The sequence below is a fragment of the Homalodisca vitripennis genome, chromosome 5, assembly GCF_021130785.1.
Source record: "Homalodisca vitripennis isolate AUS2020 chromosome 5, UT_GWSS_2.1, whole genome shotgun sequence".
NCBI lineage: Eukaryota > Metazoa > Arthropoda > Insecta > Hemiptera > Cicadellidae > Homalodisca > Homalodisca vitripennis.
In genome coordinates this window covers 100,783,481-100,850,591 of record NC_060211.1, presented here as the reverse complement: position 1 = coordinate 100,850,591, position 67,111 = coordinate 100,783,481, and the positions used below count along the sequence as shown (strand labels likewise).

Genomic DNA, 67,111 nt, shown 5'->3' with positions numbered 1-67,111 from the left:
AAACCCTTTTCCCCAAAAAAAAAACGTTAAATTTATGAAGGAAAAAAAATCCCCATAGGGTTTAAGAAAAAAGGGTCTTTTTGGGGGCAAAAACCCTTTTTTTTTTCCCATAAAAAAAAACAATTTAGAAATTTACAAAAAAATTGTAAAAAATTTAATCAGAAATTTATTTTAAATTTCTTTAAAAAATTTTTTTTACTTTTTTAATATTTAAAATTTTTTTCCCCAAAAAAACTTTTTTTTCAAAAAAATTTTATAATTTTTATAATGTTTTTTGTATAAAATTAGAAATTTTTAAAATTTGTTCTTAATTTTAAATAATTTTTTTATTTTTTTTTTTTTTTTTTTTTAAAAATTTTTTAAATAATTGTTTTTTTAAATTTTTTTAAAAACTAATCATTACAAAAATTTTTTAAATTTTGGCAAAAAAAATTAAAAAAATTTTTAAAACGAAACTTTTTTTTTTTAAAATTTAAAACCAAAATTTTAAAATTTCCCCATAAAATTACCAATTTTTTTTTTTTAAAATCAATGCCTTTTAGGAAAAAATTAAAAAATTTAAAAATTTTTAACCCAAAATGAAAATTTTTTTAAAATCAAAAAAAAAGGATTTTTTTTATTTAAAAAATTTCTTTTTTTCAAATTTTATTTTAAACTTGGGGTTTAATATTTTTTTTTTTTTTTTAAAAAAAAAACAAAAAATTTGGAACTTTTTAATTTAAAAAATTTTTTCCCAAAAACACAATTTTAAAAAAAATGGTATGTATAAAAAACTTAAAATCCCTAACTAAAATTATATTTTTCTAATAAAAAATTTTTTATACCATCGAATTCAATATTTTTACACTAAGTTTTTTAAAACCAAATTTTTAAAAATTTTTTTAAAACTAGCAAAAATTCAAAGGTATAACTTTTCCATTTTTTTTCACTCACATGCTAAAATTGGCTGACAGTTTAATTTTCCCAAAACTTTTTGATTCCAAATAATTTTTTAATTTTAATACATTGTTTTCCATTTAAGGGTAAACTTTTTGTTTTAAAAAAATATTTTTTTATTCTTTTAAAAAATTTTTTTTTGGGTTTAAAACTAAAAAATTTTCACATTTTTTTAAACAAATTAGTAAACTGTTTTTAAAAAATTTAAATTTTTAAATCCTTAAAATTTTTTATAAAATTTTCCCTTTAAATTTTTATAAGTTTTTATTGTTTAAGGGGGGGCCTTTTTAAATTAAAAATTTGACTCAAAATAACCATTTTTATGTACATTCAATTTTTTTAAAAAAAGAATCCTTAAGGGAATTCATATTAATCTTAACAATTTTAAAGAAAGCCAATAAACCTCTAAAAGAGGGTAATTTTCCTTTTTCACAAAGTAAGTTTTTTCTTTTACACTTCAAAAAAGAAAATTTTTTTTAATTTTTCCTTTTAATTTTAATTTTGAAATGATTAGCATTTGATTTTTTTGCAAAATGTTTTTTGCCAATAACCAAATTTTTTTAAAAAGTTTAAATCTTAAAATTTTATTTTTAGTTTTTTTTTTTTTGAAGTTCACAAAACTTTTTTTAAAATTATACTTTCTCTAATTTAAAATTTTTAACTTTAAACCATAGACGAAAAAAAAATTAAAAAGGAATTTTTTTGTAAGGGGCCCAAAACAAAACAAAATTTTTAACAAAATTTAACGGGAAATAATTTTAAAGGGAAAAAAAAATATATTTTTAACATAAATGTAAAAATAAAATCTTTTTTAGCAACTTACCCCATAAATTTGCAGGCAAAAACAAAAAAATTTTAAGGTTCCCCACCCTACCATTAAAAAGTCAAAGGAATTTTTTTACGAAGCCCAGCAAGAATGGGCGATGAAAACCCAAAACTAATTCCTTTAATCAAAAATTTTAAAATTTTTCCCTTCTTTCGGAGAATTTTATTCTCATTTATAGGTAAAAAAATAAAAGTTTTTAACAATAAAAGAAACCAATAGAAAAAATTTCAAAATTTTAAATTTATGAAAAAAATATTGTTAAGCAAAAAAAATTTTTGGTTTTAATTTTTTACAAATTAATAAAAAAAATTTCGGGAAAAATAATGAAACTTTGGGGGTTTAAATATTGGTTTTATTTTAAAACATGGGTTCTAAAAATGTTAAAAATTATACAAATAATTCATTTTTTCAGAAAACCGTCACCTTTTAAAACCAAAAAATTCTTCGGGATTTCTTTTAATTAAAACCAATAAAGGCAAAAACCCCTCAAAAATGTAACACACACATAAAAAACCTAAACCAACCAAAGAGCGCCAACAAACAAAATTCTTTTTAAAAAAATTTAAAAATTAAAAAAAAAATGAAAAAAGGGATATTTTTTCCCAAAAGTTTTTTTTAAGAATAGATTTTAAACAAGCATTTCACTTTTTTGGGTTTTTTTAACAAAGCTCTGGTTCCTTACCCCCTTTCCCTTTTTACTTTCTCAATATATAATTACAATATTAAAACCTATAAAGGTTTTATTACCCTAAAAGGTTGAAGTTGGGGAGGGGCAATACAAAAACCAAAAGGGAAATAAGGTTAAAAATTTAACATTTTTTTAATTTTTTAAAATGAGTTAAATTAAAAATTTAAAATGAAAATTTTAAGTTTGTTTTTAAATTTAAAACAAAATTCCCAAAAAGAAAGCGAAGGGGCAAAAAAACAATTATTGGTTTTTTAATGTTTAACTGTTAATTTAAACGTCTTTTTAAAATTACTTTAAAAATTTTCTTTTAAAATTTTTATTTTTAAATTTAAATTTAAAAATAAAAAAAAAAAGGGGTGATTTTTAATTCTTTAAAATTTATTTTTAAAATTTAAATTATCTAAAAACCAAAGAAAAAAACAGAAATCCCCAAAAAAACCCAAAATGAGCCCAAATTTTATTTTAAAATAATATTCATCTACCCTTTTTAAACACACCAAACAAAAAAAAAAAAAAAAAATTAAAAAAAACCAATACATGACTTTAAATTTTTAATATTTTTAACTCTAAAAAAAATATTTTTTAAATGTAAAAAATAAATTTTTCGAAAAAAAAACAAAAAAATTTGTAGGGGTTTTTTTTAAAAAAAACAAAAAATGAGAAATCCAAAAAAGTTTCTAAAAAAAAAACTAGGGGGGAAAAGTTGGGTTAAATTACTAAAAAAAGTATTTTAAAAAAATTTATTAACTTGGTCTCCGTTTCTGTTCCCATTTTTTGAGATCCCGAAAAAAAAAAGGTAAAAAAAATACACTTTTTTAAAAGTAAAAAAAAATTTTAAAAAAATTTAGACAAAAGTTTTTATTCCATTAAAATTATTTCAAAACATTTAAAAAACACTATTGTCAGGTTTTTTAAAGAAAAATAAAATTACATTTAAATTTTGGGTGCAAAAATAAAAAAAAAAAATTAGGGGGAGATTACAATTTAAAAATTTAAATTTCCCCCAGAAAACCAAAAAAAAAAAATTTTGGTAAAATTTTAAAAAGTTATAAAAATAAAATTTGTTTAGCCCAATAAAATTTTGACAAAAAAAATAATGATCAAAATTAAAAATTCCAAATTTTTAAAAATTTTTAAGTTTCAAACCCAAAAAATAGTAAAACCAAACTTTTCAATTAAATTTTTTAATTTTGGGCTTTTTTTAAATTTATCTAACCCCCACCTGTTTTTTTAAACCAAACATTTTAATTTTTTGGGGGTAAAAAAGGTAACCTCCTACCTTTTATTTAAAACAAAAGTATAGTTACAAAAAAGTCCAGTTTTGGAAAAACCCCAAAATTTTTTAAAATAATTTCTTTACCAAACCCTTTTTAATAAAAAAAAATGTTATTTTTGAAAAAAGGCCTTTTGGCTGGGTACAGATAATTTTTTTTGGCTAAAAAAGGTTTAAACTTCATTTTTTTATTTTTTTCCCATGGGAAATGTTATAAAGGTCAGTTTTTTAAAACAACAATTTGTTAAATTCTGTCAAGGTTAAAACATTTTTATTTGATAAAAATTAAAAACCTTGTTTGGGACAATTTTTATTCTTTTTGCTGCCCCTAATTTAGGGTTGAAACAAAATGCATAAAAAAATTTAAATATGGTTTTTTGTTTGAAATTTTTTTTGGTGGTTTTAAAAATTTTTAAAAAATTTTTTTTTATTAAATCTAAAATTGATTTTTTTAATTTAGAAAACCAATTTTTGGTTCGGGCTAATTAAAATTTTTTTTTGGTTTTGAAATCCTTTTAAAGTAAAATGAATTAAAAAAATGATAATGAAATAAAAAAGGGGTTAAATTTTTCGAAAAAAGGGGGTTTTTTTGTTTAAAAATAAATTTTTTAAATTTTTATTAAAAAATAAAAAATTATAAATGAAAAAAATTGTTTGGGGTAATTATGTTAGGAAAAAATCAAAAGTAAAAATATATAAAAGGGGAATCTGAAACAAAAAAATAAAAAAAAATTTCAAAAATGGGTTTTAAAATTTTTTTGGGTAAATTTTTTATTTTAAAAAAAACATAAAGAAACTCATAAAATTTTTAATTGTGTTTTGAGGTTTTTAAAGCTTGGCCCCCAAAAGGTAAAACCCCAGAAGTAGGGGCCAAAAATTTCCTTTAAACCCCCCCCCTCCCCCCTTTTGGGCCCTCTTTTTTAAAATAAAGGATTTTCTAAAGGGTTGAATGCCCCAACCTAAAACCGGGGTTTTAAAAGAAAGGGTTTACAATCCGATGTCATGTTCAACCCTTTTAATTTTCCTGACCTGTTTCCCTTCTTTAGCCCATAGAAGTGTCCCGGTTTCAGCCCAAAAAACCCCTTAAAGTTAACATTTTTAAAGTCCAACCTCTTCGTTCCTCCTTTTTTAAAAATGCCCCCATTTTTTCCAAGTAACCTATCCCCCCTTATTAAAAAGTATCAGTAAAAAAAAAAAAATAAAAAAAAATAAAAAAAATTTTTTAAAGTTTTGGTCCCCTTGCAGTTGTGGGGGGTTAATTCAAAATTTGAGTTTAAGCTCATTTAAGTTCTTATTTTAAGAAAAGTTTTTTTTGGCCCCTTTTTTTTGTAGAATTTTTTATTCTTCAAAAAATACTCCATTTGGGGTCCTAAAAGGGTCAAACCCAGAAAATGTTTTTGAGCCTTTTATTTTTTCCCAAATTTTGATAACAAGTTTAAAATTTAAAAAGTTTTGAACGGGCTCATAAGAATGTAAAACTCCCAACCCCTTTTATTAAATAAAATTTAAAATTTTTTTTTAAAAATTTTTAAACCCTTTTCAATTTTTTCCAAAGTTTTTGGCCAAAAAAGTTTGAAAAAATTTAACAATTTTCAAATAACTTGTTTAAGCAAATTTTCAAAATTTAAAAAATTTTGGGGGGTAAAATTGTTTTTTGTCAAAGAACTTTTTTTAATGAAATATTTTAAAAAATATACACTATTATTTCCCAGGGAAAAACACCCCCTTTTTAAGAAACATAAAAAATTAAAATTACTGTAATTAAACCAATTCAAAATTTTTTTATTAATTCAAACTTAATTCAAATTGAAGGGGGTTAAGCTAACCCTTTTACTTGCATTTGTAGGTTAAATCATCCAACCTAAACCGGGCTTTCCCGGGGTTTGGCCCACCCAATGAACATAAAATTTTTTAAAAAGTCCGGTGAATAAAATTTAAACAAAATCTTATGGGCTTTGAAAAAGTTTAACAAATTTTATTTTTAAAAGTTGTTAATAAAAAATTTTCACCAAAAAATTTTTAAAATTTTTACAAAATGCAGTTTATTCATATTATTTAACCCCCAAAATCCATTTAATATTTATCAAAAACCCATTAAATTTTTGTGAAAAACCCGGGGTAACCTTTTTAATTTGGAAAATACCAATTCAACCCCTTTAAATGGGTCCTTTAAAAACTCCATTATGTGTGATACTTTAAGACGTGTTATTACCTGTGAGTTAAAACCCTACTAAGAGAGGACCTAGCCATCATGCAATCACTTGTGGATGGGAACCAATTTAGGTTGTACTAAGCGCCTGGATCCCACCATAAAAAGCTTATAGAGAAATATTCAGGTTTGACTAATACACATGTAAATTATGCCCAGGAAGTAATTTGAAATTTTTCTTTCTACTGTTTTATTATGTTAAGTTTTACTTGTATACACCCTGTGTATATTGATATGTTATGTCTAAAATTAATTTGAAAAAGAGGTTTGTGTGAAGTAAACAGCTTTGTTTAAAAATTCACATTTTATCATGCCATATTATTTGAACTAGACTTGATTTGATTACTTTCACATTTCTACTTGTTGTACAGTTTAGTTTTAAAATCATGAAACATTTTGGATTTGTACAGGTTATATTTTGTGAATCGATAAACACTGTGGTGATCTATAAAGGTAAAAAATATATGAGTAAATCAACAATTATTCTAAAAAAATTTCTGAATAATGATTGTGTTTAGATAATTGTTGTTTGTATAACAAAACTAGAAGTGATGTAATGTAAGTATAACTATTTAAGTTGTCAAAACTTGTTAGGTTAGTTGAAAGTAGAGTACTTACATTGTCGTTAACATAGACTGTCCTCCGAGTTTTAATGTATCATCTTGTGGGACCAGATCTGAGTATTTCGGATTTACTCGCAGCCAGTCCCTACAACAATGTAAAACACAATAGAACACAAAGCTGCAATAGATTGTTAAACTCTAGCAGTGTGTGAAACGCATCATTGATGTGGTGGTACAGGATTTTTGGATGAAAGTACTATTTTATTGGCAAGATATCTGAATAATATTCATAGCAATATATTCAGGAAGTTCTAAACTACAAATTTATATTATATGATGAAATCTTTACAAAAATATAATTTCGAAAGCTCACGTCTGTGGTCTGAAGAAATTGACTCTAAATATCATTCATTTTTTAATTTGACAGATCTAAATAATAAAACAATCTCCTTGGAAGAGCTAATACACATTGAAAGAATTGACAAGAAGGCATTTTGTGCTGTGGGTTTGACAACAGTTTAAAAACGAAGTTGGAAGTTATTTCTTTCTTCCACAATAGGTGTCTACTCAGTTTGCCGTTCTAGCCATCTTGGTAACACGAGTTATAAACTATGTGATGAGCAATAAGTTCTTTATTTAGATAACATACTACTAGGAATTACTTTGAGTAGTATTGTGAAGTGTTTTATATATAAATAGATAATGAAAGTGGCATGTTTTAGTGTTGAAAACCATTAGCTATTTTTACAACAAAGTTAATATTTCTTTGTGGACCTACCTCTCCCAAAATAGAATATTCATTAACTCTATTTCTTTAGATGAAAATGTAATTTTATAACGATTTGTTTCATTGTTTGTTATAATTTTGATTATATTTTAATGCTTTTTTTAAAATTATTCCTACAACAGCTAGAGTTTACCTACACTATTGTGCATAGAAGTTTTTAATCTAGATAAATATTTCCTTTTGATATCAATATTTTATAAATCAAGAAGGCCTACAAGTTTTTAAAAAAAAATTGGATAATATTTTATGCTTTTACAAAATTATTCATTATTTAACAAAGGTCTTAATTTTATTGGTTTGTAAACTGTATTTTTTCCGAAAAAAAAAAAGAAGACTATGTTCAGGTTTCTCATATTACATAGTGAATCTTTTATATATTTAGCCATATCACAACATAATTTACTTTTTTCACAGATATGTATTCCAACATGTTCACAGAAAATAAGGTTAATTATAAAGGACACACATGTCACCTTTACAGAATGTTTTCCAAAAATTTTTCTCAACAATCTAGACTGCATAAGTTCATTTGTAACTATGCGTTATGAATAAGTAACTTTGTTATGATGTTGGCTTTGACCTGTGCTATCAACATGATAAGTGCTATCACCTTTTATAATATTGATGACTGCCATCTGATATGTACACGGGTAATACTGATAAATTATTGGGTCACTTTCAATTTCTTTCATATTTTAATATGATGATCAGTTAGTCCTTAGAAACTAAGAACAGTCGGCCCAGTGACAGCCATTGTCGACATCGTTGAGTGATAAGAAAGTTCAGAGTCCACACATTATCACTGACATAGGGGCACAGTCAAATCGGGCCCTGTGTGTGATGACTCATCTATAATAAATACTACCTGTTACCTGCGGCTTCACACACAATTTTCGAAATCAAAGTCCTTATTATACTTAGTAAAAACACTTATTATGTAATATGATGGAGTCCTATAAGAGTTGTGAAACAAGTAGGCATACATCAGGTACATTTTATTTCAGCGTTTGTGCTTGCTTAGGAGAATCCGAGTTTACCCTGACTCTTATAATATAATGTTTTACATGTGTAGGAGAATATCTGGTTTGAATTAATTATGTTTTCATCACAAGAGTTGAGTCTGCCCTGTTGCTCCAATCAAAAATACAAATATGTCGGTCTCAGAAACCTACTTCGGTCAAAAAGCATTAACTTCTAGCTCTTGTCATATACTTCCCATTTAAAATATTTTCACTTTCCCCGATGAAGAAAAAATAAATATATGCGTAGAACTGAGAAGCATACTTTAGTTAAAACGTGCCTACTTTCAGCCGTTTAAGTTCACTTACGGTTGCCACAGTTTAGTTTGCCTTATTGCCCCAATAAAAAACTTTACACGTATGTAGCTTTCGGAAATCTACTGCGGTAAAAAAGCAGCTACTTCCAGCTCTTGTTAACTACTTTCAGTCTGAAATATTTCCATTTTCATAATTGAGTTTGCCTTGAGCTTTCGGAAATCTACTGCGGTAAAAAAGCAGCTACTTCCAGCTCTTGTTAACTACTTTCAGTCTGAAATATTTTCCATTTTCATAATTGAGTTTGCCTTGTTATCCTGATGAAGAAAACATACATAATTACGTAGGAATGATAAGCCTATTATGGCCTAGGGGGAAATCTTATTTACTTCCTATATACTTCCACTATAAAAGGCAAGTCCTTCTAAGTTCCTGCAAAAATCCAAAGGTTTTGCGTTATAGAAGTCTTGTTTGTTGGGCTGTAGTCTGGGAAAGAATGGACCCGGTTACTAGTTGAAGCAAGTTGGTATTCATTTCACTGTTTTTTTTTTCCCAAACCACTTTTAAAATGCCACATCATAATAACAAGGAAGCCCAAAAGTTTAGAGTATTATAAGTGAAAACATCCACAGCTCTGTTCATTAAAATTAGTTTTATAACAAGGTTTATATAATATTACAATGTATTAGACATTTTGAATTCGTCACTGGCGCAATCTGGTGTAAAGTTAGATATTAACTTTGTCTTTGCTAACTGCGTTTCACTATTGGTCAAGCACTGTATAACTAATATTTTATAAAATTTAAATGTAAAAGATTTTTCAACCTATTCGTTGAATTTGAATATGAATTTGAATCTGAAAGTGCCATCAGCTTTGTAGTGTCAGTTAAAATTGGATTATAAAGCATAAATACTACAATCTTTTTAGAATTCCAAAATATTCTGGGTAACTTTTCTTATCTGTCTCTTCTTATAAACCTTCCTCAGATTTCAACAAATATTTTACAAAAAGAATTAACCTAATTAGTCCAGTCGTTTTCAAGATTAGCACTTAGCAACAGATTTTATGATTAATTTTTATTTATACGATCATTGATGGATAAAAGTGTAAATTACCTTTCATTATTTAATTCATGCAAAGTCCATCGTGACTGGAGTGTTAACATGATATGAGCTTGATGAATGTATGTGAGTGAGGAATGATTTTTCTGTTTCTGCCAGCAGTGCGGGGTGGCATCATCATCATCATCATCATGGGAAAGTACTAACCACAAATTCCTCTAGCCATCAAAGTGGGCTTTGGTTTCGGTGCCACCGAGCACTGCCGGCAGAAAAAGAAAAACATCCCTTCAAGATAGTATCTAAAAATAAAGCTTAGATCATGTGAGCGTCTCAACCCCTCTTCAGGTTAGACAAGATAAGAAGCCCACAGCACAAGGATAATGAACCTCCTTATCGCTTTTAAACAAAACGCTTATATGGATAATTTATTAAACAAAAGTAAGCACAAGTTATATCTAACAAGTCATATATATTCTTTTTATAATTTCGATATTCATTACTTTGTTTGACTACTTCCAATTCTTTTGTCTACCAACACTAGCCAAACTACGATCATAAAACAAAGAACTCGTCTAGGATCGGGAATTTCCGTTTTCCTTTTAGCCATGAACATTCAACTACCACAACACAGACAATGCAATATGCAAGCCATTTTTTTAGTCAAAATGATTTATTGTTTACCAGTCTGGCATAAGAAAGATTTAACCTGCCACTATGTTGCAGGCCTAGATGTGATGAAGCATGAACATGATTCTGTCCAATTAGCGACGCAACAAATTTCTGCAGATTCGAGATTCAATTGTCAAATACCACCAATTTTTTCTTTTAAGATTCAATGTGTAAGATTTGACTTCTACTCATCACTACCGCCATCATCTATACACTATAGCATCAGCACAGGGCATATTGGCGGGAAAAGTTATGATGGCGTTTCACTGTATTTATATACTTTCTGAAATAGCACTTATTTTTTTTCAAACAAGGTTAAAAAATCCTAGGAAGTCACACAAGGCATATGTTAAGAGCCCAGAGTACAAAGTTTTAAAATTCTTACCTTCAGTGCTCGACAAGCATGATGATCAAAGTTTTCATTTGTGTAACTAACAGCCAATCCCATCAAGGCAGTCAAATTGTTTGGATCCAGCTCCAGACACTGTTTGAAAGCAGCAATTGCTTGAGGGTCCTAAGAAGAAATAAAATTAGAACTGTAATTACAAAAATTACAATACTCTATAATATAAAGTGTATACATCATGACAATTAAGAGAGACTTTTTATCATGCTTCTTACCAACTTTGTAACTTCTTATTTAGCTTGGTACCTGTTCGTTTTCTGCCTGGGTAACACCTAACAGCTGCCACGCTAGTTGGTTGCTTGGGTCGGTTTTCACTGCCGCCTCAAAACACAAGACAGCGCTAGGGATATCACCAGCTGCCAGTCGCTTCTGCCCCTCGGCCACAGCATCTGGCAGATCGGTCATCGGGTTTTCTTCCGAAAACTTATACTTCTACAAATACACATCATGTACTCATGTGAGAGACTTTAGAAACTTTTCAATATATCTTTTATAGGTAATATGGTAGGAATGAAGGAATTACACTTAAAACATTTATTGGTAAAAATACTTGTATTCAACAACTTCTTTAAATTATATTATAGGTACACGATTCAGTCAAGAATATATTATTATTGTAACATGAGAATTAGGCATGTTTAAACATTATGAGCAGCATTCCACAATGTTTGCTATAAATGTAAGGTTTATATAATTATTATAGTTTTTATAGGGGGCATTTTCAAAATGTACTGCCAGGGTTCCTATCTGAACAGGTGGTAGCACAGCATGTGACTGTGTACAGTAACTGAGAATTCAAAATTGTATCTCAACATTCAGAACTATGAATCATGTTTTAAACAGAGCCAAATAAATATTATACAACACATTACTAGGAAATTATACAAACACATATTCTTACATTCAAATTGGAGGCAAAATCTATATATTCCGTATAATCTTGAGTCCAAGGATGTAAACTAAAAGAACTGTCTTCATTTTCTTTTGTTAATGAAACATTTCTCAGATTTGAAACATCATTCCGTATGTCACCTGCTCCTGAAATATCAATACAAATATTGAAACTACAGAACTAAATTTTATTAGCAATACAACAAAATTACATGTTTGCAAAACAACTAAATAAAATTAAATATATGTTTTAGGGATTGAAATGTGAGAAATCTTTAAGATATTTTTATTTTACAGAGTATGTAAAAGACTTTCTGATGACATTACAACTACTATTAAGTTGGAAAAAGTTCGAGTAAGAATATTTTGTATTAATAAGTACAAATTAATTAAGTATGGCAATAAAATAATATTAAATGTTTTCAAGTTCTTGTGGTTTTATTGTGAAAATATTATATGGTATTGAAATATTTCATTCAAAGTTAATACTTAGTTAAAACTAATTAAAAAAAGGATGGTTATTTAAAATTCGACAATTTATTAAACAATTAAATGTACAAAACTAAGCTGGAAATTAAAAAAAGCTTTGAAGTTAGTAACTTTATAAACTACCAACCAACCATGGATTATAATATGCAAAGTTATGACATTGGTCCAATCCAATTTTGTTTACCCAGCAAACTCTTTAAAATCTTGCATCAGGATTTCTAGACTTTGACAATCCCACAATAAAGTCACATTAACATATTTTGAAATTAAAGAATTACTTTTTTGTTGACTTGCTCAAACTGACGTATTCAAAATATTCTTCTCCAACATCAATTCACTTTAGGAGTCGAATTTCCTATATAATTATTAAGCCATTAGTTAAATTAGTGTTAGTAGAAGTGTGTTTTACTTTTTAGAACAAACACAATGCACAAATAATACAACAGGTAAAGATAGATTATCAATTGTCTTGATGCCTTTCTCTTTTAAAAGTTAGAATAACAATATGAAAGATGAGATGTGCTAATAAACATTGTTATAAAGCAATATTAAACCTCAAACTATAAAATTCTACACAGCTTAAAAAAATGCAAGTTTTGTAAGTTGAAAAGTACCCATGTCAATAAATAAAAAAGTCAACATCTTGAACTATTCTGTATTTTAAACATATTTATGAAAGTAAAAGATTGAACTAATTGTGAAATATGTGCTTTCTTTCATTTCAAGTGTATATGCCATAACTAATGAGTATTAGGACATGTAAATGGAAGCACAAATGTCCCCCCAAATCAGTTTTACCATGAACAATAGACTACTATTTAAATAACCAACCTAAAAACTTCCAGACTAGCTCTTTCACAATATACTTCACTCATTTGCAGATGTGTATCAGCTTTGTATATATTTATAGGTAGCCAACAAGAGTTGCCCAAGAGCATAAACATTTAAATACTGTACACCAAACTTGATCCTTACAAAACTTGATCCGTACTGCAGTTCTGACAAATTTAAATGAAATATGTAATTAAAACCATTTACAGTACTACAATTATAGTGATGAACAAATCTAGAATTTTCAAGTCTTATATCCGATTAAAAATCTTAAAAATCAATTCCTGAATTTCGAATCTTAATTGCTTTTTTAACCTAGGTATTATTTCAACAAAATCATTACCAATCCAATTTTGTCCATTCTTAAATCTTTGGAGACTGATACTAAAAAAAAGTCATTCAAAATACACCAATCTATTTGAAAGGGATTTACCGAAGTTCAGAGAGAACCGTCATATCCCTTACCTTCTACTCTAATTTGATAGATTATGAAATGGGCTTCCAGTATATATATATTTGTATCCTTTCTAAAACGTATTTTAAACTTAAAATGTTTGAAAATTTTCAAACCACCCACGATGATGAAAAATATTAATATATAAGCATAATATATCTTATAGAGGAGATATCTATACAACTACAAAAATTGTGAAGTAACAAAAATTAGGGATTGTCCGTTTATTTTGTGTTTTGAGTAGCTGACGCCCGCCCAAAGACTCATTAGACGTGTGGCATTGCACACACACAAACATGGAAAATAAAAACTGTAGGCAAAATATTATCCAATATAAAATCAAGTCTTCGCAATCGGTAATTTGCGTACTGCCAATCAGTGGTTGTGAATCCACACAGCAGATTCATGGCAGTACATAAACATAAATTGAAAATAATGACTGCAAGAAGAATATTATTTACAAAAATACAATTATTTGTTAATTACATTATTTAACTACAGTTCTTTGATAAACAAAGTACAAACAAACACACATTTTAAAGGTTAATAATTTGCATACTGCTGATCAATGGTTATTCATGAACACACATAGCCAACTCACAACTCTGTACGAACATGAATATAGAAAATACTAACTACAAGTGCAAAATTATTAATAAAAATATGACAATTATTGTCAATCATTTTACAGTTTTAAAATCACAGAGAATGGAAAAAAACACATTTTAGCAATTGGTTAGCATTGTTGCGTATTACTGATAAGCCGATAATTAATGATGTGGAGGAACTTCGCAAATTCGATTGAGGAATCCAGTTGACTGAATTCGAGATTTAGCTTTGAGACATCACTACTACAATATAATTTCTAAAATATATATTTAGTATATAAATTAATAAAATTGTTTCTATTGAGGTCTATTATATACATTTTGTGTATAAATGAGTATATTTACCAATACTTCTGTCTATTGTATCACTGGCTTCTTTCCACTTCTCATCAAAAATTTCTTGTTTGTAGTCTTCCAGCTCCTGAAGCCAAGAACTGGCGAAGTCATCAGAAAAGTCATGCACTTCTCTGTCTTCAATGACTACTTCACCTTCTCCTATTTGGCGCATAAACTTCATAAACTGAAACATTTACATGTATTATTAAAACCAAAATTACAGTGTATAATCTGAGATATTACAATTTTTAATTTTACTAAAAGTAATGTAAAATCCAAATTTATCAACATTGCTGCAAAATGCAAAGTTATAGTGGTCCATTAAATTAAAATGTTTACGAGATAAAAAAATAGATTTTTTACTTTGTTATTATGGTAAAGTAATACAATTGTTGTAAAATATAAGTTTCTTAACTAAGGTTTGTACTTTATTACTGAAGGTTGATATGAATAAAATTTTTCTGTTCATATAGACCTTATCTGTTCTTGGGCTTTGAAAATTGTGATGGAATTGGAGCACCTCTGTTAGGTGAACCCAAAAAAAACTGTAATTGGATTGATTTTCTACATTTTTGGATTTGAATATATCAATGCAATTAGATGCCTTAAACCCTTGTTGTCAACAGTAACAATAATATGGTGATTCATTTATTGAGTAAGTACTTTCATTCGAAATTAAGTGAAACGTAAAATATAGAAATATGATTATATTTTGCATCATTCCCTTAATTTAATTTTTAAATCTCAGCTACACTAAACCTATAAAAACTAGAATATACTACACAAATTAATTAAATCTACATTTTTCAACCTTCAGCTTATTAGACCTATCAGACTCAGATTCAAATTTGCTGAAAAAGAATCATATCAGTTTCAAAATACAAGATGATGGATCTGGTAATTCATAGATCCAACTAAACACCCCCAATCTAGGATAAAAAGTAAATACCCGAGTTTGAAAGTTAACCACAAACTAACCAGTACACCTACAATAATGGGAATTACTTTATATTAAAATTTAGTTTATTTATGTTTTTACAAATATAAAGCATCATTTACATACAATAATTTCCAGTTTTTGTGTTGATAAACAATGAAAAGAATACAAGTTTTTGGTGAATTTCAGCCAAACAGTATTTAATTTTTAATAAGCAGTTTGAAAACTAGGGATACACAACAAAATAGATAAAAAGAGCTTATATAAATAACAGAAATGTTGATTCACCTTTGAATAATTAAATTTTGGATCTTCAGAAGTAGTCCTCAATATTTCGTTTGCAGTCGCCTTAAGTTCACTGTCATCCTTTGTGTTTTCTGCCAAGTACTCCTCTGACGCTCCTAGTTCAGTGAGATTTACTTCTGGCTCATCTCTGTAAAGTAAAATACTTTTTATCGTAAATAAAGTACTGTAACCATAAACAGTACCTAAATATAGTATTAAGTATGTTTTAAATTATTATTTGAATAATCTGGCAATTTAACTTTTGTGGGAGGCAACAAACTTGAAGAACACAACACAAACAATTAAGTAAAAGTTTGTTAATCCCTGGCTTTCTGACAAATAAATTGTTTATTTTTTGTTAAATTTTTCCTCTTGATAGTCAATTATTTTAAAGGATAAAAGGATTACAGATATTTGCTGTCTTACAGTATTAAAAAAACTCTCCTTTCCTTCTTCTGTAGGTGAGAAACATTTGGTTACTACAAAGCTAAGCACACATTAAATTTAACAAAAGCTAAGCACACATTAAATTTAACAAAAGATAAGCACACATTAAATTTAACAAAAGCTGAACACACATTAAATTTAAAATATCAGCCTCACATTTCTTGATAGTAAGTTTCATAAAAGAAGTAGTTTTGTGAATTCTAACTTCTAAATATATAAAAAAAACTTGGTTACAAGTTGTTAGTGGTTTAATAATGTGAAAATCAAGTGTATAAGGAACTTCGGTTAGTATTGTTTACAGTAATGAAATGAAAAACAAAACCACAATTACCATTGTTATTTCCTTTATGAATAAATACTATTGGTTAGAACAATGGACAATATAGGTGATATGACTGGTATGAGCAAATTAAGCCAGTTATTTATTGTTGTTTCTCAGGAATCACTTCCTCCATATGTTTTACAACAATCATCTAGATGTTACTTGAAATCAAGCATTCTCTTGTTATATAGCTACTATTTCATCAAATACTGTATATTAAGGATCAGCTATACAGGCAGCCATCTTGATTTTAACTACAAAATAACAAGGTTAACCTTCCAAATATTTTGCCTTTACTTTTAATTGTACAGTTATGGAAGATGTCTCATTTAAAAGATATAATTAATATGCATCCAAATGCTCTTTAGTTTTGTACTTTATAATACTCAAAAATGAAAAAAAAAAAAAAAAAAAAAAAAAAAAAAAAAAAAAAAAAAAAAAAAAAAAACTGTACAACGAAGACTAAAAAGTGTTTTGGAAGGGTATTATTAACCCATTAGCAACGACATACACGCTGGTTATGTACCAAGCAGTCACGGACTGAATGCCGAGCTCCGCACAGGTTACGTACTCTATGTTTAGCCACTCTATTGTTTCTAGTTCTGAAAATATACGTTAGATATCACTGTAATAGTCTTTACTGGTCTTTACTAGGAGGATAATACATTTCATTGAGTTTTGTTACTGGCAGCACAGAATTGACCAGTTTTTTGTTGGAACATTTAGGCATTGCTTTTATTGGTCAGCTGCTACATGAGAGATTAGTTCAGGTGTTTCTTTTCGTTTAGTTGCGAGATTGATTGTAATGGTTTGTAAAAACTGCAGGATCCTGCAGGTTTTACACCCATTTTTTTGTTATTAGACAGTTACTACAAGTGAAATTCTGATCAGTGATAGTGATGGAAGTGTGGAAGTCGTAATTATTTCCTGTGCTGACAAAAGTGAAAACAGAAATACAATTAAGAAATTGAAAAAAATTTCCTACCAACATTTGGCTGAGGATTTGTTTACACTCATTCTAACAAGATAGATGCATGCTTTACTTTGGTCACCATACTAGGCTTTTAATTACTGGTACACACTTGGCACTTTGTCTCATCCACAACAAAATATTTCATTAAGGACTGCTTAATAACTCTTGATAGAAAGGTCCTGATACTTCAAACTTGGTACATAGGTTACTTTCTCTTGGTCTAAATAAGAACTGTATTGATTTTGGGATCAAAGGCACATAGGCAGTTTATCCATCTCTGTGTCATAACTCTTGATAGAAAGGTCCTAGAGACTTGAAACTTTGTACATAGGTTACTTTCTCTTGGTCTAAATAAGAACTGTATTGATTTTGGGATCAAAGGCACATAGGCAGTTTATCCATCTCTGTGTCATAACTCTTGATAGAAAGGTCCTAGAGACTTGAAACTTTGTACATAGGTTACTTTCTCTTGGTCTAAATAAGAACTGTATTGATTTTGGGATCAAAGGCACATAGGCAGTTTATCCATCTCTGTGTCATAACTCTTGATAGAAAGGTCCTGATACTTCAAACTTGGTACATAGGTTACTTTCTCTTGGTCTAAATAAGAACTGTATTGATTATGGGATCAAAGGCACATAGGCAGTTTATCCATCACTGTGTCATAACTCTTGATAGAAAGGTCCTGATACTTCAAACTTGGTACATAAGTTACTTTCTCTTGGTCTAAATAAGAACTGTATTGATTTTGGGATCAAAGGCACATAGGCAGTTTATCCATCTCTGTGTCATAACTCTTGATAGAAAGGTCCTAGAGACTTGAAACTTTGTACATAGGTTACTTTCTCTTGGTCTAAATAAGAACTGTATTGATTTTGGGATCAAAGGCACATAGGCAGTTTATCCATCTCTGTGTCATAACTCTTGATAGAAAGGTCCTAGAGACTTGAAACTTTGTACATAGGTTACTTTCTCTTGGTCTAAATAAGAACTGTATTGATTTTTGGGATCAAAGGCACATAGGCAGTTTATCCATCTCTGTGTCATAACTCTTGATAGAAAGGTCCTGATACTTCAAACTTGGTACATAGGTTACTTTCTCTTGGTCTAAATAAGAACTGTATTGATTATGGGATCAAAGGCACATAGGCAGTTTATCCATCCTGTGTCATAACTCTTGATAGAAAGGTCCTGATACTTCAAACTTGGTACATAAGTTACTTTCTCTTGGTCTAAATAAGAACTGTATTGATTTTGGGATCAAAGGCACATAGGCAGTTTATCCATCTCTGTGTCATAACTCTTGATAGAAAGGTCCTAGAGACTTGAAACTTTGTACATAGGTTACTTTCTCTTGGTCTAAATAAGAACTGTATTGATTTTGGGATCAAAGGCACATAGGCAGTTTATCCATCTCTGTGTCATAACTCTTGATAGAAAGGTCCTGATACTTCAAACTTGGTACATAGGTTACTTTCTCTTGGTCTAAATAAGAACTGAATTGATTATGGGATCAAAGGCACATAGGCAGTTTATCCATCACTGTGTCATAACTCTTGATAGAAAGGTCCTGATACTTCAAACTTGGTACATAAGTTACTTTCTCTTGGTCTAAATAAGAACTGTATTGATTTTGGGATCAAAGGCACATAGGCAGTTTATCCATCTCTGTGTCATAACTCTTGATAGAAAGGTCCTGGAACCTTCAAAATGTGTACCTAGGTTCCTCTTGGTTTAAGAAAGAAATGTTGTGATTTTGGAGTCAAAAGGTCAAAGACATGTCCATCCGTTTCTGTGATAAAACTTTCGTTACATTCTGTCATGGTATATTATCTTGGTATATCAGATTTTATAATCATCTAAAAACTTATTCTTCAACGCTTATAAAATGATCAAAGATCCTTCATTATAATAGTCATTTTTGGCATGGAGTTTTCTTATAGTCCTTTAACAAATCTGCTACTCATTTTGAAAAGTACACAAAATAATAAATTATAATGTTTAACTGCAATAATAAATACACTAACAGCAATATGAGCTAGGTATAGTGATTCACTTACAAGTGGAGTTGTTCAGAGGTAGACTGCAGATACTCCTTAGCCCAGTTAGGGCCAAAACCTAGCTCAAAAGTGTCCTTAGTAGGAGGTGGAGCCCCTGGTTGTGGTGTACTCCATATAGAATCTTGATTTGATTCCTAAGATAATTTAACATATTAAATATTTGAATTTTATTAAGTAACGTGTTACCACAGAATATGCAAAAAATCATATGAATGCCCTTTGTGTCCATAATATTATAAATGAATGTATGGACATTATCAAATGTCATATAGGGTTAGTTTAGTTTATATGCAAATTTATAAAATACTTATAATAGCATAGTAAAATAAATTTGTGACTAGATTATTAGCTGTTTGGCTATGATGTGTTAATTAGGTGTTTGACATACAGAATGTACAAATATAAACAACATAAATATTTAAACAAATATTGTATAAAACTCGTTCGCTGTGTTCCAAGGTTGGTAATAAATTAAAATCGTATCTGAAGTCTCGGTCTGCAAATTGTAAGTCTAAACTTAAAATCTAATATCTGTTTTGGTATAATATATCACAATCTGAGAATTAAATCAAAGTACGCACATCTGTGTTAGAATCATGAAAATTGTAACTAAATTAAAATGCCACAAACACAAAAAAAAATTCTTATATGAAGCTTCACAGAGCCTAGGTTTAAAACATCTTAAATATCTCGCAGTTATCTGGAGTAAGGGCTGAGGTTACAAAGATAAAGCAATCAAAGCTGTGCAGAGGAAATTAATTTAGTGGATATATTAAAAGTTTTCTGATGTGGTTCTTGAACATATGAAAGAAAATTTGACATACTGCTCTTTTTGCTTAACATACTGTGGTAGTTTTGCTATTTTTCTATAGAGCTCTACATACTTTTATATTCTTGTACTAGAGTATCTGAAACTACAAGACTGTGGTACAGTACAGTGTGACAAGACTAGATACCTGAAAGTGTTTGCCGGAGTCTAAGTACTGCTCAGCCCAACAGCTGACATCCTGTTCAGCTGCCAACTGAGCTATCGGAGTCGATGGGATCGGTGGTCCAGTACCAAGTCCTCGCTCCAAGTCCCGCATCTCAGCCAGCAAACTGTCCATCCGAAAAGTGGGTGTAGCTTGGCCAAGAGTCTCCTCAAAAAACTGCTGTACCAGCTAAAAATACATAATTTGCTAATATAAGTAATGTATAAACAAATTTAAATTGAGAAAGTTATTGTGTGTTTGTCATTTAATACCGGTTTTTAGTAACTAAATTTTGGTAATAAAACTGGACATGAAGAGAAAATTAAGTTGAACAGAATACTAAAGTCAGTCTATGATTTATACTCTCTGTTAAACATACAAGGAAAATAAGTTCACTTTATTACTTTTGACTAATTCCTTTCTATTTAAGTTTCTCTTGGTTTTTCATGGAATAAGCACTGTTATTAAACAACCATAAAAATGTGAAATAATTCAGTGTATTGAATGCTGTGGTTTTTACTAAATTAATAACATAAATGTATCTCCTTTATGACAAATTAAGCTTTTTTATTTTTTATTTCAATCAAAATATTAAACTAACATTAATAATTCAGTTGAATGAATACAATTGCAGGTAAAACACCAACACAGACATGTAAAATATGTTTAAAAATATACTTCTCTCTAGATTTATTATTGATCAGAAGTTATGCATTGAGTTATTTGTCCTTCATATGTTACTTGGTTTTATACTTTATTCTTTTGAAAACACATTGAAATATGTTGAAAACAGATAATTATTAAAAATGTATTGTTTTGCTAACAAAGAATCATTAGATTAGAGTTGTCTTTATTTTATTTTCCTCTATTTTTTTACATTATTTCCTTCAATATACTCTACTCCACAAGAATTTTGCACTAATTAAAACGCAGCATTTCCAAACCAAAGAAACGTTATTTTTGAAAAGATTTTGTCAAAGACTCCAAAGTAAAATTCCAAACTCCATAACTAATGGTTTTATTGTGATTTAAACTCTTCTCACAGTAAGATTTTTTGGACTTGTACCATGTGTACAACTGATACATAAAACTATATATTATGTTTGTTTAGTTGGATAAATTGTATAGACTTTTTTTGTTGACTGTTATGATGTAATTTATTGACAAATAAAATGTGTTCGATTTATTCCACATGCTAGTGACTGGTTTATTTTTATTTTATAGTTAACTTTTTCAAACCTCATTCCTTTAGGTCCAGATTTCACTCTCTGGAACAAAAAAACACACAGAGCAAGGGCTGGCAAGTAGGTTGGGTGCTTGCAACATGGATGCCATGCGTAGTTAAATAATAACCAATTTTCAGTATGTGGTAGAATGTTTACTTGTTTTCCTCAACTTAGATTGCTTTATTCTTACTCATGCAAATAAAATAGATAGGACTTCAAGATAATTCTTTATTTCTGGTAAAATAGAGTCTTCAGTGCATTGACTGATGATGCTTAGTTTCCGGATTGTAAGTGAAAAATCACATGACATTAACTTTTCATAATATTTAGGTAAACATGACATAAGCTACTCATTCTCTTCTCATCACTCTTTGAACCGCTTAATATCTTAAGTGTGAGACAGAGTCATTCCACAAGGCCCATGATGCAGATTGTTCATTACAATTATTATAAAGGCCTGGAAAAGTTTGTCAGAGTCTAGTAAAGTCAAATTGGTATAACAAAAATTGCTGGGCTGTATGTGTCAGCAGATGACAAAAGAGATGCAAAACTCTCTGCTGGTGGACGCACTGAAAATGGTGCATCACTGACAAAACGTGTATTGGTTACAAGGGGAGGGGGGACCAGTATTAGTTCACAACTTTATAAGAAAGATCGATTCTTTGAGATCATTTTTGTATATCGCAAGTATTTCAAAACAATTAATTTGTGAACCTCAGTGTATGCAGATATAAGGATTTTATGCAGATATAGTGGATGCCCGTATTAGGGATTAATAGGGTTAAGGGCAGTATAGATACAGATTACTCCAATGTATATAATAATACTATCTTATGATATTAACAGAACAACACAAACCATGAAAAATACAAAGGTTTATATCATACACTAAATTAACAATAATCATGGATTATATTTTCAAATGCGTTGAGTTTAACAAAAATGCATAATGTTCTATGACACAGGTTATGTTTTCAATATGACCTAACTGGAATAGACTACATATTTATTCACTAGTGAGGAATCTACTCAGTGTTAATGATGCCTGAACCATTGAGAACAGTAACTTAGTTATACAGTTAAAAATATAAATATTTTGCTACTCAGATTTCTGATATAATTGGATTCTAGTAAAAATTATAGTCCTCTTAAATTTCTCTATCCTAGTCTTGTCTTGAAGTGAAGTAAAATGGACTTGATATTTTACAAAGTAGTAACTTTTTGTTATGAGGTGTGGATTTAAAATCTTATAAGACTTTGACAGTTATCTGAAACCTACAATTTAAAACGAGAATTAAAACACTTAACATAATCTGGTTCAAGTTATTTGATTGTTACCGTAAGAGATTGTCAATCATGCAATATTAGTTTGCCAACATTAATTTTCTTTTCATATTTTGTTAAACAGAGGTTAGATTTTGTAACAGAGATAAGACAAACAATACATATGTGTATAACCAATGTGTAATCTATTGTAAATAGCTGAGATGTGTACAAGTGAGTGTAGAGGATCAAACTGTTCAAAAATAGGTTATCTTGAAATAATGCACTTAGAATCAACAAATTGTTTTTTTTTTTAAGAAGAGAACATACTAAGAGAACAAAGCCATTACTACATTACAAATGAAACATTAAAGGAACTTTATATAGTACAGACCTGATCAGCATTAGAACTTGAGAAACCTTCTCCATGAGGAAAGGTGTGTCTCAATCCTTCATCCTTAAGTCCTCGGTCTTGCACAATGTGTGATGTGAGACGCACCAAGGAGTTGGCACCCCCACACTCTCCTTCCACCAGATCTCTTAGTGCCATTATTTATAATCTGAAACCACACAATAAGCACAGTCAAGTTTCTCTATGTGAAAAAGTATCTCTTCTCCGCCTTCATCGAGACCTCTTCTTTACAATGTATAAGTAAGGTGCAACAGAGGTGGCACCCTCACAATCTCCTTCCACCAGATCTTTAGTTTAGAAGCCAAAATTTTGACTTGAATTATGATAAATTCTAACTTACAACATGGGTTATGTAATCAGCAACTTTGTTGGAAACATAATGAATACAACACAACACACTACATCTGAATTGGATATTTAATTTACTAAAGTAGTTTTACTTCAATTCAATTTTTAATATGTGTAAAGTTTACAGTATTTCCCAGCGGAGCAAGTACTTTTTGTGATTTGATGTTTATTGAAAAATTAAATTAGAGTCTTGCCATTTATACAAATTTAGTTAATGAAAATAAGTCGTTTGAAGGGTATTTGGTCTTCCGGTCATATGTTAGTTTGGTTATTTAAACGCATATGTGACAGCTATGGCCAAATACAAAATAATTAAATCGTAAAAAGTAAGGGCTCTGTGGTGTAATGGTAGCACATTCACCCAGCAAATGAGAGATCCGGGTTCGAGTCCCGGCGAAGCAAGTACTTTTTGTGATTCAATGTTTATTAAAAATTATATATATATATATATATATATATATATATATATATATATATATATATATATATATCACTCAGCTATATAAAGCTTTTAGAAGTGATAAAATACCAACATTACATGTGATTGAAAGGATGAGATGCGTTTTACGAGATATATGCCCTAAAAAAGCAAGGCATCTTAAATACTAACAAAATAATTTTTACTACTATTAATTATACATTTGTCACAATAAGATCTCTGAACTTATTATCCTTTAAACAATGAATGTACTTTCAATTTCATATTACCAGATGACAGGTAGACATGATATACAATAGTAATACTTTAATTCAGATTGTGCATAAAGGAATATTCGGTAAACCAATAATTTAAACTTATAAACATTTGTGGTATACAACCTGGAATTTTTACTAGTATACAGATTTCACTTACATTTTATTTTACACAATTAATTGGTTTAGGTTAGGCTAATATTTATTCAAAATCCAAATTCAATATTTCTATAATTATTCAACTAATTAGTTTGGGAAAAATAATGCTTTCAGTATTATTCTAGGCACTTAATGGGCTTCTAATCTATATATATCTGGGTATTTCATTACTATAAAATGGAGTTGTAATCAAAATTATAGGAGATAACTGAAAAGTATTACCTATAATAATTAAGGATTTCAGATAAATATACTCAGTAATACTTCTAAATTACATGAATTTAAAAAATGGACTAACACATAAAGAATTTTTAATTAAAGTAAGAAGAACACTTCAAGATGAGGTAGCAGAACTTCACTCAAACGAGCCTAAAAGTTCTCTACTCAAAAATGACTCTTCTCACTCGTGCAGCACTCCTCAACCAACCATCACAAAAACTTTTTTAGCCAATGTAGCTCTGGAAATGGCCCCTCTTTAAATCGTAATAACCAAGACAACATTCAGATTAATTTTACAATTATGCATCAAAACGTGCAACATTTACCCTCACGATTGGAAATTTTAAGAATTAATTTGGACGAATTAAAGCCAGACATCATGGCAATTTCTGAGCACAAAATGAGTGAAAACGAACTAAATATATTACAAGTTCCGGGTTATAATATATGTTATTATTATTCTAGATCTTCAGTGGGCGGAGGAGTAATGATATTATCCAAAACACATCTCAATACTAAAAAATTAATAATTCCTTCAACTCAAAATTTGTTGATTGACAAAATATTTTAATGCTGTCTGGTTGAGGTATTACTAGAAAATTTTAACTGTGTATTATGCTGTATCTACAGATCCCCAATACCAATGTTTTTCCACAATTTTATGTCAAATTTTGAAGTTTTATGTTCTATTTTAACTAACAAATACAAAAATATAATATTAACTGGGGACCTGAACATTAACGTTTTAAAAAGAGATAATTATTACAAAGACTTCGTGAGTGTACTTAAATCACACAATTTAGAATATAAAGTTGACTTTCCGACAAGAGTAACATCACAATCAGAGACAGCTATAGATAATATAATTAGTAATATTAAAGATTATGAACAGCAAGTAACAGGACTCATAACACACATCTCAGACCATGATGCTAAATTACTTGAGATTTTTAACTTAAATATAAAAAAGAAAATTTCAAAAAAATATTGCAGGAATTTTAATCCAAATAATATTGTTACCTTTAGTAAAGGTTTATCTCAGGAATCCTTTATGGAGGTATATCAGTCAACAGTTAACACTAAGTATGAAACCTTCTTAAATATTTTTATGTACCATTTTAGTAATAGTTTCCCAAAACTTATGGTAGATATTACAAAAAAAAAAAAAAAAAAAAAACAAAAATAGTTATCAATGGATTACTGACGAAATAAAATGTAAGAAAAACGAAATCCATCAACTTGAAAAAGAATTTAGAAAAAATAAGGATGAACATTCTAAAGTTTTAATCAAACATTCCAAACAAGAATTAAAAAACTGTATAAATAGGAATAAGAAACATTTTTTTAATAATAAATTAAGTAATTCTAAAAACAAATCTAAAATGACTTGGAACCTGATTAAAACTGAGATAAATAAAGAATCAACTGCAAAGCATAATATTAACATTGAACAAGATGGAACTTTAGTAAAGAACCCTATTCAGATAGCAAATTTATTCAATGATTTCTTTGTATCAGTAGTTGAAAAATCTGTTTTACCAAAGATTCCTCAGTGTAATAGTAACTTACTGTTAGAAGATAAATTTCCAACCAAATCTAGGTTTAAGTTTAAAACCATAACAGAAGAAAATCTTTAAAAAATAGTTAACTCCTTTGAAAATACATTTTCTGCTGGCAATGATGATATTTCCATTGATATTGTAAATAAGTCCTCCCTGTTATATTGAAACCCTTATTGCATGTGATAAACTCTTCTATTATCTCTGGAATATTCCCTGAATCATTAAAAATTGCTAGAGTAATTCCAATTTTTAAAAAAGGAAATCCTAATGATGTGTCATGCTATCGTCCTGTGTCATTGCTACCCATCTTTTCAAAAATACTTGAAAGAGTTGTTCACTTTCAGTTAGTAGATTATTTAGTAGAACACCAACTCCTAGATAAAGAACAACACGGTTTTCAGTCAGGTCGATCAACAATTATTGCAGGAATTGAGTTCATCCAAACAATAATCGAATCAGTTGATAGAGGGGAAAAAGTTTTAGGTGTATTTTTGGATATGACTAGAGCCTTTGACAGTGTGTCTCACAAAAAACTTTTAAAGTCATTAGCAAAACTAGGGATTACTGGAAAACAATTGGAATGGTTTGAATCTTATCTCCAAACTAGACAGCAGTATGTTGAGATTGAACATTCAATATCAGAATTTTCAGAAAAATACAATTACATCCGCAAGTTCAATTCCCAGAGACGAATAATTAAACATGGTGTGCCGCAGGGGTCTGTCCTGGGGCCTCTCTTGTTTCTTTGCTACTTGAAGGGTTTACCTGGAGCGATCCCTCTTGGTAGTACTATTTGTTTGTTTGCTGACGATTCGTATATAACAATATCAGGAGACACTAAAGAAAATGTTGAAGTTTCATCATTTATTACTTTGTCAATTGTCAAAGAATTTTTGGATCATAAAAATCTTCTACTAAACTCAAGTAAATCTAATTTTATATCATTTTGTACAAAACAAACAAGGTATAAAATAAACCCACAAGTAGCTATAAATAACTAAATAATAGAACAGGTTGAAGTAACAAAATTTTTAGGGCTTTTAATTGACGAAAACATAAGTTGGGACAAGCACACTGATCATGTGGTAGGCAAAATGTCAACAGGCTTATTTGCTCTGAGACAACTGGCAAAGTACTGTAGCTCGGAAACATTAAAAATAATATATTTTTCTTTAGTTCACTCACATCTTGCTTATGGGATAAGCATATATGGAGCAACAAAAAAGGGAAATTTAGATAGAATTTTAATACAACAAAAGAAATCATTAAAAATTATGTGCAAATTAAAAAGAGAAGACTCAGTCAAACATCTTTTTGCTAATCTAAAAATATTAACTGTATATGGGCTCTATATTTTAGAAACTATGACTTACGTAAAACAGAACTTTGACCCGATTTTATCTGTAAATAATCATATTCACAACACTCGATTAAATAGACAGGTTGAAATACATCATTTAGATTTTTTAAAGAAAAAAACTAAATATATGGGAACAAAGTTTTTGTATATGCTACCAAGGCATATTTTACTAGAAAATAATTTATGTAAATTCAAATCTAAAGCGAAAGATTATTTAACAAATTTATCTCTTTATTCGCTTGATGAATATTTTCTCAGCTAGAAGTAAGCAATTCTGACCTAACTGTTGTAAGGAATCTAGGAGGGGCCATTCTATGTTTGGTATAACATAATATATTTTAATATAAATCAAATCTATATTAACGTCCAATCTAGTATTAAGTCTTGACCATTTGTAATTTGACGCTATTTATTGTACCTTTGTACATAATATGAATAAAGAATGTTTGATTTGATTTGATTACATCTACATACCAATTTACATGAAATCAGAAATTTTTTAGTTCTTTACCAATACCACATTCCCAAAAATAATATTTTTACCAAACCATGAGGTGGATTTTCTGACCAGAATACTTCCAATTTTATTTCCATGTGCATATACTGGAGAAAGTAAAGATTTACTTGCACAAGCTGACGGCATGATCTCAACAACTGTTGACAGCTTAACTACGTTTTATTTATAATGGTTAACACCCTTTTACTGCTAGCAGCACCTAAAAACTGAGAAACTAATACTTTAAATAGTAACAAGAGATTACACAGAGAAAGAGTCTTAGGGCCTACTTTAAGTTTGATAAAAACACATTTATCTAATCTCTGATGCGGGAGAACATCCCAATGGTAACTTAGTCACGTGTTTGACTGTACCACAACAGTGACTGCCCTGGCTAAAGTTTGACCTCATGGCCTTTGATAGCCAAGTGCTAAGTTAAATGGCTTCAAGATTATATCTTTCCATTTTACAAGTTTTCACATATATCTCTGAAAACTACTTTGTTTTTGAAATTATAAAAATATTGCTAAATGTTATATCTTACCCCTAATTAGCAAAAATACATGAAATGAAAATAATTTGAGTCATTAACTGATTTAAAGTTAAGGACTAAGATTAATTTTAGTTTTATTTTGAATAATTTAGTGTTCATATTTTTCCATCCTTTTGAATTTCATAGTGTAATCCATAATTGCCTTTGTCTAATTCATATATATATATATATATATATATATATATATATATATATATATATTATAATACCATGTAATATATTAAGGAACGTTTTCTATAACCAACTATCTAAACTTGTAGAAAATTAATAAAATCTTGAAATATATTCAGCAAAATTCTTTCATGAGATTAAATGAAAGACATTAAGAGATAATTTCCTAAGGCTGTTAGGTACATATGAGCAACCATTGGGTCAGCTTCAATTCTTTCATATTTTGGTAGGACGATCAGGTAGTCTTAGAATGTAAGAAACATGAAAATTAAGTCAGGGAACCATTGTTGACTTTATTGAGCGAATAGGTTCAGGAAACGCAATATAACTTGCATAAACCGTTAAATTATTTATATCATCATATATATATATATATAAAATTATGTTTATAATTTATAATTATATAATTTAATAATAATTAATTAATCAATTAATAAATGCAGTACTCTTCAGACCATGCTAACGAGGTCTGAGGTTCAATTTAAGTACTATCTGAGGGATATTTTTAATTTTCTGCCAGCAGAGCAGGGTGCCACCGAAAGTGTTACTGCAGCCCTCTCACTGATGGCCAGGGGCAATTTCTCATGCCATATCATTCAACATGAACTGATCACAGGAAAGTACCAATCACCAAAATCCTTTTGCAATCAGTGTGCGCATCAGTGACCCTTTCGGCAGAATCACGTATTGCTGGGATAAAAAGAATATAAAAAACATGTCTAACATAACTAAAGTTCAAGTAACATATCAAGTTCAGATCACTTGAGTGCCTAAACCCCCTCTTCAGGTTGGAGATTAAAAGTAGGGTACCATGTAGAAAATGAACATCTTGTCCCTTGGCAACTTCAACAATGGCTTTTTCTACACTTAATGTTCATGTTTCTTACTTTCTAAGGACTACCTGATCATCATTCTGAAATATGAAAGAGATTGAACCTGACCCAATAGCTTGCTCAGCATTACACTGTTGTGTCCACATTTTGTTGTCATTGTTACTAACTAAATCACTCATTTTAACATTTGAAAAAATACAATAATTCCATTCTTGTTTTACTCTTTGATTTAACTCTTAAACTAGCAATTGACATTATAATGTTAATCCGCCACACACCCGTTTTGACAGTTCATAGCACATAAGTCAATACTACCACAACTGTACACACAATTTCAAACAGAAAGAATTGCTGATTTCAATGGAGAATTTGTTTTGCTGCTTTGACAACAGTGATGTCCCAGAAATGTCATAAAACCTTTCTTCTGCTCAGAATGGTTGTCTTCATCAAGCCATTTTGAAGTCAGTGACTGTCTGTTTTGATTTAGTCACAAAAGGAATATATTTCACAAGGTAGTGTTAATTACTTATAAACAAGTTTATTATGGATCTTTTTAAATCAATATGTAGTGTTTTGGTTGGTTTTATAATATGTGGTATACTGTAATTAGTAAACCTAGGTTAATCTAGGCTATTATGAAGTGCAGTGAGTGCTTGGGAACTACAATGTTACTGATATATAATGGGTATGGTTTTATAGCTTGTTTCAGCCTCTCATTTCAATAATGCCCCAAAACTTTGCTGATGGTTAGAGATCTTGTTGACCTGTCAGGCTCAGATAACTACGGCCTTGACAGTAACACCTATGTTTACCTATATAATTTCTGGAACCCCAAACTACACCAATATTTCAGCAAAAGTTCAAAATTAGTAGTTATTTATTGTAAAATTAATATATATTAATAATCAGTGAAATATTGGTATATAAAAATTTACATAAAAAGAACTTGATTTATCAAAATATTTTTTCAATGTGTAAAATATGTCCCACTATTTATGTGGATATGATAACAAAATATCAACAAATGTTGATACAACAAAGACAAGGAAAATGGTGGCCAACAACAAGTACACAGCAGATAAAACAAATTGTAGAGATTGCTTATCATGCAGAAACAAGTGATTAATTAATCAGAGCCTTTGATAACAGAGTTGATAAAGAACCTTAAATGCATTGAATTTTTTATTGCAAACCCAATTGAAATATCGGCTTCTTAGGATCACTACTCCAGATATATTGAAATCAATTATCTAGAAATGTTTACCACATGTGAAGTAATTTTAATACTACTTAAAATACCTTGTGAATCATACAATACCACACTTATTAGGATGAGATGGATGGGATACATCTTACCTCAGGGAGCTTTCTTCAATTTGCAAAGTTTTATAATAACTTAAAAAAATCAACCTACCGACAAGCCAAAGGAGATACAGAAAAAGTAACAGATTGCCAGAGATTATTACCAAAATGTATAGATATCAATTAAGGCCTGTAAGCTTAAAAGAACACACACAACTTTATAATTTGCCTTGTTTCCAGCTACTATTTTATGGCAAGAAGTCAATAACCACTAATCTCACAATACAAAATAACAAACCAATCTCCGAATGATCCACAAAAACATCTAAAGAATTAATCCTTCTGAGAAACAAATAAAAGAAACTTTGATCATAAGAGAAATACATTCACTACCTGAATATAACAGGTCTAGTAGAATATGAGTAGAAGATCCTTACAAATTGGATGGAATAAAAAATCCATATAGTCTTGTTAATTCATTATTGTGTAAAAAAGAAAGAATAGGCCTACATTAAAAGAAGTATTAAAACGTACACCCGTAAAACATTTAAGGAATGAAAATTTTAAAACCTCCAAAAAAAGGATCAGTTGATTAAGAATTAAATAATTATTCTACTTGATGAAATGCTAGTTTCTTTAACACAAAAAGCAAGAGAACAAGATGGGATTTAGGACAACCTTGAGGAATCAAAAATCTCTTGGAGGGTGATCTGAGAAATGAGCGTATTGTATTGCTAGTGAAAAGAAAGTGAGTAATTAATCTTAAAACTCATTATAATTTTAGATCTATGAAATATAATATAAGTATAAATTACCAAAATATTTCAATACGTATCGAAAAACTTCATTGAGCTACGTAATTCCAAAAATATTTAACAACCCACCGAACGACCTTGAACATTATCACCAGTTCTACACTGCGAAACCTTATTTAATTGTTTTTTTTTTTATTATTGTTATATTTAGACAGAGCAAATAAATCCATATATATATATATATATATATATATATATATATATATATATATATATACATACACAAGTAGTTACACCATTGTCACAGACACTATGACAAATATCATATGTGTGTGTGTGTGTGTGTGTGTGTATGTGTATTTAAATGAACACATGATATTTGTCATTGTGTCTGTGACAATAGTGTAACTATTTTTATTACAGATTTAGTGTACTGATGGTGTTTAGGTAGATTTGTTTTTTTTTTTCTTTTAAGTTGAGTAATGTTCGAAAGCAGTCTGGGAATACAAGAATGCTCTGGTAGAACTATGGAAAAAACAATAGAGTTACACTCGGTTGGGTGTCGGACCATGATTTCATTACCACGAGGGTATTCATAGTAATAAAATAGCAGATAAAAAAGGAACAGAGTCCCTTATGGTAGAGCCAGAACCGGGCTGTGGGGTAGCTTTCATCTACAGCAAAGCTCTTGTAAAAGATGATAAGATACTTTAATTAATTAAACTTTATTACTGTAATATATACTATATAATAATAACAATAATTGTAAAGAATGAAATATTCATAAATATCTCTGTCCACAACAGAAAATTGAAGTTTGAAGATAGGATTGATTAAAAAGAATATAAAATAAGCTGTGTTAATCTACCATTTGATGTTGAAGTCAAGTGTAAAGTTAAGGATACTTTCTTCAGATATTTTATTATTAAAGAAAACTCTTAAGGCGTATGTACTTAATATTGCTGAGAAAACTCATTAGGTCTATGTACTTAATGTGCTGGTCATACAAATTACAAACAATGAAAAGTACATTATGCATGTGCATGATATTAGGGAGAGAGAGTGTTAACATCTAATCTGAGAGCTCAACTCCTTTATGAATGAAGTTAGTAGAAATAAAGATTCCTACAGTAATTTTCTTTACTCCTTGTGTAAAAATATAATTCCATTACATATTAGTTAATTTTAAAATAAAAAAGTATAATGGTAAGTACAATAAGTGTACAAAAAGTACAACATGGCAAAATAATTTTTAAACAAACATATTTTATTTTTATTTCTTCCCACAATCTCATGATTTTGAACAATACCTATTATATCATACTAAAATTTAAATTATACATTTGCATTAAACAATTTTTAATCAATTTCACAGAGTTTGCTTGGTACTCTCAATGAGATACAACTTCAACTTTTGTTATAGAATGAATTTTTTACACAACTGTATATCCATATGTGTATCACTATGTTAATTACAAATAAAAGGCTATTCAAGCTTTTACATGATTACATTACTTTTACATTTATTAGTTTAGTTTTCTCTAAACACTTTTTCTTTTCTCTAAAATTATAAAAATATAATTCAATGTGTAATATGTAAGCAATTAATAAACAACAACATATTTTTAAGAAGATCATTTCAACAGTACAGTTCTATTGCATTAAACAGGGTGAATAAAAAGAAAAGACCACCCCCTCCCTATATTGTCCTTTAGTTTGCATCAGAATATATTCTTTGAGTAGTGGTGCAGTGAGGAAAGGATGTTTTTTTAGATTTAGAAAATTTTGTTATGTCCCTCCCAAAATACCGGATTTTGGGGGTAACTCAAAAATTTCAAATGTAAACCCTCTCAATTGACCTCTCATTTTGAAGAGCATAACAAAACTTGTGAAAACTAGAGATCGCTATATCTTTCACATCCAGAGTAAAATAATAGCCAGAGTTACCAGAACAATATTTTTAATACCTCACCACATTGCCAAGTCAAATCACAATCGCATGTTCAAACTAAAGTCCTCCTGCTATTTAGCAGTGAGACAAGTGTAGGATGAACTCCCCTTTCACGTTTTGACAAGTCTGAAGTTGTATTATTTGGTTGCAGGCCTCAATAATCCTCAACATTTTCTAGTTGATGTTTTGTAAATTATGGATTTAATGTGACCCCCAGAGAAGTTCATGCATGTAGGGTGTGGAGACTTTTCTATTCTTGAATATTTTCAAATACAGTTCTCCATTAAGATTTACATTAATTAAAATGGTTCTAAAATATGATTCCCAAAAATCTCTGCCCACTCATTTACTTTTTTTGGGTACTGAAAACAGGATTCACAAAAAACACGGGGATTTTCTGTATCCCAGTACCTCAGTTGTGTTTGCTTACAGCCCCATTGAACAAAAACTGCATTCATCTATGAACTCAACATTTTTAATAAACAATGGCGAGCAGAAATTAGTGCTTCCATTTCCTCACAAAACTCTGGATCATCTTCATTTAACTCATGAACAAGCTGAATTTTATAATGGTGAAATTTATTTTTCTTCAGTGAGCGTACCACAGACCCTTGGGATATGTCACAAAGATTCGCTACTAATCTGATGGACTGCTGCAAATCTTCAATAAGTTGTGCCATAACTTCAAACTGATAGTTTTTGGCTACAGGAGGCTGACCTGAGTGTGGAGCATCTGAGATGGATCCAAATACTCGAAACTTATTTATAAATTTACTTAAGTATTTCCTTGTCACAGGTCTAAAAATTCTCACAACAATCTCACTCTACATCCGGGAAACCATTCTGCATGCAGTCACTTCACAGCAGTTAAGACATCAGGAACTACATCCATATAACACAAGAAATGCCACAAACTTCGCCCTGCCCTTACACCGCTTAAGCCTCTCTGAAAAGAAACCCTCATACCAAGGAGCGCTGTTTTTCAACCACCTTCCCGATCATCTAAGAAATCAGCCACCTCAGTGTTTCGTGAACCAACTAACAAAATGGCTGCAAGAAAGGCCCTACTGCTCAGAGTCCGAATTCTTGAGCACCTGACACAGCACAGCGCAAGACAAGAGCTTCCTCTGGACATAAAAAAAAAACAACTTTGTATTATACTGGGTGGCGCAAAAAGGATGGTCGGATTTTAAATAACTATAACTCTATCAGTTTTACAAATTAATTTTATTCAATTACATAACTAAATGCTCCCAGGCACCCAATTACAAGAAATAACCTCCAAAATTCATGTACGGAAAATACTTCCGGAAGATGGTGTCCTTCCTCGGTGATGCATTCCACAAGTCTTTCCTTGAAATTTTCCATCACTTTCACTACAGTTTCTTCTTGAATTGCCATAATTGCCTCCTTCAGATCAATTAAGTTTCGGGGCTTGTTTACGTAGACTTTTGACTTTAGGTATCCCCAAAGAAAAAATCACAGGCTGAGAGGTCAGGTGATCTAGCGGGCCAGTGGACATCTCCAAAACGCGAGATGATGTGGTGGGGGAACATCCGCCTTAAGACACACATGGAGTCATTGGCTGTGTGGGCCGTGGCCCCGTCCTGTTGAAACCAAATTCGATCTCGATTTACACGTAACTCTCGCAGTTTCGGACCCAAAAAGCTACGTAGCATGTTAACGTAACGTTCCGAGTTCACAGTGACTGTAGTGTTGTTCTCCTCAAAAAAAATAAGGATCAACAATCCCCAATTTTGACATTCCACACCAGACTGTTACTTTAGCACTATGAAGAGGCTTTTGGTGCAATTCTCTGGGATTAGTTGCTGCCTAATACCTACAGTTTTATTTGTTGACATAGCCGACTAAATGAAAATGGGCTTCATCTGACATTAAAAGCACAACATCATTATTAGAGTACAAAATGTCCAACATTGTTTTACAAAATCGTCTTCGGTGCTCAAAATCACGATCATAGAGCTTTTGCGTGATCATAATTTTGTATGGGTGAAACTGTAACTCACGGCTTAAAATGCACTGCAACGAACGACGGCTGAGGCCTAAAGTTTGAGCAAGACGCCTGGTGGAACGACGCGGACTGTGAAGCACTGACGCTCTAACATTCTCAATGTTCTGTGGAGTAACTGCCGTACGTGGACGCCCAGTAGACTTACCACTCATGACAGACCCTGTTGTCCGGAATGCAGTCACCCAACGTGATATGGATCTGCGATCTGGAATGGGTTCATCACGCGCTACACCAAAACGTTGTCGAAACAATCGTTGCACAGTAATAAAAGATTCATTATTTCTGAAAAACTGTTCCACAGCAAAAACACGATGCTCAACCGTCCATTGCGCCATCTCGTGGCAAACTGGGTGTAATGGCCGACTTGCAGACGGCCGGCAGTGGTCCCCCCTCCTCACCTTCCACTGGTACTACGCAGTTCAAATCCGACCATCCTTTTTGCGCCACCCAGTATAACTATGACACAAAAACTGTTTACATTGTATAAATTTTACTAACCACAACTTTTGTTTTATGACGCATGTACTATTCTCTATGAATATGTAAATAAAGAAAATTGTCTATTGTCTATCAGGATACGTAACATTAAACCACCTTTCTGTCTCATGATAATTTTGATTCGAACCCCGGAAAATAAATATCATTTCTACTGTATCGTTGTGACTACGGGGCATTATTACTCTTAGGCAGTAATAATTTGAGAATATTATTAAAAGTAAGAATGACAAAGCGGTTCAAAATCAATAGCTGTAATAACAATAAAACACACACAAATTTCTAAAAAAACTTCATGATAGTAATCACACAAATAATGATATCACTGGATAATATCAATATCCACTCTAAAAGTATGACCTGTTCTGATGAGATTGAAACAAAGAAGGGACTTGTTTGTACTAAACCATAATTCGAACCGGGAACGCCCGGTCACTCTTTGCAAATAAACTTTTTATAAGTGTACTTTCTAATTTTCATTGGATTATTTGTCCATTGCATTCCTGATTTAGAACACAAAAGATAATCATAAACCAGATTCTATGCGGACAGTTACTTTATAACATCAAAAAAGTAAGTGTAAAGACTTAATTAAAGTTTTGACAACCTATTATTTTGTATGAGAAAGACATTGAGATCTCTGGTTTTCACTATTCTATGTTTTTTATGCTCTTCAAAAGAGATTTTTTTCATGGCATTAAATAATGAATTGATATACAGGGCGTTTCAAAAAGGACTTTACAACTTTGAAAATTCATATAAATTTTATTAAACGAGGTACAGAGATGGTTTTGGTGTTATTTTAAAGAATAAAACTTCAAGTTTTTTTACGTTAAACTAAAGATGTTCTATGTGGCTTCCGTTGGTTATTCTGCAGACATCCCATCGGTAGTCGATTTCTTCCCAGACTCGCACCAGCATTTCAGGTGCAACTTACTCAGCAGCAGCGTAAATTCTTGTTCTAAGTTAAGATAGAGTGGCCGGCAAAGGAGGTACGTACACCATATCTTTTATGAAACCCCAGAAGAAAAAATCTAGCGGTGTCAGGTCTGGGGGCCATGCAATTGGCGCATCACGGCCAATCCATTGATCTGGGAAGCGGTCATTTAGAAAATCCCGGACGTCAGTTAGATAGTGTGGTGGTGTGCCATCTTGCATAAAGAAAACATTTCGTTTTCGATCATCCTCATCGATCTGTGGTATTAAAACTTGTTGCAACATATCAAGGTACACTATCCCATTGATCTTGGAAAAAAAAGGGGCCGTACACTTTCCTCTTGCTCAACGCACCAAAGACTTGCACTTTAGGGCTATCACGAACATGTTGTAATGTTTCATGTGGATTTTCGCTGCCCCAAATCCTACAGTTATGTGTGTTTACCTTGCCACTTAAGTGAAAAGTGGACTCGTCAGAAAAGATTATGTTGTCCAAGAAATGTTCATATGTTAAATCATCATCCACTCGATTTAACATATCCACACAGAAGTTCCTACGGGCAATCTTATCAGTGTCTTTAATTGCTTGTTAAAGCGAATATCGGTATGGTTTCAAGTGCAAACGTTTTCTTAACACATGCCAAACCGTCGTATGTGGTACTTGCAGCTCACGAGATGCACGCCGGGTCGATTTTGTAGGGCTATTTACAAAACATTGTCTAACTTGCTCAACGACTTCGTCAGATGTGCTTGGACGACCTGAGGATTTTTTATGTTTCACTGAGCACCCTGTTTCTACAAAACAACTATGTCACTCATAAATTGTAGGCCTACTTGGAGGATCTTTAGCGTACTTGGTACGAAAATTACGCTGAACTGTTGTCGCAGAGTTCGATTCTTCAAACCAAAACACACAACTAGCAAGCTCCGGTCCAGTGAAGGCAGCCATGTTTAACGTAACTGTCACTAGCGCTTGTGCGGCGTGATTAGGCACTAGCGGACTACGCGAGTCAAAACTTGAACTGTTTTCCTTTAAAACAACACCAAAACCAGCTCTGTACCTTGTTTAATAAATTTTATATGAATTTTCAAAGTTGTAAAGTCCTTTTTGAAACGCCCTGTACAATATTAAACTTTATATATTTATTACATTTCTAAACATAAATTTACTCTTGAAATAAAAATTAATAAATATGAAAATGTTCAAAAAATACAATTTTTTGTAGTTCATACAAATACGTAAATTGATATATAATATTTAAATTAAGAACTTTGTTACAGTTTAAAACGTACATATTAATAATTAGTTGTTATACAAAAATCAAAACAATACTATCAATTTTAATACATTTTAAAAACTACTTTGTCTGACCTCAATCGTGCGCTGGTCCTACTCATCTGAGCCTGAAACGGGTTCTTCGTCACAATGGAAGCACCTGTATACTGTTTTTTGTGTGTGTTCACCACATTTATCTTTTGGCTGCAGGATGAACATGCTCTTGTTGTGAATCTATTCTTCCGTTTTGGGCAGAAGGCACATCTTCCTTGCTGTTCTTGTGGCTTCACTGTAGCGAGAAGAGTTTGTTGGCCTGTCAGACGTCTTATCGTTCCTCGAAGGTGAGAAGGCAAAGTTTCAATGGATCCTCGTTTTGTCAAATGTGGTTTTATTAGATCTTTTGCTAATTCAGACAAAAATACCCTTCGTAGTTTGAGCTCACCTGTATTAGTCTTATATATTATTTGTGCATTTATTGCCCCAACATTGAGTAGTCCACCAAACACAGTTAACGGCCATCTATTGCTAATTCTCGTTACACTATACTCGCTTTTTAGTCTGTCAACCACATCCACCTCACCTTTAGTCATGTTATAAAATGTTATAATGGTGGGTTTTGCAGTATCTTCAGTGTCTTGGAGTCAATCTCATCATCGTTATGCATTGTCGATGCAAGAAGAACATTCTTCTTAGTTTTCTTATTTGGTACGTAGGATACAATGGTACACCTGTTGGTGGCTTTCCAAACGCAAACATTGAGCTGCACCTTTGCCTGTCCTTTATGGCCAAGAGTTCTTTAGGAAGTTCCGGCTTATTCTTTTGAATAGTACCAACAACAGTAATTCTGTGATTAGTGTAAAGGTCATTGAATAATGGGACACTCGTCAAATAGTTGTCCATAGTTACGTTTATCCCACTGTCATCAGTGGATTTTATCATCCTTAGAACCACACTTGTAGCATCGTTAGATGTAGCTAAGTGACCTGGGGGTTGCTTTCCACCATAGAGTTCCATGTTAGAAGTAAAAAATGTTTTTTCATCTACAAGTGCGTAGATTTTGAGGCCATATCTCGCCGGCTTATTCGGTATATAATGCCGAAATTTACACCGGCCCCGAAAACCTTCCAAAATTTCATCCAGAGTTACTAATTCTCCCACATTAAAACTTAGTTTACACAAACCGTTGAAAGACCTCATGTATTGGAGCTGCATTGACAACTTTCTTTCTTTGAGATCGTGTAAGTTTGTTGTCAAATCTAATAGCCTGTAATAAGGTATGAAAACGTCTCTTGGACATAGTTGCTGCATAGATCTCAGGTGCCGTTCCATCATTGGACCAAAGTTCATAAGTGTTCAAGTGGTTAGCTTTTTTCACTCCTATAAGATATAAGAGCCCAATAAATGCTTGAAATTCTACTAAATCAGTGTCGTTGCAGTCTCGTGCTCTTGTGTAATTTGGACGCATTTCTTGTAAGTGCTGGTTTGTATAACGTACAATGTCTGATATCATGTTGATAGGGAAAAATATCTTCCAACAATCAACTGGGTGGTTCAATTCTCTAAATGACCGATTAACAGAAGGGAGTTTCTTTACAATATTTTGTCTCGCCCTTTTCGTTATTTGTGGCTTGTGAAATTTGAGTTAGTAACTCCGACTTTAGATGTGTAAAGTACAGAAACCTGCTCAATGGGCTGTTTAGAACCTTTTTGTGTAGAAGGCCCTGGTTGCACAGTATTTACATCTACAGAAATTGATTGTACAATATTTATTTGTTCATTAACGGTGTCATGACAAGGGCTAATATCATCAGACTGTTCTGTGTGCACGTCATCAATGTCATGTTCACTCTCATTATCGGTATCTGATAAATGTCCTTGGAAAGAAATATCACCCTCACTTACATCGTGTTCTTCAAGCCAGCAACGAATTTCATTGTCATTTGTTCTCTCCATCACTAAACATATGAGAAATGGAGCTTACAAGTGAAAATCCACTAACAAAACACCCCCTCCCTCATTATAGATTCTCAACTAAAAATGTTAGGTTCAACCTAATAGCGCGAGTTCCTGAGGGTTAAGTTTTACTTATCGCGAGCAAGTTTTAAATATATAATTAGCGAAAGATCTGTTTCACACAATAATAATAAATACTCTAGATAGGCCTATTAACATTTGATAGTCTACTTATTGACTTATAGAATTAATTATCTAAGGACACTCTTACTGAAGTCTGCTCAAATATGATATCCTTCTAATGATCTCAGTCTAATTCCAAATTAAATTATATTGGATAGTATTTACTTAAGTCACAATACCTAACACATGGTCTTAAAAACCACTTTTTACAATTTAAAAAATAGTATGTACTGTACTTTCATAAAAATTTTAAAATTAAAATACTACATGATATTTAGGCCAGTTTATGCATACAATAGGTACGCTAGTATTTTAATTATATTTGCTGTATATTTGATAAAATTAACATTATTGTAATGAAGATATTACTTAATTAGATAGGTAATTGTGTTCTTTATATATTGATAATATGGCTCTACCAAGAATATTTAAAAAAACATAATAAAACATTGGTGCAGAGAATGACAGCACCACTGAATGTAATTGGTGATCTGTCTGATATTTTTATTTATATGTCAATGATATAAATTGGGTTTGACAATTTTATTTGTCAAATTAAACAATGTTAAATCAAAATTATTGCAAAATAATTCCATAATAGGATAATTAGCCTACTATTTATATAACACAGGTAGGCTATTTTCTAGTTTATTAGTAGTGCTAAACAATCGGAGCAAATCAAATACAAAATATATGTTTAACAATAATATAGCATCTATGGTAATTTAGCCTACTCACAGGAAAACTCAAGAATCATATACACGTCCAATAAAACTTCTGTTGAGGTTAACGCTGACAGCCTATGATTACATTTATTTGTGAATATCTTCTGTACCGCAAAGCATTGTACAAGTTAATGATTTGTATTACTATATCAAATCCCTTTAGTAAATGTCATGTAAAAAGAAAGGGATTGTGACCTAAACCAATGTAAATGTTATTTTGAATGACATCATACTCACATACGGTGTGGAAGGGGCAGGGAGTGAGCAAGAAAACTGAAACAGCAGCAAGGAGGCAGGCAGAGCTACGTTGTGGTTGTTGCAGACATGAAGTGATTACAAAGTCAGTTAAAACTCTCCATCAACAAAGAGATTTAAACAAACTCTTAACAACAAAAATGTAACACATATTAATGTACATTCTTATTTATTTTTATATTAAACTCCCATTTATCATTCCAACACACTATTCCCCCCAAATAGCCAGTAATCCCTGACAAATAAAACTCTCAGATATTAAAAGTCCAACACATTCCCGAAACCACTAATTGCAATACTTGGAGGAAATAGAATCTTATTTACTAAATTTCTAATTAATCACAAATAATATGAAATTTCTATCGATTTGTAGTTTATTGCTTAAAATTTCTCCTAAACATTTTAAATCTTATACGTCAGGCAACCTTATTGTGTGGTTAGTTTGAACTTACTGTAGAGTAAGATTGCCGTTCACCTTCAGCGGAATATATCATAAAAATATATTATAAAATTGTATTAATTAAAAATTGTTAATTCTTATATGAGTCCTGTATTTCCAAAACGTTCCTTGTCCACTTTTCACAATTGTTGGGGAAATGCAAAAAACTGTTACACTATGTTTTAATAGTTTGCTTATACACTGTATTATACCATTTTAATTATTAAGAATTATAGATTTACTATTAAGGAATACTTTTTAACTAGATTCATTAGTTCATTTGTATTATTTATGTAAAAGTTGGATAAGACCCGTTTTGGAATTGACTATGGATAAGGTAAGTTTTGGAACATAACGCTTGGGATGAGACATGTTTTGGAAAAACACAAAAATTTCTTTACATTTCTTTATTAAATAAAGACATTTTTAAATTGAGAAATATACATGAAAAGTTTTTTTAATTTATAGATATTTTCTAATGATACTTTTTAAATACTAGTTTATAAAGAAATAAGTTAAATTTTAACTTGGAAAACATATTAAACAGAACAAAATACATCAAACCTACATTTTATGAAATTTAAATTAACTTAATTACTTAGTTTTGCAAAAAGATTATAACACTAAGAACACATATTTTTAAATACATGTGAGTTGTAATGGGTCTTCCAGTTGAGTGTCTGCACAGATTTTTCATCATCTTCTTCAGCATCTCTTCCTACTTCAGCTAGTTTGGTATAAAAAGATAAATTCTCTAGTCGCTCCCATCCATTTCCAAAATGTGCAGTCAATAACTTTTTTACGTCTGTCAATTTAGCTTGGTTAATAGCTCTCCCAGGCTGAATGATCGCAGGATCTAGGGCTTCGTAGGACTTGCCAGATTTCAAAACAGAACGGAAGACATTTAGGTTTGTTCTGTAATTCATCTCTCCACGAACGTAAACAATGTTTTTAACTCTGTTGAGTTTAAGCTTAATCCTTTTAGTTGGATTGAATTGAAAATGCCAATTAGCTGGCTTTTTCTGAATCTCAGTAACAGATTGTTTCCAGTCAAAGTTGGGACATCCTTCACTCCCCAACTGAATGACTGTTCCATTCTTGGTAACTGGAATGACTTGGCAACATCTTTGGCTGATTTCTGAAAATAAAACAAAACATCAGTTTTGTCACGTTAATTTATAAATTAATGCAATTAAATAATAAAGCGAGATCTAAGAATGATGACGTGTAAGCTAGGATAATGAGGTTATGATTTTCACGGTCCTAATAAGAAACTTATATTTACTTACCTTTGTTTCTTCTCTTTGGTCTTTTTCCAGTTTTCAGGATGACGCCCTTTCAATCTAGCTTCTCCAGGAGAAGCTTTTCATATTAAACTGTCTTCCATTTCTCACAAACAATGAAACTAGTAGCAATAATTAACCTAGTAACATGAACATTAAACAATGCTTCTACAGTCAGTCAAGAGTCAAGAGATTTTGCAGATGTTGGGATCTATTACACAAAAAAATGACACAAACGTCTGTAAAATGCAGGCTAGCCAAATTTAGGTTACATTCAACACAAAATAATTTTGAAACTAAATTAAATTACAGATTTTTTTGTAAATTTTGGTCAATAGTAAAAGATCTGAATGGATGAGACTCATTTTGGAAAATTAAATATTAATTTCCAATATGGCTACTTAGGATAAGACTTTGTTTGGAACATAATGGATAAGACGTGTTTTGGAACAAACTGTAAGAGGATAAGACACGTTATGGAAAACTTTTAATATTTCAACATGAAATATTATTTGATAAGAATTTTTTTGGAACAAACAGCCAACATATTAAGATCCGGCTGTAGCAGACGAATTCAGTAATGTATATAACTCAATATCTGATTTTTTGGGATAAGACACGTTTTGTAAATACAGGTTTCATATGTTGGAACCCCTGTTATGTGAGTAGTTGACTAGCAGAATATTCAGGCAATGGATCTGGAAGATTCAGGGAACAATAATATAATTATTACGTATTATTGAAGTATTACATAGATATTACATTTAATTACATTTCAATTTTAATAAAAAATAAATTTAAAGTATACATTTAAGAGTGATAAACACCATTTGCTTTAGTTACGTTTAACCCTTGGGTTTAACCCATCGATTGGTTCAGCTCACAGTGTTAGTGCGGCGCAACGAACAAGCTCGCGCGTCGTATCGTGATACTTTTGGAAGCAATATTAGGATATCCGTAATTTTGATTTAGAACTATTGCATTAATTTACTCGGTTGGAATTCCCTCTATTAGAAGTGACTACTTCCTTTGGCGGGCTATCGATGTATGTTTTGCACAGGGGAAAAAACTTTCGTTTTGCGTCACGGAACGAAGCGTCACATTTATTTGCTCTTTAGCCGCTAGGAACGTGACTATCGCGGTCATTTTATGTTAGGCAGGGCGTTTCTCCGTTCAGTATCTATCCAGGCGTGCTCGTAAGAGGATACTGTCACTCATTATTGAAGTCGCTACTTTTATTGGCGGGCTATGGATTGGTTTGAATAAATCTATGAACTACTCATTTATTTATTAACGAATCCAACGTAAAACAGATTAACTTACTGCATCATTTAAAAGCAGTATAGCTCATCGGATTCTAAATTTAAGTTCAGCACGATAATAATAATTCCTATTCCTGTTCTATACTAGTTTCGTTCTGACGAGATTTAAAAAAGATTAAAAATAAATTGATAAGATCTTTTCTAGTTAACAAATCCGTAGTGTAATTTAATCCTGGAAGAGAATTCGTTTTTCTGGTGATTATAATTATAACCTTTACTCAATTACATTGGGCCTGAACTTACATTCACTAAAAAATTACGTTTTACGTTGTTAAGTGTTTAACAGATTTTAATGCACATTTTTCTGAAGAAACGTCAAATAAATTAATTGATTTAAAATAAAAAAAATTATGGTTGCCTGTAAAGTCGGTTTTACGGGCGAAGATTTTACGTGACAACGTCTTTTTCTCGGTAGAATATTTATTGATATGAATATTATTAAATTGCACAATAGGAACAAGGAATTGAATGAAAATAAGAATTGCACAAATTTTAACTATAGAAATATATTTAGTTTACTAAAACATTGTACATAATTTGAAATTAATTAAAATTTGTTATTGTAAATGGTAAAGTTGAATAAAACATTTAATAAAATTGGAATTTGAAATTCTTGCTAAAAACAGTTAAATTCTAACTCCGAGCGTGGTGATTGGTCGGTTTAGTTCGTTTGTTTGGTCGCACTGTTATGACAGGTTAGAGGTTATAATTTGTTATTTTAAATGTTTGACTAGCAATACGCGCTGTTTCTTCTCAATCGACTGAATTACGATTGATTGCAGAGTGATTTAAACTAATAATTTACTTAACACTATCAACATTTGTCAATAGTATGACATAACCTATAAACTCAGTTTCTCAACTTTTGTGTCAATCTAACAATTAATCAATCAATCATAGTTTACGATAATGAAATATCAGTGTACAATTATTTACCTTTATTGTTGTACATTTGTCAATAGTATGACATAACCTATAAACTCAGTTTCTCAACTTTTGTGTCAATCTAACAATTAATCAATCAATCATAGTTTACGATAATGAAATATCAGTGTACAATTATTTACCTTTATTGTTGTAGTTGTTGTAAATGACGAATCAAAGCACTCCACATTTTCACGAATAAACATAGTTATCTGCTTTATCCCGTGCGGCGGACCCACGTTATCTGCTTTATCCCGTGCGGATCCCGTGCGGCGGACCCACAGGACGGGCATCGTAACGTTACCGGGCGTTACACTTTTTCATGAGTGACTCCGAGCCGCAACCTAATTTAAGACGTTGTCACGTCAAAAAATATGAATTGAATTTAACAATGTCAAGCGATAAAAATATAAGTATAACGAGACATGGAATGACAATATATGCTGTTTTTACAATATATTTTGTAAGATTGTAGAATTTTTATTTCATTTTTCAGTTATTATAAACCCATAATTTAATGTTTATAATATAATTACAATGCAAATTATGTCATTATTTCCGAAATACGAGATTGTAGTGGAAATTTTATTATACTGGACAACTAATACAAACAATACTAATGAAAACGTAAAAATATTTATTACTTTAATATTTAAAAGACAGTGATCATTGTAATTTACGGAATGTAAAATTATTACAAAATTATGTATACAATTAATATAAAATATAAAACCTTTTTTATGATAAAGAATTTAGCGTTTCATATTATTTTAAAATATAGAAAATATACATGTGATAATTAGCAAACGCACTTTTTAAAGATGTATATTCACATCCCGTTATACTCGTAAGAAGGAGTCATTCTGCCGGTCAGTCCTGCGACTGCCTTTCCATTTTTTATCATAACGATATTTACGAATACTATAAAAATCTGTACAAATAAAACTGGACATTACCTATCACTATCCATTTTGTGCTTGCTTAAAATACATTAACAGATTATAAACTTACATTACAAGTTGAACGCAATTCGGATGTATTATCAGAGGTTCACTAACTATAAGATTATTAGAAGTAAATGTGCGGACTATTGCCTTATCCATTATAACATAATATCCCATTGTCAATTAGGGAGTGCTGGACAACAGATTCACACGCATACTTCACACACAAACATACCACAGTGGGTAGGGGATTAGAACCTGGTGTTACGTGTATACACACTGTTAATAACCTACTAGATACACCTTTTCAATCAAACCCACATTTTTAATATTTGTAATTTTACTTAAAGTGAATAGTATGCCAGGTGTCCCAAAAGTCCCACTCCTATTTACTTTAAAAGATAAATATATAAATTTTTGTTAATAAACTATCTGTTTTGGGGAGAGCTGTAAGTAAAATACTATCGAAGGTATGTTGGAACACCTTAACTGCAGGTAACACTAAATTATTTACTGTTAGCATATTTTAAAATTAAAATTTTGGTAGGTCAACATTTAGAACTGGGTTGAGATATTGACCTTTATTTTTCGGTATTGTTCTTATCTTACAAGGCATTTCAAATAAGATCAATGTGGATTTACAGTTAAAATTCTTAAATAACCCCCCCCCCCCCACCATTTAGGGTTGAAGTTCTCATATCACCCAAAATCCACGATTGTTATTCTTATAACAATCGTCCCACGGTTATTCGATGAAATATTTCAGTTAAAAAAATGATAGGGGGTGGGTGACATTTTTGAGGAGACGGTGTCTATCGAGGGTCTCATGGAATAGGGGCGTATGAGCCATTTTTCCGATTTTGAGATTTTTGCATATTTTTACTTCTTACATCAAGGTGCATAGTCTGTCAAGGTGTAAGTTTTTGTATGATTATCTATTGTAGTTTATTTTTTATACCTAAAAAACAAGGGGCGTATTAACCAGATTTGTCATTTGGCATCATGGAAAAGAGGCATATGTGCTTACGCCTTCTGATTTCAGATAGTAGCATCATGGAACAAAGGCGTATGAACCAATTCATGTTACTATATCCAAAATAACTAAAAAAGCTATCTGCCTTGTAGTTTAAAGCAATCAAAATAACTGAGTAAAAAGACAATACTTTTAAAATTACACATAGCATTTTTATTTCCCATTTTTTTACTCTGTGAAACAGCTGTAATTGGCAAACAATCAGCTGTTAATCCAGCACAGCTGAGGATTCCAGATTGTGTCATTATAAACAGTATGTTGTCAGTGTCAATAAACATTGTTTAAACTGCTGTAATTTTATTTACTAAACCAATAATAATTAAATATGGAATCTGAAATTGGCTGGAGGATGAAGAGTTTTTTAATGATCAGTTATTAGATAATCTGCAGACAATTGAAGAACAATACTACAGTAGTCAAGGTAAGCTGAAATAATAATGCATTTACCATTGTTCCATTATTTATTTGTACGCTATTCTATGTTTTTGTTTTTATTTAGCAGTAGATGCCGAACTAAAACTGTTATAACATAACAACTATAATAAATTATTTACCACAGAAATAGCAGAAGTTAGGTTAGAAAGCCTAATTGTGCAAATACTGCAGTCACACCAGTTAACCTTAAAACATTATTTTATTTTTAATGATTTCTTTATGATTTCATAAACCTTTTTTCCAAAACTATTTTTTTTACTATAGGCTGTGTCACAAGTTTAGGTCAGATAAATATTTTACATTATGCAAGTTTTTCGATCCATCATTTCAGGAGGTATTTCATTTCAGAACATCCATCAATAGGCCTACAGTTCCTCACACACACCACATAAATATTTTTAGAAGAGTATTGGCTGATTTATCATATAAATTTTTATTCTTTTAGGGACATCAAGCAATGGCGGTACTCCTAAACCCAGTATTCAAGACGCAGTGGAGATGATGCTCACACCATGATGCAGCAATCGATACATGTTTGATGCAAACAAGCGATGGAAAACGTAACTATGAACACCTTTTAATGGATTTGGACGAGGAGAACATGACTGAAGACCCTGATGACCCCGATTTTGTATTAAGCAGTGAAGATTCAGACTCCAGTGAGTACCACCAATCTGAAATTAAAGGTAGGCCCACTAGACCATTAAAAAATATTTCATCCATAAAAAAACCTTTGCAAGAAGTTCAAAACAAAATCATAGAAAATGTCACTGAAATACCATGTGGACAGTTTTGAAAAAACACCTCCAATACAAAATAAAGAGGATTTTAGACCGAATAATGATGTGCAAGTTCAATCTAAACCTAAGCGTACTAGACAAAAACGGAAAATAAGTGAAAACTGGGCTGACAACCAGAGAAAAATAAAACGCAACTCGGGACAAGAATATTTAACTCGTAAGGGGAAAAAGGTAGAAAAAAGAAGTATCAAGATGCCTTGCGATGTTCAAAAATGTTTATATAACTGCAAAACGTTTACTGAAGAAGACCGTAATAATATTTTTTCTGAGTTTTGGAAAATAGGAGATCTCAGGTTGCAAAGAGAGTATTTAATAAAAAGAATAATCGTTCAAGACGTCTTAGAACGAGAACTGAACAATCTAAACGTCACCACACAAATATTTACACACTAAAAAGGGTGAAATAGAATACCTGTGTATGTAAGAAGTTTTTCTTATCAACCCTAGATGTTAGTGAAAAAATGACTAGATCCAGTTTGTCAGTATAAAAGTTCCACTACTGGTATATTGAAAGATGAGGGAAGGGGAAAATCTTCTCTCCCACTAAATACTCTGAAGGATCATTGAATCTTATGTTACAACACATAAACTCCTTCCCAAGGGTACCTCCTCACTGGTGTAGAAAAGACACAAAGAAGGAGTACCTCGAAAGTATTTTGAATAAAGAAAGAATGTACGCCCTGTACATAGAATATTGTAAAGATAAAAATGCCAAACCTGTGTGCAAAACAACGTACAAAGAAGCCCTTATCAAACTAAATATAGGTTTTCATGTCCCGAAGAAAGACCAATGCTGGTGTTATGATTTTGAGACATGGTCCCCTTCTGAAAAAGATCTCCGGCAGGCAGAATACGATCTGCACATAAAGAGAAAAAAGCCGCAAATGAGGAAAAAGACAAAGACGCTAGAGAAGCTGTCTTAAACCCTACACACGTCAGCAAATTTTGATTTGGAAGCTGTATTGTACTGTCCCCTCAAATTTGCTAAACCAGTTTTTTACAAAAGGAAACTAGCATGTTACAATTTTACAGTGTACACTGTTGGAGCTAAGGAAGGGTTTTGTTTTTTGTGGGATGAGACAACAGGTAATAGAGGGTCAATAGAAGTAGCTTCCTGTTTGTTCAAATACATAGCAAGAATTGAACCTCCTGTCACAGAGTTGTGTTTTTTCAGACTGCTGTCCCGGCCAGAATCGTAATTCGATTGTTGTCGCAATGCTCAGATATGCGTTGAGCATTCATCCTTGCCTTAAAGTTATTAATCTCAAGTTTTTGGAGCCAGGACACACCCACATGGAGTGCGACTCCAAGCATGCCACGATTGAAGCAGCAAGCCAGTTGGCAACTGTACATATATTGCCCAAGAGAATGGCAGAATGTTATCAGACTTGCAAAAAAATGGTAAACCTTATGAGGTTAAAGTAATGCATCTTGAGGACTTTTTGGACTTTAAAGGATTGAAGATCCATGATTTTATTAACACAACAGTTGCAACTGATGGTTCAAAATTGAATTGGGGTAGTGTAAAATGTATCCATCTAGAGAAAGAAAAACCAGACACGCTTTATTTCAAAAACGAGTTTTGGGAAACTGATTAAATATTACTGGAATTAAATATTACACAGAAACCTGAAACAACATCAAGAGATGGAAAAAAAACCTGCGGAAGAAAATGAAAAGGAGTGAAAAGAACCAACCATTTAAATTGAGTCCAGCCTACACTAGAAAACTACCACTTACTGATGCAAAAATTAAGGACTTAAATGAGATGTGCAGATCAGGGGTGATTCCTATAACCTACCATACCTTCTATCAAGAATTACTCTCAATTAGTGATAGTTATCCTAACGGCAAAGAAAGAAAATCACCTAATTCAAGAAAAGAAAAAGAATCAAAAAGTGATGAAGAAGATGAACTTTCTTTGGCAGATATGAAGAGAAACTTTTTAAAGAAAAGGAAGGCAAAGAAGCAATAAAAGACTAGGTTTTTATTCTAACGAATTAATTTAAGATAGTTTTCTTGAAATTTCTATTAACTATAGCATTTAAAATGTTTATTACTATAATAAAGGACTTTTGTTGTGGAATTGGAAGTACTTTATTACACCTTAAGTTTCCATAAAGGCTAATTTATCATTCAAAGGCTCCTAACTTTTCATCATGGAAAAGGGGCGTATGAGCCACACTTTTTTTAAATAAATAAAAAAAAATTCTGTTGTCTAGGTAATGTTAATTTTGAAATAGGGGTTGTATTAAGGAATATCTAAACTTAAAAAATAAATTTTTTCAAATTTAAATTCTTATTTTGTGACGTGTTTCTAAGTTACTAAAACGTTTTTTGTCATTGTTGTAGAATTTCAGAAATGGCTCATACGCCCCTATTCCATGTTTACAATATTATTGTAAACATCATTACAAGCGAAATAACACCAAACAACGTATGATAAACTGAAATCTCCTGCCTTTTTGGGATGAAACATATTATTAATGTGGTCCACATGGTAGGGCGGAAATTAGCGGAGCTGACATCAGCCCTCAACGATTGTGAGTGTGAGAGTGCGTACGTGTGAGTCGATGACATATCAGTCCTTCAACCGCATCGTAATTTACAATGTTACAGTCAGTAAGGGAGTTAGGTTCACGGTGTTGTTACATATATGTTTAGAAATATAAATCATGGTGGAAGAAATCTTTCTGTTAAACCATAACCCATCTCTTAAAGGTCTTTCCACATATTTCAAATACCCTGAATCTTGAATACACTATATTAAAAAACGAAAAGGTCAATATAATCTATATCTCTCTCAATGAAATATGAGTTAATACATTTGGGACCACCAAACAATTCATTCATACGTCACTGCGTCTGGCTTTCTTACTTCCTGTGTCATTAACGCTTGATTGGGAGTAGGAGATGAGCGTCACGTAGTGTAGGCTACACTTGTCCTATCTCATTGCAACCAAAGTCAAACAAGTCATGATGAACAGATAAAGCACCTGTCGGCTTACTCTCTACACCCACTTAACCGATCGCATTCTGCCAGTATTCATTGGACACCATAACAAAGGTGAAACAAGTAAGTGTTAAGGTTATATGAAAACTTAATTTTACGTATTGTTGCTTATATTGAATTTAATTGGTCTTTGGTTTAAATAATCGCCAAACTTTTAATTGGCTGTTGTTAAGCTTTGTCATTTTCTTGTATATACTAATTATGTATTATTTGGAATAAAGTGATTTGATTTTATAATAAAATAGAAACAGACATTATGCCCTCAGAAAGCATATAAAACGAGTTTATTTTTGGTGTACAAAGCTATAAGAACAGCTTTGGATTAACAAAGATTCTGCATCCTGTTCCTGTTTATTGGCTCCTCAATTTGATTGGGTTGGCGAGTAGCGCCGTATATAGTTCAAATCAAACAATAAATCCAATAATAAAACTCGAAGAATCGGTAAATTGTTTATCATTCCCTGATCACAGGGAATCATAATAACGATCTTAACAGTATGATATTTTTAAAACGTCAAGCACTTTTATTTAATATTGTATGCAAAGTCAACAATTAATTGCAGATTAATAGATAAATAATGGCAAAGCTTAGGGTCCTCTTCTAATGATTATTTAACATACACACAAAATATGTGCTAGGTGTTTTGGATATCTTCCTTCTATCAAATGATAACATCTCAAGTATATATTACAAACAACTTTGGTTGGAGAGGGCACAGACAATGGGTCTACTAAACGTTTTTACTTAATTGTAAAAGTAATCTTTGAGCACAGGTTGCTTGGTTTGTTGAGATAAATATATCATTTTGTATGGTTTATGGTAAACTAATGGTAAAATTGTGGTGATTCGGAAGTCACCTTTAAGCCGTTGGTCCCCAGGTTAAGTGTTAGAGAGGGCTTCTTAGCCCTAACTTCGCCTGGTAAAATAAGACATTCTTTACTTTACTTTTTTTTTTAATAAAATTTAGAACAAATTGCAAGTTTTGTAATTTGTTTTTAATGTTGAGTTTATTTAAACTTTAGGTACCTAAAACAAATACTTTATGCATGGGAACATATTTAATTTTAATCTATATTTTACAAAATTAAAAACATACAGAAAATCATAAAATTGTAAACAATGATTTTGTAATATAATTTTATATTGTTTATTTTATGATACAATAGTTTTTTTATTGCAAATAGAGAAAATAATGACTTCTACAACTTATTAATAGTGGAGTGCCTGGAGCGTTCAAAACGATAAATCCGCGGATTAATATTACAGTGAATGAATTTATTTGGTAGATGTTGGATTTTAATCTTTAAACTATAAATTGTAATGTTAACTAAAAATGTTTTTGTGCATTCAATTGTTTCATTGTTTACACCAATTATTAAAAAAAAATTGACCATATAGTTTTGCTTTAAATAGTATTTTTTATGTATATGTGGACTTTCACCTAAATCGATACAGAGTAACTAAAGACAATTATAACTATATATATAATGGATGATAATTATAACTAAGTAAATTAAAGATATCAGTGTGTATCAAGCAAGGGCAGAAGGGTTCTTGAATAGGTGGGAAAACGTGGAGGAGAGAACAGAACAGCAGGTGCAATGTACAATAAAATTACTCACCTAGTTTAATTTTAAATAACACGAGCTCGTTTGTGCCGTTCTTCCCTCCCCTCCATGCTTTTCCACCTATTCAAGATTCCTTCTGCCTGTATATGTATATATTTAATAAAAAGAAGCAAATTATGCAGGGTGAAATAAAGGAAGAAAATTATGAATAAAATATATGTTTATATAAACATTTTAAAATTTCCTACACATTAAATACTTTCTTCAAATTTATTTATTTTTATAATAGGTGAAATATTGGAGCAACTATTTTTGCATTGTAAACATGCCACACTACAGTATAAGCTGCTTTCTGGGCATCTGCACGCAGCTCCACATCCCTTTTTAAAAAATAAAACGTTTAATAGATTATCCGGATCAGGTAAACGATTCATTGTTATTGGGATATACATGTTATTGGAATATTCCATCCTCAATTTTCAATAACTACGTTGTGTCCTAACTATATCTGGATTTGCAGGTACACTCTTTTTATGTGTTCAAATGCTGTATCAGATGTAGGAGATAATGATGACGAAAGAACACTTATATTTTTGGCAGTTGCTTTTACGAAAGAATTGAACCTGAACTTGTTCAAATCTTTAGTTTTTGTAGAAGCTGCATATAAACCCAAAATACATACTACATCTGCTTGAAATATTAGGATATATTGGATCTTTTTATTTCTCAACATTTCTGGCAAACTAATGTTTCCTTTACTGAAAAACGCAGATGTAATATCACAACCTGTGAATGCATGTAAACAAAAATATGTTCTTTACATTTTGGAATCGATTTTTGTAAACTTGTCTATTAAACTTTGTCTCAAGATGGTTTTAGAGAGTATATTTCACAATCTACATCCACTAATGTCGTTAATAACACCTAGACTGTCGATATCTTCTAAAACTGTGACAATTTTTTTTTATTCAAAAGTAGGCACTGTAGCCTATCTAACATTATATGTTGGCATTGTTTTCTACTTAGCACATAAAAATACTGTTGTTAGCTAATTTAATTCTCAATATTTATATCAAGCGACTTCCTTTTTTATTATTTAACAAAAATTTCTCTTCAGTGATTTTAATAGGCATATTTTTATCTAATTCAAATATCATTTATTTTTCAATGCGCAATGGTTTCTTTCGGCAGATTTAATACTGCATTTTTATACCCATCAAATACCAGGTAAGTATTACTATTATAATTATTCTTTAAACTTTTTCCATAATGCTCATATATCATTGTAAATATTTCATTCGTTTACCATTTACAGTGATATAGTAACATGCCTCTATCAATAATGTAATGAAGATATTTTAAACTTTTCCGGAAATAATTGGTGAAAAGTGGATTTTTTTACCTTTCGCAGGTCACCATCTTCAAATTGGGCAAGCGAATATAGTTCAAGTTCGATGTTGTTCTTTTAAATACGTTGAAACAGCAGCAATGGATAAAGAAGAATGACATTGCCATGAATTTTTATATTTATATTTTAATGTTATTAGAGGATTTATTTTATTTTTCTTTCATAATTTCAATTCATGTAGATTTGTCTCTTTATCTCCAATAATTCCAGTAGCTATATATATATATGCAATAGATATAATAACATATGTATTTGGAAAAGAAGTGTGTTTAAAGAAATCTACCAATATTTAAAAATCAGTAATACTATCTGGCTATAAATAACTCTCCTGATTGATTTATACACTGAACTTTCACTACCATCACTTTTAAAAAGACCTCCTTGACACTCGTTCTTTTCGTTCAGGTTTACTCAATAGTCTGATACTTGCAATGCCTGAAAACAAATTACCCAAATGTCTAGATGTTCTTGGGGGATATCCTTTCATCTCTATCCCCGGCATCTGTATTCCTCTTGGAATGCGTAGTCTTCTAGTAAGTTATATGTTACCTACTTGTAATAAAACATTTATTTTCAAGTTAAAAAAAAAATATATATAAATAAAAGTATATGTTAAAGTTTAAAATGTTGGATGTGTGTTTAATTTAACTTTATGAATATATTAAGTATAAACAAATGTAGCTAATTATAGTTACAGATTTCCCATTATTACATTTATATTTTGATTAAAACAAATCTATATCATCACTTATTTTGGAAAAGCCAACTCGCCATCAGGTGACTCAAATAAATATTATTTGTTTTATAAATAATATTAATATACCATATTGTGTAAGTAAAAAGATTTGAAAATAGCTTAGCCAGTATGAATTATCTTGGTGGACATGTAGTATATATATATATTTTTTTTTTTTAATTTTTTTTTACATTTCAACGGACATCTCCATTTTTACAGTTTTGAACAATAATTAAACAATGAAAGTAAACAACTACAGTGACAAATAGAGCAATAACGATTAATAAACTATTTAAGTGACGAAACGGATATAAACTATGAATGACAATAACGTAATTAATAATTAGTGTACCGTGATTTGAACTATGGAAAACAACGAACAATAACAACAATAAATTAGCACGAAATAATGAGAATAAAACCATGAATAAACAAGAATAGACAAGAATTAACAAGACACAATATATAAATAACAGCAATGAGAGACGTACAGGTAAAGTATGAGAACGAGTGTCTTCCCTCATTGTTCAACTACTAGGCAGATAACTCATGCAGACCGGCAATCCTCCTCTTGAGCACTGGTATACTGTCCACAAAAAAGTCAACGATGTCGGCGACGCTATTACCAGAACTCTGAAGTCGGTACATCGTATTGTTTGCTGCGTGGTTGGTGCGAAGTTGCTGCCTAGCGAACAGGTCTCTGGAGCGAGTGGCTGAAGGGGTCCTGAAGAGGATCTGGCTCAGCATATCGGGACAGTCGATCTTGCCATTAAGGATCTTTGACAGAAGTACAACGTCAGCGGAGAATCTGCGATCCGCAAGAGTCAGGAGTCCCAAATCACGAGACACTTCCCCGATGGGAACCTGACGATAGAGAAGACCACTCCTGACACCCACCATTCGAATAAATCTTCTTTGAATAGTCTCTAGTTCATCTATGAGAAACTTCTGGTGGGGGTTCCACACTGGAGAGCCATATTCAAGGATTTGGCGTACCAAAGCACAATACAAAGTTTTTAAAGCCGTATTCACACACACACACACACACACACACACACACACACACACACACACACACACACACACACACACATCGAAAAGAGTGGAATGCAGTTTTCTATGTGGTCATATTCATTGTTTATAAATTTTCTTGTTTTTATTTATTTATATAACATGTTTTTTGTTACAGCAATATATCAAAATATGGAAGGTGAAATATTCCAAGAGGTGAAAGAAGAAAACTTTGCAAAAGTTCTTGAAGTGCTGAAACAAGATTGGCCTAAACATTTCATGGTGAGTATGTTACATGTACAATCTTTCAGATTCAGATTCAGATTCAGAGCTGTTCAGATTCAAGAAGAGAGCTGTATTAATATTTTAAACTAGCCCATGGCTTCACACACTATTTTGTACTGAAAAACAGGTACATTTTGGTCATATTTCTTTTAAATGACATTCCAAACACTCCTCAGTTATGTGATAATCACTGAAAAATATTCTTATCTTCTGATCCATTTGAGATTTAAGTTTATAGCGCAGTGTTTTGGAACCAAAGTCGTAGAGTGAAACAATTTCTATAAGTACCACAAATAACTTAAATTTCTCTTCAATATTTCATGGTAAACAATTTCAGTAATGATTGAGCTATTTTAGACCAGTGTAAAGGGATCCAAAAGTCAAAATTCTTTGACTTTTAAGTCATAAATTAAGTTAACACTTTCATGATGTAATAAATTGTGGGGCTCTATATTCTTATGAAACGGAAGTTGATTTTGCGTTGATGGCCCTATCAAGAATATATACACGCATAAAGATCTGAGGAGCCTAGTCAAATAAATAGTCTATACCTATGGTGATTGTACTTTTTCCAGTTTAAGGTATTTCTGATGTCATAGTTGAGTTTGTCTGAAAGGCATACATACATCAGTCAAAAACAATTAAGATGTGTTTTATTACAGTCTTTAAATCTGTAATGAAAGTTAGATGGTAACTTTGTCTTTGATATCTGTATTACATTAATGATCAAACACTGCATATAATATTTTCTAAAATTTACAGATAAAAGTATATTTGTTCTAAAACCACCTACTTTATTATGTGGATAATCTCTGTGCTCATCAGTAATTATTAAGAAGTTAAAATAAGAAGTGATGTTACTTTTAGGCTTAATCTATGCTTTCAATCAATTAATATAAAACAAGTAATATCGTTCTTAACTTAATTCAATATAAGATTGTGTTGTCAAATTATGTTTATGATTTCAAAAATACACTTATTTCCTGCTAATTCAGCCAAAAAGAGTTTTAAAGACAGTGAGATGTAACCTGGAGGATTTTTTAAAATAGGAATAGGCGTGTACATTAGCTTGAGAGTGTAAGAATATTCATGTCGAATTTCAATAAAATCAGAAGTTTTTACGTGATTAAGTAACACATGTGAACACAAAGACAGGCATCATTAGATTTTTATATAACTAGAAGTTACCCACACACTTTTGTGTTGAAAAACAGAGGCACCATGGGCACACTCTTTATAAATAACATTCTGAACACTTCTAGTTCGAGTGAATTATATTCCCAATGCCAGTCTTCAGTTTACCTTGTTGCCACAATAAAGAAAATATATCACAAAGTGTATATTTATGGCCATTGTAATTTACTCCGGTCTTAGTATTTTTTGTGCCATAGTTGAGTTTGCTTTGTTGCTCTGATCAAGAAGATAGCAAGTCTGAGAAGCCTACTTCTGTCAGAAGACAACTAAGATAGGTTTTATAACAGTCTTTAAACTTATAGTAAAAGTTAGATAGTAACTTTGTCTTTGATATCGCATTACAGTACTGATCAAGCAGACTAATATTTGCTCAAACGTACAGTTAAAAGTATACATATTTTTAATTTTCTTACTCTTTGGTCAGTAATGTTTACGGAAAAAGGTAAAATAAGAATAGTTGTTATTATCAAGCTTATTCTACACGTTCATCAAGATTATAAATGCAAACAAATGTATAACAATAGTTAAATAATTAAACATATGGCTGTGCTGTCATAAAACAATGTTTACACAGAACAGCTGATTGCATTAAACAGGCTCTTTTAATTAAAAAGAATATTGTTTGCTGTAATGTACTTTTTATGGAATTTTTGTAACTTTAAAGACCAGTGGAGCTCCTAAGAATGTCCATGTAAAATATCCATATAATCGGTCCATTTAATTTCATGTGGTTTCCTAAAACACACACGATCACATTGACACACACCATAGACAAATTTTTATACAGCATGTCTGATGAGACCCAACACTCCCTCCTCCCCTATTAAATTTCTTATGAATAGAGATAAAGTAATTTTCTTTGGGCCATGTTTAGATGACCAACTGAAGAGTGTTTTTATATATAAACATAACTCTGCTTGTATAACTTTATAATAATATTACAATAAAAATTAAATACATTAAGAATTACTTGTATTTTTAAGAATATTAGGCTAAGTATAAAAATGCAGTAAAAATACAAATAACTCAGTATAACTTTCTAACGTTTTTTTTGTTTGAATGAATCATATGATAGAATGTCACTTGGTTGGTGAATAATCATATTTTTGTGCGAGCAATATAGTCAGATAGAATAATAATTAATCCTGAGATGTAATTGTTTCAGTTGTATCAGACTATTAAAGTTTTTGAGGAGTACAAGAAGGCTGGTACAGAATGGAAACACAATCTTTATGTGTATGGGGACTTGGAAACAGGCGTTTATTTACAACGAATCTCTGCAGAGGTAATAACCTGGGATTTGAGAACCAGTTTGCATTGTATAAGGACATAACCTGGTTTTTCATGTAATAGGTAGAGGGATTTTTTCTAAGAAAGAAATCGATCATCAGCTGCACTAATTTTAGTGGAGGTCAAAATGGGAGGGTGTCAAAAGGTTAAAAATATTAAACAATAACTTTCACTCACATCATATTTTTTTCTAGCTGGGTACATTTAAAATGACCATTAGACATATAAATAATAATTATAACATTGTCAGACAACTAAATAAAGAGATTAAGAGTTGCCACTTTCAGAATCTGTTTATGGTTAGCTGGTGTTGATTTATTTACATGTCTAATGGTTGGAACAAATTTACTTTCATTTTATACTTTTAACCCTCTTCATACCGGTACCCTACCGTTACGACCTAAACCACAACTAGCGCAGCTGACGATCAACTTTTTTTAGGGGAGATCACTGTATCGATCTCAAGAGAAACCATATAACTTTGGCAAATTGGCTCTCAAATCCTGGAATATATGTTTAAAGATTTAATTTTGAACACCTGGTCATATTAATCATAACATTTCTTGACTGCCAACTTGATCACAGCCACTAATGAAAACAGATCTATAAATGAATCTACCACTTAAATTCCATATTTAATTTCAAATTTTTTAAACTAGAGGGTCATAGGTTTTATGCTGTACTTGTAAGTGTAAGCTATTTAAACCCAAATAATACTCTTTAAAACCTAATAAAGCTAAGGGATAAGTTGTAATTAATGTAATAATACAGATTAATTATGATAAGAAGGTATATCTTTATGTAGCCACAATAACTAACATTACCAACACATGGTAAATAAATTACAATGTCAGATGAGATGATAAGGGAGAAAAGGTCTTGTATCTGCCAATTTGCAAAAACTACAATTTGAATCTCTGTCATTATGTAGAAGTTAGACAAACAAATTTTAAAAATTGTACAAGCATAATAAATATTAAAAGTTAATATCATCATTATCGTATATTTGAATGGATCGAACGAGAATAAAATCATTAGTACTATTATTAAATAGTAAATAAAAAATTAGTAAATATTTCAAATCCATCAAAAACTGTGCAACCTTATTAAAAATAGTGTATTTTATAAATGCAACAGGACTGTGCTCATGTGAAGTATTATTTTGTTTTTTAGTATCCAAACAGAAATATAAATTTGCTTTATGTCTACACTACAAACCCTGATCTGACCGAGTTGAAGAAAGGTTTAATGGAGACAACAATAATTCCATGGCACACACATGAATATATGTTTGAAATGACACCAAATAGTGAGCTCGATGTGATACAAGAAGTCCTTACAACCAAGAATGTAACATGTGATGCCAGAACAAACACATTGTTTATATATCCTCCCGAAAAGGATTTACAAATGAAGTAAGTCTGTTTGTTTTCTTGAAATAACTTTAAAATTTAATTGTATATTTAGGCAAATAAATTGTCTGTACTAGCTTATTTAGTTGATCACAAAACTACGGTATACTGTCTTACTATAAATAATATAACATACTGATATGAGCTTGATAGTGCAGCACATTGGTTTTAGTGAGAGTTTGGAGTAATTTTCATGAATTAGAATTTTCAGAAAGAACGTGCTAAATAAGAAACATTTCTTGCAAAAAAGCACTTAAGTGCTTTAAGTTCGTGGTAAAATAAGCACCAGAAGTGTCTCTTGTTCATTTGATAAGATGGTGAGAAGTGGGCTAATCAATATAGATAACATAACATTGTGAAGCTAATATATTTAATCCCTACAACACAGCTTTTGAGTATGATTGTGCATGCAGTGTTATCATTTTAACACATTAACTGCAGTAGACACAGCTTACTTCTAGCTCAGCTATCTTGAAGTCGGTGCATGATTAGCATCACAGTGAAGGTGTAACAACTTATTCTATAGTTCTTTGTTTAAAGTTTGTTATTGATGATATAATGATGATATGAAAGAGTAATAGGATTTAACACATTTGCCATTGTTATATGTTACAAAAAAGTATAACACTTGAAATATACCGTCTTCTTCAAGTGTGAAAGACCCTAATGCATTAATAAAAACTAAAATATTGGTTGATGGACTGACACTTAAAGATATAAATAATACCAGGTAGGCAAATGGCATGAAGTCCAGACTGTACAGAATGCATCCAAGCACTGTCACTGCACAGGGGCCAAGAGCAAAAACAAACACACTATACCTGAACCAATGAAGTTGGAACACTGATGAGGAAATTCCTGTTGGCATTTCTTGTGATATCATAGTGTATCATCTGAAAAAAAGATAATAGGAAAGCGATGATCAGGACAGGGAGGGGTAAAGGGCAGCCGCTTCCACCCTTATTTTTTGGTCCTTGATTACCAAAAATTGTCGTATGAATTTTGTTGGTTTAGGCTTGTTTGATTGTTAAAATCTCTTTAGGATTCCTAGTTAATTTTTTAAATATTGGTAGTCAAAATGAACTAACCTCATAACTTCATTAGAAGGTTAACTTAGCAGTCGATTTGCTAATTTTATTTATGAAGCCATAATCAGTTTGTATTTGAAATAATTCTCTCCTCTGTGTATTACGTTGGCATTATCACATTTCATGTAATGATTATCAGACAAGTAGTGTTAAGCAGTTTTAGACATATTCACTAGACTTTTTTTGGTATTTTCTTTATGTTCTTTAATTCTCATATTTAGTGGTCTTTTTGTGTTGGGTATGTTACAAGAACATGTTATACTGTAAATACAATTTTTGAGTCCTATGTGCCATTTTTTGGTTTGATCTTAAAAAACTTTGCCTAAGAGTGTTTTGTGTTTTAAAAGCAGTTCTAATATTGCATTTCCTGCCTAATCTTCCAATTTTCTCTGATAATCCCGGCAAAATAAGAAATAGACATATATTTCTTCTCTGAGGACATCCATTTTCATAAGATCCGGTTCTAAGTTTTCGATTTCTTCTTTTAACCCATTTGTCTGAGCACAAGCAAATCTATCAAACAGATTTTTCATGGTTGGATTGAAAATTTAGATATTGACCTGTGTGTGTTTTCTTACTATAAATTATTGTCATAAGTTCACTCCTATCTCTTATTACACACACATCCAGAAAAAGGAGTTTGTTTTGAACTTCATGGTTAGCCGAATGGAGTGAGAAATGCTATTTGTGTGGGACAAAAAATCGTTTAGTTTGGTGTCTCCATGAGGGAAGATAACAAAGGTGTCATCCACGGGCCTCCACCAGATCCTCGGTTTAATTGAGTTGAAACCAGGGCATTTTGCTTATATTTTTCCATAAAGATATGGGTGATAGAGAAGACCCCATTTCCATCCCTCAACTTGATATAGTCAATTTCCACCCTCTAATTTAAAATGGTTGCATTGAGTGCATAATTCTAACAGTTCCATGATTATGTGGAGTTTGGTTCTCTCTGTTAGTGTTTGATCTTCTTTAAATCGAAATTCATTAATTTTGAGTGTTTCTGGAACTGGTACATAGGTGAACAGACTTTCTGTCAAAGCTAACTAGTCTATTGGTTTCTGCCAGCTTTAAAATTACTGACTTCTCAATGACGTCTTTAGAGTTTTTAATGAGTCATTTAGCCCTGCAACAAGTGGTGTAATTTATCTTTATTCTTTAATGTGTCTAGTACAACAGTAGTGTTTCCTATGCCAGAGATTTTGACTATACCATCTTTCTCACCTGATCGATACAGACCTGAGTTCGTCTTTATTAAGATTGAGTTTTGAGGGAGGAATTTCTCTCAGTAAGGGACTGGCCTCACGTAGAAATTGGTCATACTATTCCTCAGATAACTACAAAACAGTCAACTCGATATTACAGATTTATGGTTTGTGGAAAAGTGTAACCATTTGGATAAAACAGCAGTTTGTCTATTCTACTGCTAGATACAAGCCATAGTTTTAAGGCCTGGGACACACACTCCCCGGTTACCGGGATACCGACCACCGGGTTGCCGGTAAACGGTTTATTGTGTGCTGGCCACACAGTCCCCGGCGATAAACATCAAATTGTCTCTCAGTTAACCTTTGAGTGTTGGTCGGTAACAAATCATGCTATCCAAAGTGAAGTTAGTTTGTTGTTTAGAGGATCTAAATGAATTACCAAAACAACGAAATAGGGTACATTGGGGTTTATCCATTCAATGTAGATGCTAAAGCTGAAAAAAGATTTAGAAAATTTTACGAGAGTATTCGGAATTATAAGTTTTTCGGCTTCTACAGGATGTCAATAAAATCTTTTGACGAACTGTTAGTGTTATTGAGGCGACACATAGCAAGAAAAAATACAAACAAAAGATTATCAGTAAGTGCAGAAGAAACGACACCACTGACACACAGACTTGACTGGAATCGGGGCCCGGCGGCCGGCACTGTGTGAGCACGCACGACAGATTATCAAGTGTTTTTTGTATTGCCAACCCGGTTTTCACCGGCTGCAGGGCTCCCGGTCACCGGTAGCATGCTTGCCGGTCTGGACCGGCACGCTTTGTGCCGCACAGCACAGCACCGGCATTGTGTGTGCGCTCTTCAACAAAGTATATGTTCTCATCAATCCCGGCCGGGATGCCGATCACCGGCATCCCGGTAACCGGGACTGTGTGTCCCTAGCCTTACACACTGACTGCGGTGGATACATCTTACCACTAATCCGGCTGTCTGTCTATGCATTTTTCAAGAGTATGGCCCCAATTCATAACATATTATACAAATTGTCAAGGATAATCTACAAGTAAATGGCAAGTATGTTGTTGAAGCCATTTAGATCAAAGGGGGTGGAGCCCAGAGTCAAAACCATTTTGGATGAATTTTAACCAATATTTGATGTTAACTAAGGAAAGCTTAAAAGCAGCTTTGAGCCCAGGGGGCAGAGTCCCAGAGCCAAACACTTTTCAAATCAAATCAAATCTTTAATTGCTCGTCACAATTACACATTGTATGGCAAACGTCAGAATTAATTATGGATGCTCTACAAATAAATGCCAAGGTCAAGTTTGTGTTGGCACCAATAAAGGGGGTGGGCCCCCAGGGTCAAAATACCATGGACATCCTATGAATCTGTGAAATATGACACAAACTGTCTTGCACGTTTTATGAAACACATTTTAACTAAACATTTACGTATAAGATACTCAAAGAATCTGAGCTATTCAAGAATGTTATGTTTGCAGCATTAGTTTGGAATGGCTAACATAGTGTTTTTGGTATCAAAATCAAAGTATCCTTATTCATAGAATGCACATGAGTGCATTAAATACATTTTTATAATTAAAGCAGTGTAGGTTTTCATAACATTGCCATTGTAATAAATTCTTGAATTAATAACATTATAGTTTATTAACTTTGGTTTAAACTTAATTATTTTAGAAATTTGACTCCAGAATATGAAATTTGTGTGTGAAATAATTAAATTGTGCTTCCTCTCCTAGAGATGAGAATATCTTTCACAATGATTTTTAAAACTAGATTTACGAGTCTTGATATTCATATATTACACATTCTAAACTGTAAAGGCTTTGTACTGTTAACATGTTTTGTTCAGCAAAAAAGATTTTTAACTGACTCTTAATTCTTTCTTAAGTTTTAAAAACATTCACAGTGCTTTTGTTCAATATAAAATAGTATTTGTGACCACTGTATTTACTTGTTAGCACTTTACATATTTTGTGTTTTATGTAATTGTTGGTTTAAAACTCTTAAATATTAGGTTATATGTCTACAAAGTACTAATCACTGACATTTCACTATCTCTAGCCCACTGCCAGAAGATGTCTATGTAGACAAGCTAGATGTGTCCCATGCAGCGGAAGTGAACAGAAATTGGCCTCACAGACATACGGGCTCAGAGCTGATGCTTACAGAACATATACTGAGGAACTTCGGAATAGGTAATTCTTATTGATAGCTGTAGAACATAAAAAAGTAAATATTTATATTTAAATAATCTCTATACATTTTATGACAATCCATAGTTAACAATATCAAGAAGAAATACTGACCATAACAGTTAAATAAGTGTACATTTTTTGGATAAAATAAAACCATCTGTCATTGTGTCACAAAAATATTTTATTATATATTTATTATTTATTTTATTATATTTATTATTACGACAGTAGTATTATTTAACTTTTACTATAGATAGAAGTTATGAATTCACACATTTACTTTATTTTGGATACGCAAAATTCGTTTCCTCTGACGTTTGACAACATATTTACAGTAACTGAAGGAACAAAAAAATCGAAAGGATCGGACACTAAACCATTTGCTCTCCATTTGAGGAAACAAACAAGCCAGTGACCATTGAAAATAGAATCACTAAACAGTGAATGAAACCAGACACAAAGTAACATTTTTATTGCAGCAAACAATCAAGGGGACAGTGGGTCCGTTTTACACAGAAAAGACAGATTGTACATTAGTGATTAGGTATATAAAAATGTATATAATTATTTCTAGACTAAACCAAGAAAACAGATGGATACAGCAAACGGAGATTGGAAAATAAAGACTGACTTAATTCCTCCACATTGGTCTTAAATATTTCAACTGAAATCATTAATCTATTCTATTAAATATCATGGAATGTTGCATAGAAATTCAAAATATTTCAATGGTACCTATAAAATTTGTTCCACTTTACATGATCAGAACTTCAAAAAACAGCTCTTTTAAATTTAAAGTCCAATTGTTCGAAAATGTATCAGAAGATTGAAATGAAATGAAAAATGTCTTTATTTAATACAACGTAAAACATATTCAATTGGCGAGGTTAGGACTATTAAGTCCTCTCTTACACCTAACCATAAATTAATAAATTATACTATTACTGTAAAACAAGAACCACAATACAGTTAGAAGATTGGAATATCTTCTAGTGATTATTAATTATTACAGAGTCCTTGGTATGTCATTTAAATAGGATATGCCTATGTTTACCAGTTCGGAAAATTTTGTGCAATGCCACTTAATGTTCATCAAGGAAAGAATGGGTTTCAGATAATTACAATACGGTCGTGATAAGAAGGTTATTTGATTTTATAATTATATCAACAACTGAAATTGGTTAAAATATATATAATTTTTTCTTTTGAATGTATGTTTGCTGCAATCTTGAACTCTTTAATGGCGTAGATTGATTTATCCCAAGCTAGTGAGTGGCATAGTCATCATTTTAAGGTCTTGGAGTCATAATTTTTAGTCTTGTGGAAGCGTGTTGAATAGTCTAGCTCCAGTATAGGAAGGTTTCTTGGAGAAAAGTGTAGTTCTATACATCAGTAAGGTGGAGTCATTGCAATGTTGCATGTGATAGTCATGGATAGTCCTCATTCTAAACAGGTTTCCTTGTGAAACAGCCTGAGTGATGACTTCGATGACCACTTCTGATACATAACAGAGTGTTCTTTAGCTATTGAAGTACTGCTATGTATTATATAGGGTTACACTTCCAGCCCCAGTAATGTCTAAGTTACTCTACATTAAATTTAAATATCCTGGATATCTGCAATTTTGGAATTCCTGGATGAAGTTTCTCAATGATACTCATTTATTACTGGTAAACAGTGCCGCATTTCCCTATAGGCCCACTAGGCCCAGGCCTAGGGCGCAAAATTTTAGGGGGCGCATAAATTTTAAAGTACACAAAAAAAAAGTTGCGGCGGCGGGTGGTGTTTGGCGCTCGGCGGGGCGGGTGGCCAAGGTCAACTAGGTCCGGGGTGTGACGTTGACTCATTCATTGGTCCCATTGCTTTTATTTATTCAAAACACTCCTATATATATATATATATATATATATATATATATATATATATATTGTAATTATCTTTCATCAAAATTACGTAATTAAGAAATTTATTGGATTTCTACGTCAGTGTAATCAGAGTCCTCTGGGGGGGGGGGGGGGGGGCGCTCTTTGGTCTGTAGGC

General features: G+C 31.3%; 2 protein-coding genes across 4 annotated transcripts in view; one reads left to right on the top strand and one right to left on the bottom strand.

The window, feature by feature from the left end:
* Positions 1-6,521: 6,521 nt before the first annotated feature.
* LOC124362562 (peroxisomal targeting signal 1 receptor-like) lies at positions 6,522-41,529 on the bottom strand. Of its 2 annotated transcripts, none has more exons than XM_046817180.1 (10): positions 41,438-41,529; positions 23,181-23,346; positions 20,283-20,486; positions 19,327-19,460; positions 15,528-15,672; positions 14,312-14,486; positions 11,595-11,731; positions 10,940-11,125; positions 10,673-10,801; positions 6,522-6,639 (listed from the first exon to the last, which is right to left on the bottom strand). In XM_046817180.1, exons 2-10 carry the CDS (start codon positions 23,334-23,336, stop codon positions 6,547-6,549), a joined length of 1,359 nt encoding a protein of 452 aa, XP_046673136.1. In that variant the 5' UTR covers positions 23,337-23,346; positions 41,438-41,529; the 3' UTR covers positions 6,522-6,546. The 2 variants fall into 2 exon arrangements, with proteins under 2 accessions (XP_046673136.1, XP_046673135.1); XM_046817179.1 differs by lacking the exon at positions 41,438-41,529 and adding an exon at positions 41,214-41,431.
* Positions 41,530-51,504: 9,975 nt separating this feature from the next.
* LOC124362560 (glycine N-acyltransferase-like protein 2) overlaps positions 51,505-67,111 on the top strand; it is an 18,128-nt gene continuing 2,521 nt past the window's right edge. Inside the window, exons 1-5 of one of the 2 annotated variants that reach the window (XM_046817178.1) lie at positions 51,505-51,702; positions 56,551-56,654; positions 59,017-59,136; positions 60,315-60,556; positions 64,938-65,071. In XM_046817178.1, coding sequence (XP_046673134.1) covers positions 56,565-56,654; positions 59,017-59,136; positions 60,315-60,556; positions 64,938-65,071 — 586 coding nt within the window. In that variant the 5' untranslated portion in view covers positions 51,505-51,702; positions 56,551-56,564. Of the gene's footprint in view, positions 51,712-56,550; positions 56,655-59,016; positions 59,137-60,314; positions 60,557-64,937; positions 65,072-67,111 lie in introns of both variants that reach the window. The other variant, XM_046817177.1, reaches the window with a different exon arrangement.

Coding starts and splice junctions, on each gene's coding strand:
- LOC124362562 (XM_046817180.1), bottom strand. CDS start 23,336: ATGGCACTAAGAGATCTGGTGGAAGGAGAGTGTGGGGGTGCCAACTCC. Junction 19,461..20,282: donor ACTCCGGCAAACACTTTCAG/GTATCTAGTCTT, acceptor AAATTATCTTAG/GAATCAAATCAAGATTCTAT. Junction 10,802..10,939: donor CCCAGGCAGAAAACGAACAG/GTACCAAGCTAA, acceptor ATTTCTTCTTAG/GACCCTCAAGCAATTGCTGC.